Source organism: Lolium rigidum, chromosome 1, assembly GCF_022539505.1.
Source record: "Lolium rigidum isolate FL_2022 chromosome 1, APGP_CSIRO_Lrig_0.1, whole genome shotgun sequence".
Classification (NCBI taxonomy): Eukaryota; Viridiplantae; Streptophyta; class Magnoliopsida; order Poales; family Poaceae; genus Lolium; species Lolium rigidum.
In genome coordinates this window covers 171,959,218-172,030,979 of record NC_061508.1, presented here as the reverse complement: position 1 = coordinate 172,030,979, position 71,762 = coordinate 171,959,218, and the positions used below count along the sequence as shown (strand labels likewise).

The following is a 71,762-nucleotide window of genomic DNA, read 5'->3' as shown; positions in this document are numbered from 1 at the left end:
TGTCAACCATCATTAACATCTCCGACGCAACAGGGCGTGTAGCGAAGTGGGGCATTGAACTTTCTGCCTTTGACATCAACTACGAAGCCAGAACCACGATCAAGTCTCAAGTTTTGGCGGATTTTATCGCGGATTGGACTGAAGCGCCAGAAGGAACACCTGTGCCGGAACCAGAAGCCTGGGTCATGCATTTTGACGGATCCAAGCAACATCAGGGCTCGGGGGCTGGAGTCACCCTGAAGTCACCAACCGGAGAAGAACTGCAGTACGTCTTGCAGATTCACTTCGAAGCTACTAACAATATGGCGGAATACGAGGCTCTACTACATAGTCTGCGCATCGCTAAGGAAATTGGTATCAAGCACATCATATGCTGCGGAGATTCCGACCTGGTGGCACAACAAGTAGCCGGAACCTAGAATGTCAGAAACTCCGTTATGGCGGCATACATAGACGAAGTTGACGAGATCGCCAAGTGCTTCCTCGGATACGAAGTCAAGTACGTCAGGAGAGACGATAACACAGCGACAGATATGATATCCAAGCTCGGATCCGGCCGAAAACCAATTCCGCCTGGAATTTTCCTGGAGCACCTAAGGATACCCTCAGTGAAGGGCGCGAACCCGGCCAGACATGGCAGTATCTCTGGCTAAGGAAGTGATGACTATCATTCCGGCTTGGACACAACCGTTCCTGGACTACCTCATTGATCGAAAGCTATCGGAGGAAGAGGTCCGCGCGCGACAGATCATCAGACGAGCAAGATCATACACAATCGTTGATGAACCGCTCTACAAAAGAAGTGCAAATGGGGTGTTTCTCAAATGTGTCTCAAATCAAGATGGCATTGAAATCCTCAGAGAGATCCATGCAGGGGATTGCGGGCATCACGCCGCTCCCAGATCCCTCGTTGCAAAAGCTTTCCGGCTAGAATTTTACTGGTTAACAGCTAAAGAAGATGTTGATAAACTAGTAAAAACTTGCCGAGGTTGTCAGTACTACGCTACTCAACCAAATGCTCTGGCTCAGGAGCTGAAGACCATCCCCATTACCTGGTCGTTCACGGTCTGGGGGCTCGATATGGTCGGAAAATTAAAGAAATCATCTCCAGGCAGTTTTGAGTACCTTTTGGTCGCTATTGATAAATTCAGTAAGTGGATCGAGGCAAAGCCAGTGAGAAAAGCTGATGGTGCTACGGCACTAAAATTTGTTTGCAGCCTCGTGACGAGATTCGGCATCCCGCACAACATAATCACAGATAATGGCACGGACTTTGCACAAGGAGAATTGAAGGATTACTGCAATGACGTAGGAATCCGACTCGACCTTGCATCTGTGGCTCATCCACAATATAATGGTCAGGTCGAACGAGCCAATGGTCTTATACTAGCCGGAGTTAAACCTTGCCTTGAGGAGCAACTGCGACGTGCAGCCAGAGCTTGGGTTGAGGAGTTAGACTCTATTCTGTGGAGTTTACGAACTACCCCTAACAGATCAACCGGATTTACTCCTTTCTTCCTGGTATACGGACCCGAAGCTGTGCTCCCCTCCGACATCATCCATGATTCACCTCGAGTTTCCGCCTACAATGAAGAAACTGCTGACGATGCTCGACAGCTATCTGTGGACCTGATCGAAGAAGCTCGGAATTTACCTGACCAACGTTCCGCCATTTACCAGCAGAAGCTCCGACGCTACCATAGTCGTCAAGTTCGGAACCGCTCGTTCATGACAGGGGACTTGGTCCTCCGCCTTCGCCAGGTGAAAGACCATAAGCTGCAATCTCCATGGGAAGGATCTTTTGTCATCAGCAAGGTGCTTCACAACGGATCTTCCTACCTCGTTGATTTCCGGGAGCTAAAGGATAGACCTGCCAATTGGTACCGGAAACGTAAACGGGAGGATCCAGATGACATTTACGATGAAACAGATCGTCCCTGGAATATAGCACAGCTACGTCCTTTCCACACCTAGCAATTTTCACATTACATACCCTGTAATATTTATGTTACATGATCAATGAAATAAAGCATATGGTTCACTCTTAGTCTTTTGCCTCCTTTTGTTTTTCATTTTTGGACCGTGTATGTTTTCCGACTAAAACCGCAGAGATGGATGTTTCCGCCTAGGCGTGTATGAAAGTTGTGATTTTCAAAATCGTCCTTTAGGACGTAAGCTTAAGTTTTCTGGTGGATGAGTTTTTTGTCGCAAAATCATGGATTCCTGGTAGCGACTTCTGGCACCTTGGCTGGGGGCTTGTTTCCGCGGTTATTGACGGATCACCATTGGGCTTCGTCGCCGCAGGCGAGCGTTTTCGGCTAAAGGTCTTCCGGCTCGTGGAAGGTCAAGTGAGCAAGCTGGAAAACTTAGAAACTAGCACTTGCTTTTCCAACGAATGAAACATGCAAATATATATAACGGATAGCAGGATAAGTTTTTCCGCCCATGCAAACTGTTTCGTTTCTAGCTACTTAAGAATTTAAGTTATATATTACAAACCCTCGACGGGGCCAAAATGATGCATTGTTTTTTCCGCAGGATAAAAGTTTTCTACTTCTCCTTAGCCGGAGAAGAACATGCTCCATCTTTAGTTTGTGCTGCTTCGACTTCCGCTTCTTTAGCCGGAGACGAAACAGCGTCCTCATCTTCATCATCATCGGCTCCCTCTGTCGGAGAAGTGGCGTCGTCTTTAGATTTGTCCTTCGAGCTGGTACATGTGGCTTGGTCCTCCTCGCCGGATCCGACAGGTCACGCCTCTGCTTCTCGCTCCTTGGCGTATTCCGCCTCGAGGATCTCATCAGCTGGCAGCACAACCTTGTCGTAGAATGCGTCGTGGGGAACGCGGCGGGAGATCCGGGTATCATAGCCACTGCATGCATCTAGCAAAGCATTCACATCGGTGTTCGGAGGAACCCCGGTGGTGGCAAGATCTAAATCCAGACTCGGAGACCACGCCAAGCACATAGCCAACGACATCTGGGCAGCTCCTTTGGCAGAAGAAGCCTGAAGGTCCACAAAAAGCTCCGGCAGCACGTCCATCCTCTTGATCAGATCATTGATGTCGCAGGTTCGGCTGTCCTTGACTTTCCGGTTGTGGCAGATCTTCCGGTACGCGGAGATCAGATCCTTGACATCGTCTCCAGCAAGCCGGATAAGATCGTCACGGGGTATCTGGTTGCGGCGTTCTTCATCAAACCCAAGGGGCTCTGCACAAAAATGTCGGAGTCAAATATCAGTCAAGATTGGCAGATTCTTTCGATTCTGTGGTTTTCGGATTCTTACCCATAACATCGGCGTTGAGGAGGTCCCAGCCTTTCTCCGCGGTGTTCATGTATTTCCGGAGCCCATGGACTTCATTCTGAAGCTCATGTAGTATCAGCTTGAGGCTTCAGAACAAAGTCCGCCTCTTTTTGAAGAAGCTCAGATTTCTTCTCCAACAGCTGCTTCTCCGCCCGCTCCCGCTTTTTGTCCGCCTCCGCCAGTTTGGTTTCCAGATCTTGGTAGGCGAGCGTAGGCTCTCGAGCTCCGAGGAGGTGGTGGCAAGGGAGGAAGACGCACCTGATCGAAGATAAATCAAGATAAGTTCAAAAGTCGGAAGTTGGATTAACAATAGACTAGGTCGGAAATTTACCTTGGGCTTCTGCCAATTGTTTCTCCAGCTCCGCAATTTTTTCTTTGCCGGCCTGGATATCCTCCGCATGGCTTAAAGTGACGCAGCGCTGCAGGGAAATATTCTTGTTGAGTTCATAATGCAGCGCCTGCTGCTCCTGAAATAGTCAGAGTTTGGATTAGTTTCCGGAGGCATTCATTTTCTGTGTGTATGTTCTTTCGAAGCATCATTGCCGGAAAAGTTTCCGCCATGACGCTTGGGGGTTTACCATGTAACTTTATTTTTTTTCCAGTTCATGTTACTTTAAGTATCAAAGCGCTAACTATCGCTAGTTTCCGCCTAGATACTTGGGGGCTACTGGGAATATTGGATTACCTTACGCTTGACGAGGAGCTGGTCGAAGAAGTCACACATTTCCTTCTTGTGGAGTTGAATCTCCGAAGATTCAACATCCGCCTTCCCCTAGGCGTGGTCCATCATAGAGTTTAGGAGATCCTGCTCCAGGAGCCATTTCTCCGCCTCCGTTAATTTATGGAAGAACTAGTGAGAGTAGGCCTTTGGAGTGGACCACAGGTTGGTCGGATCTCCAAAGTTCTTCGAGAAGGTTACGGCATCATTAGCCGGAGCTTCATCCAAATCTCGGGAGTTAACTTCCTTTTCTTCCGGGGCCTTGTCCTGGGAACCTTCCGGAGCTGCTCGTTTCGCAGCAGATGAGCTTCCGCCTCCCCTCTCGCTGCTCACGTGAATGATTTCCGGTGGAATTTGGGCAGCTAGAGTAGGGGAGCGGTGGGCCTCATGCGGATGCGATTGAGGAACGGGGTGGGAGGTGCTGGGGGGTGTTGGTGTGATCGGAGGAACTGTTGGTGATGCCTTCAATTACTTTGTAATCTGCTTCTGGGTGTTAACCCGAGAAGCAGGGGCTTTTTGATTCCTGCGACAAGCAAAGGAAAAAATATAAGTGACAGATTTACACGGAAACTGAGAGATGATCTCGGATACTTACGTGGCTCCGAGAATAAAGGGGCACGATCCTTTCCCTGCATTTGCAAGCAGTTTGAGACGCTCACGCTCGCCTTCCTTGAGTCGAGCGGAGGTGGTTTCACAGTCTTGGCCTTCTTGGCGGAGGCCTCGCCGCTGGCACCGGCTTTGGAGCCGGATACCTTGGCGCGGGGACGCTTGGCGGGTCGGGGAGCAGCTTTTTTGGGAGCTTGCTCCTCCTGTTCGTCGTCGTCCTCCAGATCCTCCTCCGCCAATTTTCATGGCTCAAGGGTTCTCGGAGTATAGGCTTGAAATCCTCCTCCCCCAAAGTATCGAGCTGGAGAGGTAAAAACAAAGAAGTTAGAATCACTTCCAATTTAAAGAAGTTAAAATGTTGAGATGCAAACACGTACCGGAGGTCATTGGTTGTTTGTCTTGATATCCATCACAATCTCCGGGACCGGCTGGCCCCGGGTAATCTTCACAAGGGTCTTGATCCTCCTCTTCAGAGAATCTGCTGGCAAGTTGTCGCGGGTGACTCGGAGTAGATCGTCCACCCCGGTGCACTGTTCAAAAACTAGGCCGATTCAGCGATTACTAGGCCGATGAATCGTTACTAGGGGTCTGACCGTGTCGATTACCATTAATCTCTTGTGTTAATCCTTTAGCCCGATTAATTGTACCGAAAGTCCGATTACTAGGTATGTTCCCGATTAACTACTACAGCTGGTCAAAAAAGTTATAAACTTTTCAATGCATATAGCTAGTATAGGCGCTACCCCTCCCTAATAAAGTAGGTTTTGCAAAGCTCCCGCTTGATTGCAGCCTCCAACAGCTCGAATTCCGCTGTCGCCAACTAGTTCATTGCCCTCCCAGACCAGTTACTCTCAGTTTCCCAGATACAGGAGCTCGACTACCTTGAGTAGCTCATGCAGGAGCTCAAGAGCGCCTTCGATAGGTTATGTGGTTGAGGTGTAAGAGGGGTCGTACCCTAGGTAGATGGTGGGAGAAGATAAACTTCAGAGGTGAGAGGATAAGAAGTGGAAGGAAGAAAAGAGGCTTCGACTAGTGGATCCTGATTCGCTCGTGACCTTGAAGATTAGGTCACGGAGGAGAAGCATACATGTTTTTTCTGGGATTTTAGGCTCTAGAGAAGTAGGGCCAGACATATAGAGACTCATATACTATTATTTTTCTTATATAAAATGTTTTTACGTGCTAATTTGTGTAGGTTACACCGATTAATAGCCGACCGATTAAATCAGTTAATCGTCCGAATACCGATTAATCGCTACTCCCAAGCCGACCGAGCAGTTAACGATTACCGATTTCCTTACCATTGCCCCGGTGTACTCGCAGATTTTTCTCGTGTTGTACTTCAGGGGATGGATCCGGCGAGAGAATCAGCTGAGAGTCAAGTCCGTTCCGGTTAGCCCATCGTGGACTAACCTGGAGATCCTCCGCGCTGCTTTGTTCAGCTCCGGATATTGTGCAAGCGCGGGGATAAGACTCCAGCTGTCTAGTTCCTCCGGAGGCTCGTTGACGAATTTGGGGAGCCCCTTGGTGAACGTTCGGAACTTCGATGTTCTTCACGTAGAACCATCCGGCGTTCCAGTACCGGACGGATTCGTGGGAGGAACGAGGCGGATACATCCTTCCGGGGCGGAGCATGAAAGTCATGCTTCCGCAGTTGACCATCATCTTATCCTTTGTTTCTTTCTTAACCCGGAAAAAGAAATGCCACAGACAGATGTCTGGGCGAATTCCGAGGTGCCCTTCGCAAAGGGTCACGAAGTTGGAAAGGAGGAGGTAGGAGTTGGGACAGATGTTGTGTGGCTAGAGGCCGTAGGTGGTGAGGGAAGAATTCCGAGCAGGGGAGCGACAGACCGCGCTCTACCCAGGCCTTCGTGAGGATGCGCTCGTCCGGATCCGGCTTGGGGGTGACGCAGTCCTTCATGAAACTCCAGTGCGGAGAGATCATGCCCTCCTCCTGGAGCTCTCTGAGATCCGATTCCTTGACCTCGCATGGCCACCACTGCCCTTTTTCACCTTCTCAGTTCCGGGCCTTGGATCCTTTTTTCTGCTCCACCTCTTGCACTTTAGCTGCCATCCTTGCTTGGCTCTCGATTTCCTCTTGGATCTCTCTGAGGGTAGGGATCCGGCCTAGTGCGTTGCTGGAAGATGCGGAGAAAGGTTGAGCTAAGCGCGTGTCGGAAACATACGGTGGTAGGAAAGCTAATGGTTCCGGAAAACTTGGTTCTTTTGAGCTTGAGTCCGGACTATTCGGAGAACTATCAGTATATCTAGGTGAATTAGTGGACATATTTCCGGCTGCATGCATATGATGAAACTGTTTGAGTAGCCAGAAACTAAACTAATCTACACTACTTCTTCTTCTACGGGTCCGGCGAACGTACCGTCAATGGCGTGGCGGTTCCCCGTCGCGCCGGCGAAGATGAGGTCGTCCGACTTGGTGCGCTGTGCTCCGGATGACCACGGATCGGCGGCGGAGGCGATTCCCCGTTCAACCGTGCGCAGCTCGGGTCAAGGGCGACACTGGAGCGGCGGCGGGAGAAGCTTCCCGAGAAGGAGCTCGCCGGAGATGAGATCTGATGGGCGGCGCTGCGGGAGGAAGAAGATGAAGTGAGGCTTGCGGTGAAACGAATGGAAAAGTTACCGCGCGTGGGGGTATTTATAGACCCCGCGCGTAGATTCGTGATTCGGATCCGACGGTGGGAACGGAACGGTCGCACCGTTGGATGATTGCAACGTGTCCTAGGTTAAAAGCGGTAAAACGACGTAGTGGTAACTTACCTGTGCACCTCCGAAAATTCCGGCTGAAGATTCGCATCTCCGAAAATTTAGCGCGGGAAAAGAGAAAGTTGTGCGCAAGGTGGGCAAGAAATCCATTACATTGCCGTTACAGAAGGACAAAAGATTTCCGGTTGAATGAAGTCGGAAATGAGAAAAGTTTGGAAGCTCTTTAAGATTCTCTTCGAATCCTAGTTAAGTGAAGTCGGAAGAATGATGAATCTCGGAGAACTTCGGGGGCTACTGTTGTGGGTATACTTTATGGGTATATCAACAACATGGCATGGATCCGGCAAGCCCGGGTGGTCCACAGATGGTGATGTGGCATGTGGCCCATCGGGCGGCCCAGTTGCCGTAGATCATGAAGGATGAAGTCCAGCCCAGGAGCAAGGAGCCGGATCCCAACCGACCTACGAAGAAGGCCGGATCCGTGAAGGCCCATAAAGTATCCGGATCCAGTACGATATAGATGGAAGGCGGATCCTTGATGTGCACGGCAATATAATGTTCCGTAGTTAGGCAACTTGTATTCCGGCTAGGATTCTCCGTAGATACCCTAGATCTGGCGCCTTTATAAGCCGGATCCTGGGAGCCCTAGAGGCACAACCACAACTCATTGTAACAACGTGAAAGCGCCTAGATAATTCCAGACAAGCAGCAGTAGGCCCTGTCCTCGAGCAGGTGTTCCGAAGCTGGGTAAATTGCGTACCACCGTCCTGAGGACTCTCCGCCCTATGGCCTCTACTTCTTCTCTCCCTCGTGAGGATCCCTCCTCCGGGATACCGTCGAATAGGCAACGACAATGGTTGTTTCTAAGAGTAGTAGCGTGTGCATGGTCGTAACTCACATGTCCCGATCAGCGTCCTGGTATAGCTTACTGCCACACATAGCCATATCAGCGTTGTTATTTCCTATCAAGCTATAAGTTTAGTCATTTCGGTTAAAACCGAACACCGGACCGTATTATTTAACCGAACTATCGGTGAACTAGAAAACCGATATAATTTCGATTATCATTACTTATTACCCGAAATACTAAAAAGATCGAAAAACCGAACTGAATTTTCGTTAAAACCGAATGCCCGGGCCTAACCGTAGCAAGACATGGGCATCCAACTAGTTTGTACTAATAAATGATTAAGTAGGAACATGCAAGCCTATATTGTTTGGACGCCGTGGCATGCCACCTGGTAAAGAAAAATAATTTTTGATGGAAAAAATCTGTTTTTTTTTTGTGAAAACATGGAAATAACACCGAAAACTATGTTAAGAAAGCGAGGAAAATGGAGTGGGTGCGGGTGCGCGCGACCGGCGGCATCGGACAGAGGCGTGCGCGACCGGCGGCGTTGGACAGAGGCGTGCGCGCGTGGCGTCGGCCAGGGGCATGCGTGAGTGGCGGTGGCCATGGCGGGTACGGGCGCGCGACCAGCGGCTGCGGCCAGGGTGTGCGCGCGTGGCGTCGGCCAGCTGCATGCGCGGCCATGGCGGCCGCGCGCGAAACCAACGGCTGCGGCCATGGCCATGCGCGAGTGGAGGTGCCCATGGTGGGTGCGGGCGCGCGCGACCGGCGGCTGCAGCCGTGGGCGTGCGCGCATGGCGGCGACCGCGGCGGGTGCGGGTGCGTGCGACCGGCGGCTGCAGCCGTGGGGGTACGCGCGTGGTATCGGCCAGGGGCATATGCGAGTGGCGATGGCCATGGTGGGTGCGGGCGCGCGACCAGCAGCTACGGCCAAGGCGTGCGCGCGTGGCGGTGGCCATGGTGGGTGCGGGCATACGCGAGCTGCGGTTGCGGCCAGAGGCGTGCGTGCATGGCGGCGGCCAGAGCGGGTGCGGGCGTACGCGAGCGGCGGTTGCGGCCAGAGGCGTACGTGCGTGGCTGCGCGAGCTTGGGAGGAGGGCCACGCCGCGACGAGCTAGGGGTGGCACATAGCAAGCTCCGGCAGTACAGCAGGCTCCCGTCCGGACATGTGGTTCGGAAGGAATACAATCGAGGGTCCATTTCGCAAATATACATATCTGGCTGGGACCATTGTCGACGTGGCTGTAGTCAACGTAGGTCAAACCAATTTAGGACCTCGTGTGAATCAGTTATGAAAAAATTAGGACCTAGGTGTTCAATTTTAAAGAATAGGGATCAAAGTGAAGGCACATGAAAAGAATTAGGACCGACCATGCAGTTTTCTCAAAAAATAACCTTGTCTTCGTCTCTAACCTTTGGCCCCCTTTCTATTACTCACTCCTCCCACCTCCCACCTCCCAGATCTCCACCACCTCGCCTGAACCCGTCACGCCTCCGCCGAGCCCTAATCCTCCACTCTCCCATCGGATCCCGTCGGCCGTCGAGAGGTGGCGCCGGCAGAGATGCGGAGCTCTATCGCGACCTACCGGGAGAGCCTCTCTCGGCTCGCCGGCGAGGTCGACGACGCCACGGCAGACGAGGTCCCCGCGCCGGCGCCATCTCGTGAAGGGGAGCACGCCCCTACGCCGCCGTCCTCTGGTCGGCGGAGACGGTACTCCCGCCCCGACTCTGCCGAGCCAGACGAGGTAACGGACCGTTGCTCTGCCCACCCACGTTTCGTCTCATCTCAAAATGCTACGTGTAGAGGTTCCGATGCCTCAGGTTCTTCGCGCGACCTGATGCTCTTCCCTTGAGTTTGACTGTGTAGGCTTGTTAGATATAAATAGCTCAGCCCACGGCTACATGATATTGGAATGTAATTCGGTGCTGATGAGCTAACCCTTGTTATGTATTTGAATAGAAGGTAATTCAAGTATCTGTATGTTTAGTATCTTGTTGTGCGGTTCGAGAACAGGTATCTATATGTTCAGTAGTTTGTTGTGATCATATCTTTTCAGTGTTGATTGGCCTCTTTTTAGATTTTGCAATGCTAAAATTTGAGTGCATGGTTGGGCGAGACGTTATTCTTTCTAAGTGTATCATTGCATGATGTGGACATTTTCTTAAAACCCACATTCTCGTTCTATTTCCATGTATCACTCTATCAGTGCACTCCCCCCCCCCCCTGCCCTGATGCAAGTGCATTCTTCATTCTAGATTTCTAAACTCAAGGAAGATATTGAAAAGCTTCAAGCTTCTGAGGCTGAAATCAAGGCACTATCCTTCAATTATGCTGCCATGTTGAAGGAAAAGGAGGTATGCATGATTGGAAGGTCTCTTTTTCTCTCTCCCCTCCCTATTGCATATTTTGTTTGCCAGAGTCAGATCACTGTTCCTGGATGCATTGTCTTGCAATGCTAAACTCATGTATCGAGCTTCTTTAGTGGCCTAACGCCAGTAAAATAGTTATTCCTTGTAGTGGTAAGCTCGTGACTTCTGAATGCATATGTTATGGCAGGAACAACTGGGAAAACTTCGTGAAGAAAATTGTTCACTAAAAAGAAGTATGGAGAGCTCTAACTCTAAGGCAGTCTCAGGAAATTCTAATGTAATTGAGTAGTTTTATATCCACATCCATTAGTTATAATTGATCACTTAGCTCGCAGTATGGTACATCACTAACTTCATTTTCATAGGGTACTCTGCAAAGATCTCCTAGCAGAACGCAAAGAAATACAGTTCCAGAAAATTCATTGAATGTCTTAAAGCAGAATGGGTATGGTGGTGGTGCTTCACAGGGCATCCAGCAGAACGGTCTGCACTCGTTGACTGGGCATCATAAGGTATAGTTATAAGCATGTCATCACCGTATGCTTAATTTACAAATTCATAGCTTGTGTTTCATTCACACTTCACACTTTCACCCACTTTGGAAGTTATTGACAAGATTGTGATTTTCCTATAGTCATCTGTTAAAAGAAACATCACTGCACCAGAACAGCTATTACTCTTTATTGAATTGATGTTACAGGGAGATGTATTCGAGGAAGAACAATCATACTTCGCTTCTAAACAGGCCAGCTTTGAAACTGAAATAAAGCAATTGAAACAGAAACTCAGTCAGTATTCAAATAAAGAAGATGAAACAAAAAGGAGGTTAGAAGGTACTTCAGTGTGAAGTCTAAACTGTTCCATCTTGAAGAAGTTAAATCCCATCTTATATTGAGCTTATTTTTTGTTTAAATATTTATTTTCTCTTCTCAGAGGAAAACAAAAGGAATGAATTACTCCAGCAGCAGCTAAATGATCTGAAGGTCAATATGGAGAGGGTATGTCCGTTTTGTTAATATAAATACATGATAAGTGGATACCTTCATTATCCAGGCCAGTGGTCTGTATATGTTGTCTAATTAGCTTTAATAGTTTAATATCATTGGAATTACTGCAGTGCAATTAGATGATAGTTAGGACTCCATGGTTATTTTATCTGGTTTCATAAGGAAAAGTAAACTTTTTTTTTTACTTCCACAGATAGCAGACGAGTTACATCAGGAACTAAGTGAGAAGAAAGCAGAGTTGAGATGCCTGCAAGATGAGCTGAGTACAAGGGACAATGAGCGTGCATCAGATGGATCTCTTCAGAGCCTTCGAAATATGCTGATGGCTCTGCAGAAGGAGAACTCAGATTTAAAGGTCTATATTAAATTATTAATGTAGTGCTATGTAAATGTTCAAGTAATGCTTACCAACAATATTTACTGTGTGTTCATTAATAATTTTATGCCATCACTGTAACCGGAATGATCATATGGCTTAGAAATTTGACAGTAGACAGTTTTTTTCTTCTGTAGATAATGAAGGGCAGGCTTGAGATAGATCCCACGAGCATGAAAAGTATCTCACAGAAAGTTGATGATACTGCCTCTGATTTTAACAACTTTCCTGATGTGCAAAAGGTAAAATAAGGCCAGTTGTAAATTACACATCTTACAAATGTAATTAGGAATGTAGTAGCTTATGTCTCTGGAAGATACATGAGACAGACTGCTAAGCATTCTGTGGTCGAGTTGCACCATTGTTTGTTGTTCACTTTGATAGGTTCAGAACTTTGAAGTAACCTTAGTATGTACTCTCAGGTGTGTACTTTGTTAAAGTATTTTTTTTCTATAATTTTAGCTAGTAAGAGGCATCTTACACTGTCAAAATTAATAGGCTGTACATTCTACTATGGATGACCTCTTAGCCAAGACCAGCAACACATGGTTTGGTCAAGAGAATAAAATACTAATGTGCTTGTAGTTCGAGTATGAAGGTTAAGGAAGAGATGGATTCGTTGAAGAAAGCTTTACAGGACACTTCTCATGAGCGTGACAGAGCATTGCAAAATTTGTCTCGGCTGAAACAGCATTTGTTAGATAAGGTAACAATCTAATATCATTTCTTAGTTTGCATACCTGTACTCAGCCACCTTATAATATGTGAGGGAGGATGCATAGGCTGTTCCACATAACTTTATATGAACACTAGTAAGTTTTTTTCGATAGCTTATGCAAAAAGCGACCGTTTGCGTAAAAAGAAATAGAATGATGGGATGGATGTTTACTACCAACCTTAATGACTAACTAGTTATTCCTCATAGGACCTTGAAGACCAAGAAAAGATGGACGAAGATAGCAAAGTCATTGAAGAGTTGCGGGTAATCTGTGAGCAGCAAAGGGGTCACATAGTGCAGTTAGAGAGGGCGTTAAAGATTGAGATGGCAAAGCAGGAGGAGAGTAAGAAAATCATAAATGATGAACACCTGAGGTCAAATGAACAAATAGAAGATCTTAAGTACAAGCTTGCAAACTGTATGAATGCACTTGAATCAAAAGATGTGGAACTGGTTAATCTGCAGACTGCCCTTGGACAGTACTATGCTGAGAGTGAAGCAAAGGTGATTGGAATTTTCAGTACTATTCTTGCTTTGAAGCTTAATATTTTGTATTGGAATTTTTCAGCCTGATTTTGGTCCGCCCTTACATATATATTCAGGATCGAATTGGGGGTGATTTAGCTATGGCTAAAGAAGAATTGGCTAAATTATCACAGTCTTTGATGGTACGAACTGCAAACACATCCTCCACTGTAAATGCTTTAGCAAGAATTTTTCAACATTGTATTGCCATTATCTGTATCATTCAACTCATTTTTCACTCAATTGATGTATTGATTGATGGTTTCCCTTTGCAGCAAAGAAAATATGCTTTTGAGTGTATGTACTTTGATTTCTTAGTAGTGTAAGAATTTATGATGCCATTTCGGGATGAAATAGCTAAAGCTTTTAGTTTTTCCAGGTGGCAAATCAAGCAATTGAAGTTTCAAGAAGAGAAAAGGATCAGACAGTTGCTGAACTTTCTCAAGCTGAGAGGATGTTAGCGGATGGGAAGCGCTCCATGCAGAAGCTCGAGGATGACAATTCAAGATTAAGGCGTGCACTAGAACAAAGCATGACAACAGTCAATAGGATGTCACTGGATTCAGACAACTCTGTTGACAGGTGCTGTCCGTTACCCCTTTTACTGGTTTTTAATGAATAAATACATGCACATAAAACTGGTATTTGTTTTAGGCACTTGTAAAAGAGGGGTAGACGCAGGGAAGACAATTTTAGCGCAAAAGTGATAGGCGTACTGTCAATACCTTTAAAATGCCATGAGTTCTGGAGAACCAGTGATGTAAATATTAAATCCCACCCATAAACTTTAGTGCTCAATACACTAGAAAAATAAACACAAAATGTGTAGCGACAAATAGATTAATATTTTTCTGTTTTCATCTCCTCTCCCTGTTTCTCCAAAATCTGCACCTGTCTGCTAGCTTTGTGGTTATACTGTGGCTTCTGCAAAATCAAATCACTATCTGTAAACTAGTTCATTATATTTATGGCAAAGTTTTCTTTCTCCCAGGATGTACCAACTGGCTGTATATCCCTGTTTGTGCTTTTATTTTCATGTTACCTAGCGGTAGTGGCTATGGCTGTATATCCCTGTTTGTGCTTTTATTTTCATGTTACCTAGCGGTAGTGGCTACATGATAAGTTGAATTTTGCTTGCAGACGTATTGTGATTAAACTACTAGTCACATACTTCCAACGGAATCACAGCAAAGAGGTGATTGGCTCGTTCAGATTCTTTATTATGCCATGAATATACCAACTACAAAATTTTCATAAATTAATATTCAAATATTGGCTCTGTCCAGGTACTGGATCTTATGGTTCGCATGCTTGGCTTCTCGGAGGAAGACAAGCAAAGAATTGGTTCTGCACAAAGCAATGCTGGCAAGGGTGTTGTCCGTGGTGTTTTGGGTCTTCCTGGACGCCTAGTTGGAGGCATTGTTGGCGGAAATTCAGCGGGCAAATCTACTCATGCATCTCAAGATAACCAGGAGGTTTTTTCGTCCATTTTTGTTATTGTTCTGGACATGGTGCATTTGTTAACACATTAATAGTATCTCTGCTGCTTCGACATACTATATTGACTACATAAAAGCATAAAACAAGTGACATTAAATGTTGACGAACTTATAAACTTGTGCTATTTTCTGTTTCTTGAATACCGACATTTTTCTCATTGTTTACAGTCCTTTGCGGATCTGTGGGTGGACTTCCTGCTCAAGGAAACAGAAGAAAGGGAGAAACAAAAAGCTTCGGAAGCCGCCGCAAGGCTTTCAGAGGAAGAGAACCAACCCGCCAGTACTAGCAATGCATCAACTTTCCAACCATCACAACACCCTGCAAATCTGGCGCCTGGCCCTTCCACAAAGTTGCATCAGTTTGGTCGTCCAGAGTCTGAATTCGGTACAGTTCCACTCGCGCCCCCCACTTATACATCTATATCTACGCAGCAGCCTTTCTCAAGACCACCTTTAAGATGATGTCAACCAAGTGTACAGTGCCGGAGGCCTTAGTTCCTTGCAAGCCTTCACCTTTGCTCTGGCCTTAAGCTATTCATTTCATTTGTTGACAATTTGGTAATGAGATAGTCCATTCATAGTTACCCTTGTTTTGATCTCTCCCCCCAGCCTTCCCGGCCGGCGGCATGTAAAGAAATGTAAATCGACCCTGTCATCTGAAGACAGAGACAATTCACTATACAATGTATATTCCTATACATGGAATCCGGACGCTGTCTGCTGGACCAGCTGTACCCTATAAAGATGAGATTTTTTGTCCCAAGCGAAAGTTCCTGTACATTTCTCAGCGTGCACATTGCAAGTAAAGCGGAGGAAATGTTGTAAATGTCGAACCTATCCATTATTTCCTCTCCCGTTTAACAAGAAATCCTGTAGATTGATGCTGCTACTTCCTGGGTTATACGAATACGAGGGTGGAAGGCAAGTGCAAGAATCCGTCGAATGAGGAATATAGTCTGTACAGTTAAGCAAGTACTCAATGTATCTTTTCCTTCTGTCAGTTGAACACACAAGTCGTTGTAGAATAGTGGTGACCCAGGTTCGATCCCCGGCAACGGCGCATGATATTTCTCCCCCGTTTCTCCATTTTCACCCATTTCCCGGCCTGGCAATCTGACTTCATGTAATGGCTGGCTTCCTGTGCTCTGCGAGTTAGCTCCCTGTGCTGTGCGGTTTACAGAGTGTGACTGCTGCTGCGACCTACGGTGGTCTCTTGGAGGCAGCGAGGCCCTATCTATTGTTGGCGCTGTGCAACCTCCGGGTTCGATCCCCGGCAACGGCGCATGATTTTTCTCCCCCGTTTCTCCATTTTCACCCATTTTTCGGCCTGGCAATCGTGACTTCATGTAATGGCTGGCTCCCAGTGCTTTGCGAGTTACAGATTGACTTCATGTAATGGTTGGCTCCCTGTGCTCTTGGAGGCAGCGAGGCCCTATCCGTTGTTGCCTTGTTGGCGCTGTGCAACCTCCTTGTCACTCGGTAACGACGGCGCATCCCGTTCCTCTCGCTGGCGCTTGGCTTGGCATCGAGGGAACCACAGAGAGGTGACAAGCTGTGTGGGGTCTCTTGGAGGCAGCGAGGCCCTATCCGTTGTTGCCTTGTTGGCGTTGTGCAACCTCCTTGTCACTCGGTAACGACGGCGCAACCCGTTCCTCTCGCTGGCGCTTGGCTTAGCATCAAGGGAACATGGAGAGGGGATCCCACGAAGGATTTCCCAACGCCACGAAGGCTTACCTTCTTCTCCGAGCCAATTTCACGAAGGATAATGACTCTTTCCTTATGGCTAGCTTTTCCTCCACTCCGGAGATGGCAAGCTCCACAACCACTTCACAAGCTCCACGAAGAAGAAGCTCGGGTCCCTTCACAACCTTCCACGAAGAGGTCACTAGGACACCAACCAAGCCAACTAGGAGGTCACCCTCCAAGAGTAACAAGCTCACGGTCTCTCACTCAAACTAATCGTGGTGGAGAGCTCAACACTATGCAATGATGCAAAGCAAGAACACCAAAGGTGTTCATATCCTTCACACTCAAATCCCACCAAAGCAACACATGCTAGGATGGAATTAGAGAGGAAGAATAAAGGAGGAAATCAACAAATGACTCCAAGATCTAGATCCAAAGGGTTCCCCTCACTTAGAGGAGAAATGGATTGGTGGGGATTATAGATCTAGATTTTCTCTCAAATCCCTCAAGAATGAACAAGAATCATGGGGGAATCAAGAGATAGGGCAAGTTCTTCAAAGTCAACAATGGAGGAGAGAGAATAGAAGAACTTTTTTAGCCCAAGGTGGAAGAAGGCATATTTATAGCCTAGGAGAAAATAGAGCCATTGGGGAGAAAATCGGGCAGAAAAACGGCCCAGCCGGCTAGCCAGCCGGTCCACCGGGCCAGGCGCCGGACAGGTCGGCGCATAGGTCGTCAGAGCTGGCTGACAGGCCGGACTGGGGCAGGCAGGCTGGAGCGGCCGAAAGGGCCCAACCGGCGGGGGGAGGGCCGGTCGACCGGGCGCTGGGCTGGCCGGTCCAGCGGCCACCGGGCGTGGTGCCGGACATGGGCCGGTAGACCCCCTGGAGTGGGACGGTGTGCACGAGCCCAGTGGCCGGTCCCCACCAGGCAGGCCGGTGGCTGGCTCGGAGAGGCCGGGCGGTGGGCCAGATTTCGGGACCCCTTGAAAAACCTTTTCCTTTTCTTTTAAACAGAAAATGCTCCCGAACTGCGATTGGCATGAACCAATTTTGTTGGAAAGATAACGACAGATAGAACGCCAACAAAAACTGGAAATATTGAGACTTCTCACAGAATATTTTTAGATGATTTTAGAGAGGGAATCTCCCAACGTCAAGAAACGGTAAAGACGTCCAAACTCGAAAACGCAATAGAAGATGCATACGGATTCCGTTTTCGATGAACTTGAGCTTGTTGAAAAGCTAGCAACAAGCTCAAGAACCTCACACAGAGAAACACCAAGAAGTAATAGGGATATGCAAAGTATTGAGCTCCCTAAGACGATGTGATCAAGTTACCCAACCGAAAGCCCCTCTTGATAGTGCGGCTATCTATCCTATAATCCGGTCTCCCAACAACCACCTTGAGACCGGTAAAAGAAAAACCTAGAAAGGCCATACCTTTGTCTTGCGCAACCCGCTTGATCTTGATGACAACGCTTCAAGTTCCATCAAGCCGGAGTGTATCACTTGATCATTGTTATTTCGTGAAGACTCATGATTTTCTCCCCCATACGCCGTTATGGGATAGCTTCATTAATCACATCTTCACATGTCCATTATCACTAAATGGACGGGAAGCTTCAAGCATGTGATCCTCTTGATATGCTCAACTTGAACTTGCCCAACTCAACCTTGATGACGATCACCACTTGATGTCATCCTCTCATGAACTATATGAGATCTCACTTTTGATGCATGCCCATGGAAAGATACCTAACCCACATAGACAACACAAGAGCACATATATGATGGGTTAGTTCATAAAGCATAATTGACAAGGCTTACCATACCACATGACTTCACGTGACACATTCTTCATGCTTCATGTGTTGACCAAACTTGAATCTATTATTCACTTTTTGTATTGCAATATATGCATAGTGCTGTGAGACACTCTAATGGCATGAGGAATTACAAACCCTAACCCTAACCCTAGGTTTCTCAATTTTTCCTCAAGAAAAATGCAATGTGTGAGGGAAACTTAGAGAAAGAGAGAAAAGGAGAAAAATTTACCCGAAGACATGGTCCTCCTTGCTCAAGAGAACAAGAAGAACACCTAGGTAGAGCTTGAGAGCCAAATCCTAGTCAATCCTAGCTCAACTTATGAGTCTATCATGGCACCGAATTAGAGCCATATCTTGAATTGTTCACTTGGAATCAAGCACTCAAGATCTTGATCATTCATTGCTTAACACATAAAATAGAGCATGGCTAATATTGAGTTCCACATAAGAAATCCATCTTCATTTCTTCTTCTTGATCATACCACATATATGTCTTCAAATTGATGATCTTGATGCCAATACTCAAGGTATATCTTTTATCTACATGGCATTCATATCTTTTATCTTCATGGCATCCATATAAACTCAATGAAAACATTAGTCCATAGGGGTTTTCATTAATTACCAAAACCACACATAGGGGCAATGTACCCTTACAATGTCTCTTCCCATTTCAGATATGTCATGATGTTCCTTCCCATTTCTGATATGTCATATGTACCTATGTGCCAGGTGTTTGGTGACCTGCAGCAGCGGCATCGGCAAGTGGGGCAGACAACACTGGAGGACTTCATTTTGGTGGTGCTCCTCGAGTACCGAGTCATGATTTCCAGGGTGAAGAACTAAGGCCCGATATTTATTGGTTGTACCTGGCAATGACCTTGTTGCCGACATTGTTTTGTGAATTCGGACTTTCTCCGGGGTGAAACCTAAGATATTCGACCGGGCGACGATAGCGCTTGTGCATTGTTCCATTCTTGGAGGCGTTGCTTCTGAAGAACCTCTTTTATAGCACATATGCTATCTTTGGTGGTGATTAGAGTACTACTTACGCGATCGATTGATCACCATGGCAAGATCTTTTTTTCCTGTGTGCATCCTTAATGTCTTCAACCATCTTATTGATGTAAAGGTTATGTGTAATTGATATCTTCACGAGCATGGAGAGAGGAATTACCTCGAGCTCAGCCATGGCTCTCGATCTGGCATACGCTGATGGAACTACCGCAACACAACCTATTTTATAGCCAACTTCGTTGTTAATGGGAAACACCTGTTGTTTCCAGGTCAGTAATTCATCACCGCTGGTGCAGCTGCAGCCGTGCTTTAGAAAATTCACCATCATGGTATGAGTGTCACTAAACATAATGGGGATAGAAAATGACAAAAATAACTACCACAATTCAGGCAATCGTGTCACATAACTACCAAATATGTTCTTTTTATCACATGACTACCACTATTGGGACATGTTCGTGACGAAGAGCACTGATTTTCCAATTTACGCGTCTTGGCAGCTGGGATCCACTATCAGGTCCTATGTGGCAAAAACCAATAACTTGTTTCTCCTAATTTTACAGAACACCCCCTATTTCCCTTTCCCAGAAGCAATCAAGTCCTATATCAAGTCCTAATCAATCCATCCATGCGTGACGACAAAGAGCCCCCTTGCCATCGCGAGACCTCCTCTCACACGCCTTCCCCATCACTGTCACTGACGCTGACGGTGTGTCCGTGGAGTGCAAGTTGGACCTCGCCCCGTGGTAGTTCTGGCGGTGCGCGGGCACACATCGCGTGGAGCTCTCTGGAGGCGCGGCCGCGGGCACGATGGTGCGCGTGCTCTGGGACCTGCAGACAGGCGCGGCGACGGGCATGCGTGCAGGCGGGCGGCGGGCTGGCGTGCATGCGCACGACGACGGGCATGGGCGCAGTGGGCATGCGGGCGGCGGGCATGCGCGTGGTGTGCAGGCGAGCGGCGGCGTGCAGGCTGCGGCGGGCAGGCATGCAGGCGCGCGGCGGGAAGGCAGGCGGTGGGCATGCGCGCGGCGACCGGCGACCTTGCATAAGCAGTTGAGGGTTTTAATTTTCTTCATTTGTGTATTTTTTATGTGTGACACAAAATATATTCTAAGGTTATATTTGCAAAATAAAACTGGCAGTTAGATTTTTCATCCGCCACATAGTCTTGACAGGTCGGTCCAAACAGTTAGAAAACGATTTAATACGTCTAAATAATAAAATCAGTGCTTTTCGTCACGAATATGCCTCAACAGTGATACTCATGTGACAACGAATACATTTGGTAGTTTTCGTGACACGATTAACTCAACTTTTTTTTATTATTTACTCTAATGAGGACCTATGACAATTCAACTCGAGGTTTTTGACATTGACCAGGACATGTGGCTGCATGCTGCAGCGATTGATTGTGCATGCTACTCCTGGTTAAAGACATGCCCCATAAAATCTTGTGTTATCCGTTCTCGTAGTATTTCTAACACATTTTTTAAGCGATTGGAAGGAGCTCTGTCTTTTTATTAAATAGAGTGAAATTTGGCTAGTTTATAAGAGAAATTGGCATAATACCTTGATTTGTAGACCGAAAGTCACACATAAATAAAAAGAGAATAAGACAAGATATATCACTTAACTTCGACAAGCGGCAATTCAACATAAAGTAATACACATAGTTTAACGGTTGCATGCACACACAATTATACAAAGTGATTAGGGTTAGAGTAATTAGTGGAGTTGATACGTGGCCAAGCCCAGTTTCATGTGTAAATATAGGCCTACTAAATGCATGGGTCTCTCTAGGTTATATTTATGAAAACTTTCCGTATTTATTTTTCCGGAATTTCCTCTGCCGTTTCCCTTTCCGTCGGAAAGGGCTCCCTCGCTTTCTTTTCCGTTCCGTTTATGATTCTTCCGTTTCCCTTTCTTTTCCTCCAAATGTCGCTTCCTTTTCCGTATTTGGCCCTCCATTTCCTTTTTCTTCGAAAGGAAAGTTTTCCTTTCACTTTCAACCCTAGACATGACACCCGTTTGCGGCTTATGAGAGAAACCAACTAAGAAAACCAACACAACCTTTTTATATGGGAAACTGGGGAAAACCGTACAACCCAAGCGCTACACACTGGACCCGAGGCTGCGCACCACACGAGCCGAAGACACTCCCGCCCAAGGAAGAAAGGGCGACACTCAAATCAGAAAGATCCAGAGCCACCGCGCTTAAACGTCCACACAGGTCTGAGACCGCGCACACTGGCGAGAATCGGAACAACCCAAAGACAACACCATGGACCCGAGGACACATACCACACAAGCCGATGACACTTTAGCCCAAGCAAGAAGGGACGACATTCAAGACGCAAGAGTTCCAGAGCCACCGCTCCGAGGTCTACACAGGTCCCGAGACCGCACAACCGCCTAGCTGGAGATACAGTTGCCAAGAAAATCAAGCCAAACTTTGCCAAGCGGACTTCTAGACCTCCAAGGCATCACCCTCAAGGTACACATCGATGGTGCCGCCGAATGCCCGCTACAGTGATAGGCCCAGAGCTCCGGTTTTCACCCGCCCGCCGGCGACCCACACGGTTCGGCTTCCACCATCACCGCAAGCTCAAGGAACAACCCCACCTCCTTTGAAGATGAGGCCCACCGCCACAGAGACAAGGTCCAGCGGTAGCGGCGGCAGGGGCAATGTAATATCCAGGATTTGGGGTTACAAAAATAGAGGAAACAGATGTGTGCATTGCATTCATGCATAGAAAATCAGGAGATTTTCGCACTTTAAAGTAAAACAATCACAATAACTGAAGTTTCACTTGACCTTGGTGGAATTGAAGTAGCTCATCAAGTCAAGCGCTAAATCTCAATGTGACCTTTGCTAAAACCCTGTTTTGGGTAGAGATGATTTGATCTAAAGGGTTAGATCAAATGGAACTAAAATCAACACCATAACACATTAATCAATGATCAATTGCTTGATCTTATAAAATATCATAATATGGTATTCCTTGCCATAACATATGAACACCTATTCAACTATCAATTAAGTAACAATGAAAGGAAAAAACCTAGATTAGCAATAGAAGGGAACTAGCTTCCTAAACCTAGCTCCTATTTAGCTAGAATCTATTCATAGCCTCTATAGCTAGTCAAAACCTCTACAAGTAGAGTTCGTGACAAGATTAGACTACGAGTCGTTCTTCTGGAGTTTATTTGCAGTCTTACCTCATTGTAAAGTAGGAGGCTATGTTGATCTTATGTAAAGAGTCGGAGTTGTAATTCTATAGACATGCCTTGGACCCGCATATGTTTCTGTTGTACCACTCTGAGCGATGTAATACTAGTGGAACGGTGTTTCATTGGTGTTATGTCAGACTTGCATACTACACCATGCAGTGGTATGCTGGGTCACCACAGGCAAGGCGGCCAACTGCTGGCGGTGGCGCTAGGGTTTGCTCCTAGCGTCGCCTGGGGAGCGATGCGAGGAGCGGTCAGGTACGTCGTTCACTGTTACATTCATGCACCACTCTTTTCCAACACATATTAGTATCAAGAAAATGTACAAGTGGAGAGGCGACGTCCTTGCAAGGGGGTCTAATAACGAGAGATGAGACATACAAGGAATTTTGATGTTATTGTTATTATTTAAATCCGCTGCAACGCCCGGGCATTGTGCTAGTACTTTCTTAACCGAGCTCTTGTAGTATACTGATCCATGCTATGTTTCTTGCCCTGTTTGCTCGCTTGGTTCAAGAGTCAAGTCATAAATCCATGTACTGCAAATGATGTGACAGTTGACTTAGTTGCAGTGCAGCCAACTACCATTTTTTTTCTTCGATAAAGAGAATATATGAATATAGAAAGATACCAATTACACCTAGTCTCTGCAACAACGCAACATTCTAATGGTAGTATGGTTGCACACATCCAAAAAAGAAAGAAAAAGCTAAGAAAAGAAAAGTTCAGCTACGGTATTCCAGCACTAGCAGCAACAATACAACCATCACCAGGAAAACACCTAGACTCCAGTCTCTCCAAAGGCGATGCCTCCAAGAAGAGAACAATGCACAAGCGCCGCCGTCGCCCGATTAAAAGACCTTAGGTTTTCACCCTGAAGATAGTGTCCGCTCTCAAAACAATGCCTTCAAAAAGGCCATTGCCAGACACGACCAATTAATGCTAGACCTTGGATTTTCACCCTGAGGGGTAAGACTCTGAACTTCACATGTGCTACCGCCCCGACTTACATACTGCTGCGATATCCAGAAGACCAAACAAGTCCCTCAATATCACAGAGACTCGAACTTTCATTGCTAGTCCTTCAATCCGTCCTTCATGATATTCTCCGTCTCTAATTTCACCATGGACCAGAATGTTAGCTGATGGCAACACAAACAGAGCTTCGCGCCACTCCCTCTAGAACCAAACGGTCAGAATAAAAACATGGGTGCGCACGACCGAATACCACCCGATCCAGCAAACTCCAGGCATAAGGTGCACTGTTACATTCGCCGGAGGAGCCTTCCATAACTCATCACTCCGGCTAGATGAAGAAGAACCGGCCTCAGAAAGGTCACCATCTTCGCAAAAGAAAAATCCTAGGACAACCACCTGTATTGAAGCCAAGTGGGTAGCCCTCACGCCACCCGCCGGAAACCTGCAAGAAACTACTATATTTATATGCATGCAATGCAAGCCAATGCTCTTCTCTAGTTTTTTCGTGCATTTATCTTTCAAACAAGGTATACATATTTCCTTTTCGTTTCATTGTGCATAACCGCAGCTAATAACACTCAAGAATCAGCATACACAGAGGCTCCTTTTGTTTCTCGCTCCTAGATGAAGTTCATGTGTGATGAAAATTGACTCTTGAACAGTAGTAGAATATAATCTTGACTCTTTGCTCGTAGCTAGGAGCCTAGGAATCAAGGCTCTAGAACTTGTTTGCACACCTGCTACTGCTTGCCTGATTGCACAAACAAAATCCTGGCACATGCATCTGGCATTTCTTTTGCTTATCCTTCTACGCAACATCATATGATATGCTCGTCACTGCGAGCAAAACATGCCAATGGTGTGGAGAACTATCTGAAAGAGGACGAACGCTCGAACTATTATCTTCGGTACAAGCAGGGTAAGAACGGAAAGTTGTTGAAGTGTTTGCTCCATGATACTACCACGTTAATGTTTGTAATAAGCGTTATATTTTAGTTGCACTCTAGAATGAGAGATGGACGGAAAAAAGGCAGTAGAACTGTTTATGGCTACAGATCTGCTTTTCCCCATGATCAATTATTGCGTTGAGTTTTCAGTATGCTGGGCAGGTTATCTTTCCCGTTCACTTATACATGTCTGCGTAGACTTGATACTTGAGTTGATAAGCCTTCACTTTGGTTTATGATCTCCATGTGGTCGTGGTAGTGGTAGTGTGGTGCTAAGTTATGGTTGATGCATGTAGTATGAATAGGAAAGATGAGGCAACAATGGCGCTGTGTTGCAAGATGAAGAAACTTGCCATATCTGACATCCACAATCATGTATCAGTATGATCCGTGATGTAATTAATCTACTCTGAGACTTGGATTTTTTAATAAGACAATAAAAAGTTGCATGTATCAACTGATGCAGAGGCTAGGGCTAGACCTCCATTTCGAAAAAAATCTGACATCCACAATCATGTACTTGTGCAATTTCGTCCATTAATAATCCCTTAACTTCCGATTTGATTATGTTTCTTTTATTCCAAGGAGCCCTTGGAGTTAAACACTTAACATTGGCCATCGATACCAGTATACTATATCTAGACTACGAAAAACAATTCCGTAAGAATATTTGTTCACATCCTCGTACAATTAATTAGTCAATGTTGAGTTAGTTCGTAGTTCCCAACCATGGGTGGAGTGAAATCCAACAAAATATCAGTAAATATAAGAAACAAAAAATCATTTATTCAGTGATTTAATTTATAGAAGAATTTCTAAACCCAAGAATAAAAAATGACAAGTTTCTCTTTACTCAGAAAAAGAGCCTGCACATTCCTGGCAACAAAAAATCTTACATGCATGCACTAGAGTTTCTATACATATCACGACAAGTTGTTAGCAAATTTTATGCCATGAACAAAGGTAGACTCCTCACGTCTCGATATCTCCATAGGCAATAAGTTATTTTTTAATAAAGAAAATATATTAATATCAATTACACACCCAGCCTCTTGCAAAGACATAATGTCAAAATAGACATAAAGGATGCACACAACCAAAATAAAGAGAAAGAAAAAGAAGAAGAGCAATATGTTGTATTGTGATCCAAATTCATTCTAAAGGGAGGCTAACTTCTGACGAGCGGCGCGAGCCCTGCTAGTACGGATCGTTGCCACCCCCTATATACAGGGCCGGCTCTATCTTTTGTGTGGCCCTTGAGCGAGATGGCGAAAGAGGCCCTTAAGACTAATATGCATGTACGAATATAAATGTATATATAGATACATGTACCCAGTTTTACTAGCACAATATTAAAAATTGACATTCAAGGATACACTCAAAGTGTGAGATTCTATAAATAACTGTTAACCACTAAGAAATGTCATGTAACTGTAGAAAGTTTTACTAGTGTTGATCTGCATTTATTGAACAAATTATAGTTAGTAAGTTGCATACTACTTCAGAAAAATTCGATGTTAGTTAGTTCCTTACTACCATCCAATGACTGTTCATTGACCTCATCATTAGCACTTAAAATTTGATCATGGTCTTATTCAAGATCACATTCTTGCCTTTGATTATCGCAATGGACATCAACACTATTTGTTGCTGAAAAATACCTATTTAAAGCAGCTCGTCGTGACTCAATAAGTTGATTCGCTCGTGTTTTTTTTCACTCTTTTTCGTAGCACCGGATTTATATTTCCGTTTCGGCATTGTGCATCCTAATATTATGAAAAAATTAAATACATCTCTCACAATGTTTACACAGATGACAAGTGATTTTCTTTCCGGTAAAAAGAGGATGGAGCAAATACAAATTAGCATAATTACTGGATTACCTAAGCAGACAAAGCAGTCGATCGAAAAAGTGGAGATGGTGATATGCGGCTGCAGCCTGCAGGCTGCAGGGCCCTGGCGGGTGACGGCAGGCGCTGGCCGCTGACGATCTGGCCAGCGGACGAGGCCGAGCGAAGTGAGAGGCGATCGCCGGATGACGAATCGAGAGGTGTCGAGGCAATCGGTTCTGGATGGAATAGCAACAAGCGAGACACACGGAGGCAGTGGCCGAGCGAGAAGCGATCTGTTCGATGGCTTCTTTGATTCTTTTCGTGTCATTCCGGCCATTCCCCTCCAGCCCTCCTAGCATCTTTTCTTTCCGTTCCCGCCTGGGCCATTAGCCCTTTTTCACATTTTTCCCAGCACAAAGGTATAGAAGAGAGATGTGCAGATGGGGCCCTGCCCAGGCGGTGGCCCATGGGCAACGCCCATGGTCACCTAGGGCTAGAGCCGGCCCTGCCTATATATAGATCTTGTAAGCCGTCAGCTAGGGTTTATCAGATTATAAGATAACCACCGGCGTTTGTAAACACTACCCAATATAGTGAAGTATTTGCTGCCTGGCGCCCGTGGTTTTTTCCCCTTCTGTGTTGGAAGGGGTTTTCCACGTTAAATCTTGTGTCTCCGCTGCGTTTTCTTTTATCGTTCTTCGTTATTTGCTTGTCGCGTTTATAACACAATCCCTGCCAAACTTATCAGCAAAACAATATGAACTTTCAAAAAGGTTCTCCAAAAACGCCTCCTAAAAGGGAACAGTGCATAAACACCGTTATCGCCTGATCCTCAGATCATGGATTTTCACCCTGAAGAAAGTTCCAGTAAACTCCAGACAATGCCTTCAGGAGATGAATAGAGATCCACCATTGCCAACCGGTGAAGGTCAAACCTAGGGTTTTCATCCTGGAATTCGAGACTTGGTGCCCAAAGAACACCACCAAGAACGAAGTCTCCATGTTGCCGCCCCCGCTTGCCGAACATGTTGTAAAACACCGATCATCCTTCTGACATTATTCACCACAGCTAACATCTCTCCGCCGTAATAGGATAACAAAACATAATACTAATTAAGTCTTGAGCATCGACTATTCAGTGAGTTTTATTTTTCGCCAAGTGCCAACTTTGTTCTCTATTTTTTCTTTTTGGTACAGCAGAAATATTCTGTTGGGTATGTGTCGACGTATACCTTTGCACTTGCCCTTGAGGGGTATTATCTCGCTTTTTTTTCTTTTGTTTTCTATACTATTCATTTCTTTTGGTGGCTTGGCTAATAAGGCGACGCAATGCTGTCATTAGTTAGTTATCAGCAATCATTGCAGAACGACGCCACGTACCAAAGAAACTACAAGCATATCCGCTTCGTCCATGAAACTCACGATCTTCAAGCAGCCAAGAAAGGGAGGTGCAATGGCAAGGAAGCTTTGCATGATCTCGGTACTGCAAGTTAAGATGAGTCAGCACCATATGCATAGAGAGTGACATAATGAAGAAAGTACTTACACAAATATCAAACGAGGCAGGCACCCTTCCCTCCCCCCCCCCCCCCCACACACACACACACAAAACACACACGTTTCATAGTTAGATAAGGCTGCTTCGAATGCTTCGCCTTGGCGCCATCCCTTAGTCGTCATATAAGATTTTTTTGGTCTATGTGGCGCATAATTAATGACGAGAGACGATGAAGCCATGTCCAATCTTAGATACGGTCTCTATATGCCATTATATGAAGAGTACTACGCGAGCACCAGATGAGACTCATAGAATCTTAATATATGTAGGGTCTAATATAAAAAATATCAATGCATTAGAATCGCTGTATCTAAATATGTACATGGCATAAAATAGCACACTAAGGAGTGATCCATTAGGAGCGGCCCCACATCATCTATCTTGCCACCCCTCAACCTGCTTTGGGCAAGCCTTAACCTTGGCTTTGTATATCCATACCAATATTAAAAGTACCTAGTTAGATTTAATCCAGCCAAGCTAGATCATCAAAAAGAAAATATCCAATGTGCATGAACAAATAATGTCAAACCTTGCACCCCTATAATCACTCACACAATAGCTATTTTCTTAATTGCACAATTTTGCTCGTGATTTACATCAAATCCCCTCTATGTTCATATTCCATCGAACTCCCATATTTTGGAACATGCCTACTGCAGATGTTGTTTATCTGGACCGTCTCTCTATATGTTAGCACATATTTCGTGTAATATACATGCAGGTTGTCTGGTTAGTGGTTGCAAATGCTAGTATATGTTTAGTTCGATGAAAATCTGGGCAAATGCACGTATTCGGTTTCTTGGTATATATATGCATTTGGCCTAACTCCATTAAAAAAAATCGATTATTGATAGATGCATGTGCATGGGCCAGATTATTAGCGCGGGTCAGCATTTCTAGGCCAAATTAATGGTGCACAAGTGCTATACTCTTTGTATTGCTTTGCTCCAGCACACCACATGTACAGGAACCTTGATGGTATATCGATTCTCATCACACTATAAATACATGGTTTAGGCCCATGCCATTCTGCATCCATCACAAGAAGCAAAGGCACACAGACATATACACATACAAGCTAGACGCTGATTGAGCTGTAGTACAAGACGAAGATAGGTGGCTACAATGGCGGCGAAGGTATGGGTGGTAACAATGGTGCTATTGTACCGCTTTTGCGCAGGGTTTGGAACTGGAGGCGATCAGGCAACCGATGTCCTTTGTTTGGGCTCGCTGGACTACAACGACGCGCTGGCCAAGGCCATCCAGTTCTTTGAGGGGCAGCGGTCGGGGCGGCTGCCAGCAAACCAGAGAACCAGGTGGCGCGGGAACTCTGCAGTCGCCGACGGCCGACAAGAAAATGTATCGTCTCTTATAATCACGAAACACTGCATCAACATTTGAATAATGCATAACATACTAGCCTAATTACTCTAGAAAGTGGTTTTCACTTCAGCACATTCAAAAGCTGCCTACCAATTATTTTCCATAGACTCCATCTTTTGTTATCAAAATAATCCATCTTTTACCACCTGGAGTCTTCTTCTTCTTCCGGCTTTCTCCTTCCTGGCAAGGCCATTATTTTTCCTCCCAGTACACCTTCCACAATAGATGATATTCTAGGTTTTGGTTCTTTTCGTGGAAAGTGCTAGGTGGAAACAATATTTAAAAGTTCTCAAAAAACACATAAACTTACAATATATTAAGAGAGTGATGCTCTAGCAAAATGCAAAATATAAGTTTCAAATGATATTCTTCTAGTGTGTATGACGTAACTTCTAAACGATTTTGACTTAAAACTTGAAATTTTATGTGTCTATAGAACTCTATCCTTCAAACTTAGTTTATTTTCTGTAGTATTTTTGAAAACGTTAAAACATGAATTGTACGTGGTTTTCATCGCCTATTGCCATTTAAGTTATTTTTTCACCGGATTCCCGGGGCATAACTAGAGGAATATTGATAGAATGTGTGGAACAAGTGGGATCAAATGATAGGAACAATGGTTGGTTAGCTAGGGTGGGGAAGAGTGGCAAAACCGCACCACCGTGGGTAAAGCTGGTTGTTGTTCTTATCTATTTACATGTTGCCTAAATATTTGAAAGAACTCAGTCACATTTCAATTTTTTATTCAGCATCCAACAATCTTCATCTCCACACCACTCAGTAAATGACCTACAATGAAACAATAATACAGATATATTTCATTAAAGCAACACTCTCCTTGACTCCTTCAATAACAATTTTTGTCCAAGTAATTTAACGATTTTGGGCGAGTGAGGCATTCAACGTAAAACCAACAAAGCAGAAATAAAACAAGATGCCAAGCTATGAATAAATATATATACAGTCGGGTCATGTATGCATGATGATGTATTGATGTGTCCTTGGCGATTGATCATCGATCGACCACAGGTTAACCTGACTGGTGGCTACTACGACGCCGGCGATAACGTCAAATTCGGGTTCCCGATGGCATTCACCGTCACCCTCCTGAGCTGGAGCGCCATCGAGTACCAGGGCGACATCGCGGCGGCGGGGCAGCTGGGCAACCTCCGGACAGCGATCCAGTGGGGCGCAGATTTCCTGCTCCGTGCACACACGTCTCCCACTACCCTCTACACCCAGGTAGTATACTCCCTCCGTTCTGATTTAGTCTACATTTTAGAAAAAATGAGACATAGTAGTATTGTATTTATTAGTACTACTTAGATATGTGAACAACTAATTCAAGCTACATTGAAAATAACAACAACAAATAAAGAGAGCAAAACCATTTCGTTTCCAGTGTTGCTGTTGACTAAGAGCTAGAATGTAGACTATTTTAGAACGGAGGGAGTACTTGGATAGTAAAGTGGTAATGTAATGTGTAGAAAACAAGCACATTAAACCGTGGGAGTAGATTTATTTTGCAGAAAAAAGTGAGTAAGTTATCGTGTATTGTTTGTGTTGCGTTTAAGGTTGGGGATGGGAACGCCGACCACGAGTGCTGGGAGCGGCCGGAAGACATGGACACCCCTAGGACTCTGTACAAGATCACCGCGGACACCCCTGGGTCGGAGGCCGCCGGCGAGGCGGCAGCGGCGCTCGCGGCAGCCTACCTGGTCTTCAAGGACGACAGCGACAAGGGCTTCGCTTCGCGACTCCTGGCCGCTTCCAGATCGGTACATCCATCTTCCCGTGGAACATTTGTCTCGTTAATACTAATACTCTAAGTAATAATGAAACCGTAACTGCTAAATTTTCAGCTCTTCGAGTTTGCCAACAATTACAGGGGATCCTTCCAGTCGTCCTGCCCCTTTTACTGCTCCTACTCCGGCTTCCAGGTAAAATTTCTCTAGGCCTGGAACAGATTACTACGTGCGCATGGACTCGTCGGTGGTGTGGAGTTTATGCTACACTCGTTGTTCGCAGTGAGCTGTAGTGTTTTTGTACTAAAAAATTCTGCCTTCTATAAAAATATGGTACGTCTTGGCGTACTCTCGAAAAGTGAAACAAATTGTAATCTGCCACCACAGGATGAGCTACTCTGGTCCTCGGCTTGGCTCTACCGGGCGACCAAGGACGCCCAGTACCTCGACTTCCTGAGTGACAACCAGGGCTCCAGCAACCCTGTGAATGAGTTCAGCTGGGACAACAAACAGGCTGGGGCTCAGATGCTCGCCACACAGGTTGGTCATCTTGATTTCAAGTTATGCAAATGCTTTAGGAAGGCATCCACTCCATAGACTGCTCTGTATCTTGATATCAGGAGTATTTGGGAGGAAAGACAGAGCTAGCAAGGTACAAGGCCAACCTGGATTCCTTGGTCTGCGCCCTTATGCCTAACAGCGGCAACGTGCAGATACAGACAACTCCTGGTACCTACGGACCTCTCTCATCCAATGAGTAAGCACATCGCCAGGTCGAGCTGCAGTTTGTTTCACCACTTTCTGGCTGCAGGAGGGCTTCTCTTTACACGCGATTCGGTCAATATGCAGTACACCACCACCGCGGCTCTCATCCTGTCCATCTACTCCAAGGCGCTCAAGTCCTCGGGCTACGACAGAGTCCGCTGCAGCGCTGCAACCTTCTCTCAAGATCAGATTGCTTCATTTGCCGCATCACAGGTAGGCTTCACTATCATTTCAGTTTATCCCCGCCTGATCTTGCACTGTTCAGTATCCGACAACGCATCGGGTTTCAGGTCGATTACATCCTGGGGAAGAACCCCATGGGAATGTCCTACATGGTAGGGTTCAGCGACATGTTCCCCATGCGAATTCACCACCGCGGCTCATCCATCCCTTCCATCAAGGTTCTAAGCAGGACGGTCCCCTGCAAAGAAGGGTTCTCTTCATGGTTACCGACGAGTGACCCGAACCCGAATATCCACGTCGGTGCGATCGTCGGAGGACCTGATGGTAATGACCAGTTCAGCGACAGCAGGGGGGATTCCTCACACTCCGAGCCAGCGACGTACATCAACGCAGCCTTTGTTGGTGCCTGTGCCGCTGCTATGGGGCAGAAGCAGTCCGTGAAGTTGGAGGAGCCTGTCAACGACCTAGCGCCAACTTCATCATACTAGACCAAAATGATATGCACATGCAAGAAACAATATTATGTCATGTTGCCAAATCTACATGTGTGAGATGAACTTAAAAATTCCACGTGTACTAGTACCCTATACCTGTTTGTGACCACCGTGTATAAGTGTGTAATATCATCTAGCACCAACTTTATGATCTTACTAGACCGAAGCGATACACATCGAATACATGTAAGAAACTTTATTATGTTGTGTTGCCAAAGTTCAATGTGTGAGACAGTCATGCAGCATCTGCATTTAGTGGTACACTGTAAATGCTTTTTTTTTTCAACAAAGACTGTAAATGTTCATGACTACCATGCATAACTGGTTAATAAAAAATATCATTCTTCAAAGTCCAGAAAATATATTACACCCAGTGGCTACAACATTTTCAGTAATCTAATTTGAAGTTTGATCCAATAAATTGTTATCTACAAGTTTCACCTTTTTTTTTTGCGAAAGGTACAAGTTTACCTTCACAGCACTGCAGCTAATTGCTGGAACTAGCCGCAACAGTATATAGATTTTACAATTTTCTCTGTACTGTCACTTATATAGAAGTGTGTTGTTGAACTTCCTTTCCCTCCTTTCGAGACACCTTTGTCAAAGCGAGCCACTGAATTGATCAATCCAAGAACTAGCAAAGGATGCCCAGTTCACACCAGTTTCCACAAGAAGCTCCCAGAACCAAAGGTCAACTGCAAGAACTGCAGAAAAGATGAGCAGAGCCAGTGTTTCGTATCTATTCAAAGGCCACCCTGAAACCTCAGCCATCGTCTTCAAGAATGGAAGTGATTTTCTATCTAGCTCACGGCTTCTTATTGACCATGCTGTGAGCCATTGCACATCCGATGGGACCATATTTAGCTCTTCTCGAAGACGTCTTCCAAGGTCTGGCATATGCCCACCTCCATACAGAACCGCTATTCTCTTGTACCCTCTATTTATCGCACCCTTTATCTTCTCAGTGGCAACTCTGTTCCTCTCCCCAATTATAACCGACTTATCCTCAGCGGGAGCAGTCATAGCTGTGAAACTACCCACAAAATAAACGTAAGAATTAGTTAATGAAGACTCTAAGTGGGTCTAAAGTTTTGAGTGTACTCACTCAGAAGTCAATTGCTTAGCCAGGAAGATCTTTAGAGCAGCTCCTAAATCTAGTTTAGATAGTGCTTCGAGCTCAGGATATCCATCTTGATTTTCCACCGGCAAACAAAGCCCAGTGATAACAAATAGTCCAACAAGTGGCATTGGTAGAACACGTGAAGCCCAGAGCAACTTAGATCTCCAGAAATCAAGACCATCTGGCAAACTTGGTTGCATCAAGGCTTTAGTAGATTTGAGTGTCATGTCAACCGCAAATGAGAAAAAGCTTTCACCTCTTTCTGTCTGAAAAACATAAAAGGCAGTGTTAACATTTAGTCCACTATGTCTGGAAGGCCTTGACAGAAAGAGAAAGTAGAGAACATTGCACACATGAGTTGAAAAGCTGTTTGCTATATGAAGTTTGCAAACAAAGAAGTTACAACCATCATCGTCCAACAGCAACAAAACAAGTCCAGTTAATGAGCATGTGAAACTTATCGTGTAGGTAGTATTACAAAGGGAAAACTGGAAGCAGAAACAAGGCATAATGTAACTAAACTTATAACCTGAAGCTGCTTGAATGTCTCAAAGTCAAGGTCGGCATGTTGCCATTTGTCATCGCCATAATCGAGGCAATCTAGCTGGTAATCCAACGAAAGAATACGAGCCATTTGTTTCTGTATGAAACCAAGAATACTGAAGCCTTTGCGTGAAGATTTAAGCCTCTTGGCAAATGTTGGGTCCTTGTGATTGTTCAAATTATCCCGACTTGTCACCATTTCATAGAGAACGCAGTCATAATCTTCAAGTGCTTGTTGGAGTTTATCAAAGTATCTGAAGAAGAAAAAAAAGTAAATCTTAGCTAATTCACTTAGTTGGCAGCTTCTATCCCTGAATGAATGTGACAACCAGGGCAGGGGATCTTGTGATAAGCAAATGATGGTAGTGATAGACAAGTATGTCAAATTCATAGAGCCGCGAATGCCAACAGAAACTAATGTATAAGCATGAAATGGGGCCTAAAGCACATACTCTTTGTCAGCAATGTGTACAGTAGAAACCAAATCAACCTGCACCAAACACAAAAACACACACAAAAAAAGAATCTATCAGAAATCAGTAGACAATCGTGTAGCAGACTTCCAACTCATGAACCGGGAGAACGATTCACCATTTACCCAAGTGTTGAAGTCATTAACATAATTCACGACCTGTAGCCAGAAATTACACAGGTATCGATCATGAATCACACTATCACACATAGTAACCGTCACAATTCAAGCCTTGGGGAAAAACTATCCGATACGTGGACAGGCACAGCAAGCAGCGCGCAGCAAAATGATAGATAGATCCACCAGGGCGGAACTTACGCGGAGGAAAGGATGGAGGAGCGACCACGGGAGGCGCTTCTCGTACCGCACCACGGCCGTCTGCAGCTCGCCGCCGCCCCTTCCTCCGGAGATGTCCCCGGACCCCGGGCGTCGGTACCGGAGGTAATCCGCGATGGAGCTGCTGGTGGCGAACTGCTCGGCCGCGGCGGCGACGGGGAACAGGACGCGGCGGCGGCGGCGGCGGCGCGCGCGGGTGGGGAAGGCGGCGAGGGAGGTGGAGGACGCGGCCGCTGCTGTGGAGAGCATGGCAAGCAGCGTCGGGGCTAGCTAGTTCAGGGTTGGGATGCGAGCGTGTGTGGTGACGGTGGTGATGGAGGAGGAGACGAGCAGGGGAGGTCGATTGGGTTCCTTGGTCACTCGGATGCGTGGTCCCTGCACTGCACTGCAATGCACTGCTGACTAGGAGTATGCATGTAGGTGGTCATGAGCCGTCCACGCCGCCGCCAGCCCATTCCACCTTAAGGCTTGTTTGGTTGCAGCCCATCCAGGAGGGTTTTCCTTGTTTTTCCAGGCTTCCATTCCCGGGGCCCAATTTCCCTGGTTTAGCCTACGTACCCGTTTGGATACCGCGAGCTGGCCTTTCCGCGTCGATTCCGCTTCCATCCCCGGGAGACAGTTCCACGAGTCGATAGGTGGGGGAAGAGATTCCGTGTCTCACTCTTGCGACTCGGAGGCGGTGACGCTGGGAGCGACGGCTCCTTCCCCGCCGCCTCCCCATCTTCGGCGACCGGAGTGAATCCCTCCTTGATCGCATCATCCGAGCACCTCCCCAACCGCATAGTCCCTCTCCTCTGCCGCCTGTCCCCTCTCCTCTGCCGCCTGTCCCCTCTCTGGCTGACGTGGGCATTACCCTTCGGGTAACCGACATTGCCCTATCATGTATTAACTAGTTGGAGGCCCATGAAGGCACTTGGAGGCAAGGCGGGCCATCTGGATGGTGCATCAGAAGATTCCTTGGTGGGCAAGACAAGCAAGCAACCGAACAAGGAAAGATTAGATTTAAAACTACTGTAAACCTAGTCGTACTCGGTGAGACCTCTTGAGACCTGGCCACCTATATAAAGGCCAGGAGAGGGGCTGCCGAGGGACACAATCAATCTTAGCAATCTTAGTCACCAAAAGCTTAGAGCTAGGTCATCGTAGCACTTAGCCTTCTCGACGAGATCTCAGCCGAATTATTCGGCACCCCAATGTAACCCAATATCTTCATAATCAAGAACAGACAGGCAGGACGTAAGGGTTTTACCTCATCGAGGGCCCCGAACCTGGGTAAATCTCTCTCCCCGCTTGTCTGTGAACCGATGTCTCGTGTCAGCTTGCAGGATTCCGTCAACCCTAAGCCACTATCGGAGGGCATTGCCGAGGAGTACCCTCGACAATTGGCGCCGTCTGTGGGGACCCTGTTGGCACAAGATCGGTCATCGGCAGATCCAGTCATGTCATCGGCAACTTCATCGACACCGTCATCGCCAAGCCTGGGAAGCCCGATTCGATTCGGCTCCTATGAATTCACCCCGCACGGCGACTCCTCTCGCTCAACCTTCTCAGATCTACAAGGAAACATGGAGATGACCTTCGGTAGCGTCCACTACAACGTCAACGCGGAAGGAATCCTTCGGCTGCTGGAATCGCCCACTTCTAGATCGACGAGTCCAAGCGCGTCATCATCACTCGACCCGTCGGCTGGTCTGACAGGGTCGACGAGTTCGCATGCGCCCTCGGCTCCCTGTTCAGCGTCTTCCATGTTGGTAGGATCCGACAATCCTGCATCTTCAGAGTTAACCTTGTACTACTGCTTGAACTGCGACACCAGGCACGGGCTGGGATCGAGCGACACACCGTTCATCTGCAATGCCCAGTATTCATCAGGAGAGGACAGTGTCGACAACATCGTCCAAGGAACCACCCGGAGAACGGCACACCACCAGGTTTATGTCGCCAATAACACGGGAAACACAAGGCACAGAGGAGACAGAGATCACACTCCTCGTTCCAGTAGACGAGCAAGTTTCGAAAACAGCGCTAGCAACCACAACAGCGGTTACACCATCGCGGACGAGGAGTGGGCAGCAGCCAAGGCAGTCGTACTTAACAACACGCCGCTCCCCGCTGGAACCTCGGTTGGAACCCTCAACGCCTATCGCTCTATACTAGAGAAAAACCGGGAGCACCTATCGAAAGAGAAAGCCACCCTCGAGAGACGCCTATCTGCGGCAGACCGATCCAGCGAACGACGAAGAGGCTCGCAAGGAAGCGCCTCTCGAAGTACTCGAGGGCGAGGCAAGCACCGATCAAGACTATCCAGGCTTTCGGAAGATGACGCTAGAGAAATAACATCGAACCTGACCAAGTCCTTTATGACCACGGACACCGCGGGCATGCCACGGCCGAAAACCGTTGCGGGAGCAACGGCCAGCCTCGCTGCATACCTCATCAATCAGCGTCCTAAAGGTTCTATGGCCCAAGCCCATCGAGGTGCCCAAGAAAGTCTCGCGATACTGGGGGATAACCTGGTTCCGCGGAAGGAAAAGACCACGCTACAGGCCAGCGGATCAAAGCATCACGCGAGGGACGCTCGAGATGAAATCACTCAGAGCAGGATCGACAAAGCAAGGCGACGACGCGCCGCTAGGGAGGAGTATGACAGCGATTACACCATCGCGGACGAGGAGTGGGCAGCAGCCAAGGTAGCCGTACTTAACAACACGCCGCTCCCCGCAGGAACCTCGGTTGGAACCCTCAACGCCTATCGCTCTATACTAGAGAAAAACCAGGAGCACCTATCGAAAGAGCAAGCCACCCTCGAGAGATGCCTATCTGCAGCAGACCGATCCAGCGAACGACGAAGAGGCTCGCAAGGAAGCGCCTCTCGAAGTACTCAGGGGGCAGGCAAGCACCGATCAAGACTATCCAGGCTTTTGGAAGATGACGCTAGAGAAATAACATCGAACCTGACCAAGTCCTTTATGACCACGGACACCGCGGGCATGCCACAGCCGAAATCCGTTGCGGGAGCAACGACCAACCTCACTGCATACCTCATCAATCAGCGTCCTGAAGGTTCTATGGCCCAAGCCCATCGAGGTGCCCTAGAAAGTCTTGCGATACTGGGGGATAACCTGGTTCCGCGGAAGGAAAAGACCACGCTACAGGCCAGCGGATCAAAGCATCACGCGAGGGACGCTCGAGATGAAATCACTCAGAGCAGGATCGACAAAGCAAGGCGACGACGCGCCGCTAGGGAGGAGTATGACAGCGATTCTTCGGATGAAAGCCGGGAGAACGATGGCGAGCTAAGTGGGGCCGATTGTTTAAGCTACAAAATCCACGAAGCGATGCCCCCCAGAAAGTTTAAGCCTACTCCTACCGACGCCGCCAAATACGATGGACAGCAGGAGCCGAGATCCTGGATAGACGACTACTTGCAAACTGTGATTTTGCACAAAGGAAATCAGATAGCAGCAATGCAATGCTTGCAGCTCTACCTAAAGGACTCAGCACGAGCTTGGTTAAGAGGTCTGCCGAAGGGTTCCATCAAATCATGGGACGACCTAGTAGATGTTGCCAATTTCCAAGCAACGTACAAAAGACCCGTCGGGATTGAAGAGTTACGGCATTGCCAGCAAAAGCAGAAGGAATCGATGCGCTCATACATCGGGAGATTCACCAAACTCCTAAACGCTGCCGAAGATGTATCTGTCGACAGAGCAATCGACGCCTTCAGCGATGGCATCCGACGTGAAAGCTACATAGAAGAACTCGGACGCAAAAAGCTAAAGACCATAACCAAGCTAATGGAAATCGCCAACAGCTGGGCTGATGGCGAGGACAACGTGCGAAAGCCGCGACAGCGCAGTGATGACGAAGACGATGACCAGCCGAAGCACGACTCGGGTGGTCGAAGGGATCGTCACAAGAGAAGGAAGAACCGCAGCTACGACGACAACAACCTGGTAGCCGCAGGGTACTCCGATCGGCAGGACGATCGATATGACGATAGAAGAGACGATCGACAGGATGGTAATCGGAACAACTCTGGGAACCGTGGCAATTATAAACCACGGCAGCAGAGGACTCCCGAACTGCCCTACGCTGAGCAGATCAACGCTCCCTGTTACTTGCACTCGTATGTCGATTCTAAGGACGTCAAAACGAAGTCGAGCCACTTGCTCAGGGACTGTCGGCAGTTCATTGCCATACACAAACTCATCCAGCAGGCAGGCCAGCAACCGCCACCACCACCACCACCATCTCCACCGCAGCATCAAGTCCAGCAGGCTCAACCTCATCAACCCAACGAGGCGTTTCCACCACCACGTGGGCAGATGAGCATGATCCATAGGACAGGTGTCCCGAGAAGAGAAATGAAGAAGCTCAGCCGAGAGATTAACTTGGCAGAAAGTATCATGGCGAACATCCCCGAGTATGTCGAGTGGTCCTCTCAGAACATTACGTTCAGTCGAGAAGATCACCCGATGACCATACCAAAACCAGGACACGCTGCCCTAGTAGTCGAGGCACAAATCGGGGGGTTCAAGATGAGCAAAGTTTTCATGGATGGTGGAAGCGGGCTAAACATGATATTCGTCGACACAATCAAAAGTATGGGGATCACCATGAGGATGCTAGAAGAAACAGACACTTGCTTCCATGGGATTCTTCCAACTTCACCGGGGTACTCTCTTGGCAAAGTTCACATGAACGTCGTCTTCGGCAACACAGACAATTTCAGGAAGGAAAAGATCGAGTTTGAAGTAGTGAACTGGGAGTCACAGTATCACGCTATACTCGGAAGACCAGCTTATGCCAAGTTCATGGCTGTACCGCACTACGCATACCTCAAGCTGAAAATGCCTGGGAACAACGGGACAAACATCACAGTCTATGGAAGTTTTTCACGCTCGGACAGTTGTGATCGCGACTTTCAGAGGATTGCTGCGAAGTTTGGGTCAAAACAAGAAATTATCGATCCTCCGCCCAAGCTATCGATACGCGAAATTAAGGAGGAGAGACATGTCAGGGAGACCAAGAAGAAGCCAGCCGACCTTGCTCCAGAAGCTTCGGCAGCTAAAATTTCGGCAGTTGATGGCACAGTAGTCTTAGAAGACAGCAAGACATTGGCAATCGCTGTCGAGACCCCCACTGCAATCAACGACGCTTCGAAAACCGCTAACACGGTAGACAAGCCTGAAGATAAGAAGAACCCCTTCCTTGCTTAGAATAGTCGAATAATGTTTAGCTTTCTCTTTTATTTTCAGCAAGGCTCCCCTTTTTTACGCCCTTTAGTACCGTGTTTACCTTATTAATAAGAACTTCAGTTTCGATGCCTTGATAAGCATGCAGTAATTCGGAGCACTTAATCCGCATCATCGTAACCTTTGCTTACACCCCTCGGTGAACGATGGTGCAATGCAGTACGCGGCAAAAGATTGTGTTCCGAAAAAGCCTCTACGAGTGCTAAAGGATGCAAAAATAAACAAGGATGATGACCTTTCCCTCTGCTATAGATGCCTCTACGAGTGCCGAAAATAGCAAGAGTTTGGAAATACACATAACACAACCCACGTTCGATATTTTACTTATGGAAATATCAAAGAACAACGGGCTCATCGGCAGAATCATTGCACCCGAAATATTCGGGAGTGACTGTCGAAACATACATCGGTTGAAAGCAAAGTTGCGCATACAACAGGTTTAGCAAAACCTGCAACACGAGTTGATCACTCAAATGATTTGCTGACCAACGAGTACACATACATCTAAACGGGCAATTAAGATTTGCTCCCTCAAAACTTGCCAACGGCATTAACACGGTAAAAGTACATATACATGTATCTACCGAATAAAAAGTTTCGGCTAAACAATCCTAACACTTGGATAAAGTAGCCAAAATAACCTATTTACAAAACAACATTAATCCCTGAAATCACCCTTGCGGAGTTTCTCTTTCCTCAGGTACCTTTGAATCCTTCTCAAGCTTGTTGACAATTATATTGGCAGGCAGCAATACCTTCGGATACAGAGTCTCCAAGTCACCAACCGCGTTGGCGATAGTGAGCAGATTTGCTGAGGGGTAACATGCAAGGACAAGGGCAAGTGTAAACCTGGCCCCTGCAAAAACCTGAGCTCGCACCAAGTCTCGAATCTTCTTGGTATTCCCAAACTCAGACATCAGAGTCAACAGCGTAGGGGGGACCGCGTTCAAAGGGAACATAGTCCTCCAAATTACCCTTGGGGCTTTGTAGCACTTGTCGAAGAAATGATGGACTTGCTGAACCCGATCCTGAAATTGTGCGATAGCCGAAGCCTTCGAGTGTTCCCGCCAGAAAATTTCTTCGGCTGATGACAGCTGGGTCAATGCGTGCACACGCTCGTGAATCCGCTTGTTCTCTTCCGCACGGTTCAAAGCTATGACTGGCAAAGGAATCAATAGAGGATCAGACAATGCATTGTTGACAAAAGAGTGCAAGGACCAAGAAACTTACAGTTCAAACTCTCGGTGGCTTTATGCAGTTTAGTAAGAGCGTACCGCTCTGCTTCGGCTGCAATCTCGCTCTTCTTATTGACAATAGCAGCTAAGGCATAAGTGCTGCGCAGATCCTTCTCCATCCGAGTGATCCGATCCTTCATACGTTGGATTCGGTCACCTTCAGGAAGAGCACTTGAAGAGTCGTCGACAAATGCGGGCACTGGGAAAACCTGCAAGAAACAGCGTTAAAAGGGATGACGGATCGGGTCAATTCAAGCATTCGAAGTAACTCCCATCGGGAGAAGTGCAAGTGAAAATATCATAACAAAGGTGTACTAGCAACATTGCTAGCACGGAGTTTATTACAAACATAAGTTTTGCAACAGGACATTGTTCCACATCAGCTCGAAGAAAAGTTTGTTACAAAAATCAAAGGGCTTGGGTCTGAGTCGATAAACTGGGGCCAGCCGATGTCTTCCTTGATGAAACCAGTTCAAGGAGCTGGCGAGCACACTGAAGGGCTGACGTTTTGAAGACACTTAAATCAATGAACTGCCCATCTTGCTCTTTCGGCAGCTCCTTAGTCATTTCTCCGATGTTGGCCTTAAAGCCGTGACCCATCATAAGTTGGAAGGCAAGGAGGGCACCATAGGTACGCGAAGTGCGTTTGAATACCTCGATAACCTCCTTGGTGTCAACCGCGAAGGCATCGATCAACTGCCCCAGAGATTTGTCTTGATTGATCTTGGGGAAGATCATCGAATGCATCCGCGCCATAGCACCTTTCCCTTTTCAAGAAGCTCCCGCGTAAGCTGGTGGGAGGCGAGAGTCATCGTTACACCGTTTGCCGGAGAATTGTTTGGAATCCTGTCCAAAGCATTGGCAGGAATGTCGGCGGCCTCTGCAAGAGAATTGAACAAAATGAATCAAAACAATAAGTACAATAATCGACAGAGAAGCACAAAAAGAGATTACCAAGCAAAGCTAGCGAAGACTGGCGAAGGAGTTCATCTTTTTCAGCTGCCTGAGCTTCGGCAGCCAGCCTCGACGCTTCTTCTTCCTTCAGCTTCTCCTTCAGCTTGCCCAGCTTCCTCCTTCAGGGAGTCGACTTCTTGGCGAGCTGTGGCGGCCTTTTTAATGGCGCCATCCAACTTCAAGGAAGAAGATTTAACTTCTTCTTGCAGCCGAACCTTGTCTGCCTCCAGAGAAGTGAATTGGGAAGCGAAGGCGTCCAAAGAGGAAATAACACCTCGCAGGTCCTTAAGGAAGAAGGATATTTGACAAATAATCATTAGACAAGGCACACTCCCAAGAAATTCGCGTTGTAATCAAAAAGGACTTACAGAAGGAGGAGGAGTCGCGGCAGCAGTTGGAGGAACATCTTTCCCCTTGGAAAGGGAGGAAGCAGTCGATACCTGGGCCGCGGGGGCTGCCTTAGGAGCCGAAGCTTCTGAAGCCGCGACATCTAGAGGAGCAGCGCCAGATTTGGCTTTCTTAGGCGGAGGCTCAATGAAACCTTCGTCACTGCGAAAGGAAGTGACTGACCAAAGTTATGAAAGAAATACGAGAAATAAAAGACGAAATATGAATTCAGGAAAGACGGCGCTTACGTATCGAAGAGATCGTCTTCATCAGCGAAGACGCCAGTTGATCTCTTCACGGGTGAAGCCCTGGTCTCCTCCACAGCTGCATTAACAAAGGCATCACGATCAGCGTCATCATCACACACTGAACCCTCTGTGTCGCAAGCGTCATCGGCTGAGGAAGGAAGATCGGTATGGCCAGCTTCAGAATCTATCGGATCATTGTGGTTGTTCTCTGGGCTTGTGTGTTCGACAGTATGAAAATCAATAGGGACCGAGGAGCCTCTTCCTTCAGAGGTATCATTCGGCAAATCATGCAAGTTTTCAGAAACTGTGGGGATCTGTCAAAGAAAAGAACAAACAAGAACAATAGTAATTATGTCAACCAAAGTGGAAGCAGCATAATAAGAGTATGAAAAGGGAAGTTACCTCTGGCGGTGGATGATCGGCATCAAGGGGAGTATAAGAAGATATCAATGGGATCGAGTCTTCCTGACTAAAGAAAGTAAGGCGACGGACTTCATCAAGCAGCTCCTTTTCCGACAGTTCGGCAATATTAATCCTGGTTTCATCCTTCGGACCCGAATACAACCACATCGGACGAACTCTGGCCATGACTGGTTGGACTCGACGTTTCAGGAACACCGCTGCCACCTTGATACGTCTCCAACGTATCTATAATTTCTTATGTTCCATGCTAGTTTTATGACAATACCTACATGTTTTATTCATACTTTATATCGTTTTGATGCATTTTCCGGAACTAACCTATTAACAAGATGCCGAAGTGCCAGTTCCTGTTTTGTGCTGTTTTTGGTTTCAGAAATCCTACAAAGGAAATATTCTCGGAATTGGACGAAATCAACGCCCAGTATCTTATTTTCCCGGAAGCTTCCAGAGCACCGAAGAGGGGCCAGAGGGGAGCCAGGGGGGCCCCACCCCACAAGGCGGCGCGGCCAAGGGGGGCGCCCCCCTATGGTGAGGCTGCACCAGGACTCCTCCGACTCCGCCTCTTCGCCTATATAAAGCATCCGTCGCGAAAACCCTAAACACATAAGCCACGATACGAGAAAAGTTCCGGAGCCGCCGCCGTCGCGAAGCCAAGATTCGGGGGACAGAAGTCTCTGTTCCGGCACGCCGCTGGGACGGGGAAGTGCCCCCGGAAGCCATCTCCATCGACACCACCGCCATCTTCATCGCCGCTGTTGTCTCCTATGATGAGGAGGGAGTAGTTCTCCCTCGAGGCTAAGGGCTCTACCGGTAGCTATGTGGTTCATCTCTCTCTCCCATGATGTGATCTATATGAATGTGTAGATGTTACTCTTGTCTATTATGCTCTAGAGGTTACTTAAATATGAATTCCATATGTTGTGGAGCTTGTTAACTCCGGCTTGAGGGAGCTCTTGTAGCCCTACACAATGAATGGTGTTTGTCATCCAACAAGAGAGTGTTTGAGAGTAATACTTATGTGTTCATCTATGTGATCGTGAGCTTTGCAATCTAGATGTCTTATGTTATTCAAGTGGATTTTACTTATGTGATCTCCGGAGACTCCTTGTCCCACGTGTGTAAAGGTGACGGTGTGTGCACCGTGTGGGTCTCTTAGGCTATATTTCACGGAATACTTGTTCACTGGGTTATGATTTGAGTTGGATGTCTCTATGAAATTGTGGTGTGTTAGTACCTCCTATGAATGCTCAAAGTGACAGCGTGGGGTGTTCATTAGTACTTGGGAATACATCTTTAAGGTTTGCTTTGCAGCCCTACACGGTGAATTAGTGTTCGTTATCCCGCCAGAGAGTAATTCGGAATAGCATAATGAAGTACTTATATTTATATTCAATTATGATTGCAATGTTGAGAGTGTCCACTAGTGAAAGTAGGATCCCTAGGCCTTGTTTCCAATACTGCAAACACCGCTTACTTACTGTTCTACTGCATGTTTACTTGCTGCAATATTTACTTCATATCGCAATTACCATCTACCACCATCTATATCATCTGCGTTTTAATATCTCTTCGCCGAACTAGTGCACCTTTACATCTGACAAGTGTATTAGGTGTGTTGGGGACACAAGAGACTTCTTGTATCTTAATTGCAGGATTGCTTGAGAGGAATATCTTTGACCTCTATCTCCCCGAGTTCGATAAACCTTGGGTGATTCACTTAAGGGAACTTGCTGCTGTTCTACAAACCTCTGCTCTTGGAGGCCCAACACTGTCTACAAGATTAGAAGCACACGTAGACATCAAGCTATTTTCTGGCGCCGTTGCCGGGGAGGTAAGGTATAAGGTATTCACATCCTCCGACTACTAAGCTATTTCCTAGCACTGTTGCCGGTGTGTGAGTGCTCGAAGGTATCTCCTTTAGATTCTGCAATTGCACCTTTTTGTCTCTTGTTTTTATTTTCACTAGTAAGGCTTAATGGAAAACAACAACAAAATGAGAGAACTATATGAACTTTATCTTGAATTAGGACATGATGTGTTTGAAGAGAGAATTAAAAAACCCATGGAACTTTATATGCATGCTAATGGGAATGTTATTAGTATGAATGCTTTGAACACCATTGTTGCTAATGCTATGGAAAATTTTAAGCTTGGGGAAGCTGATTTTGATGAGCATGATATTTTTAGTCCCCCAAGTTTTGAGGAATTTTTTTTCTTTAATGATACTTTGCCTCCTATTTATGATGATTATAATGATAGTGGTATTTTGGTGCCACCTACTATGGAGGATAAAGGTTATTATGATTATACCATGCCTGCAATTTATGATGATTACAATGATGGTTATGGTAGTTTTAGTCCCACTATTACTAATAAAATTGATTATGCTTATGTGGAGAGTAATAATTTTATGCATGTGGCTCATGATAAGAATGTTTCATGTGATAGTTATATTGTTGAGTTTGTTCATGATGCTACTGAAAGTTATTATGAGAGAGGGAAACATGGTTATATGCATCTTAATAATATTAAATTTCCCCTCTTTATGTTGAGAATTTTGAAGTTACTCGTGTTTTATCTTCCTATGCTCGTCACTTTGTTCTTCATGAATTTATTTGTGTACAAGATTCCTTTTCATAGGAAGTGGGTTAGGCTTAAAAGTGTTTCTTATTTTCTTTTGATGCCCTCTTTTGCTTCAACTCTTATTTCTTGCGAGTGCATCGTTAAAATTACTGAGCCCATCTTAATGGCTATAAAGAAAGCACTTCTTGGGAGATAACCCATGTTTTTATTTTACTACAGCAATTTTGTTTTATATTTGAGTCTTGGAAGTTGTTACTACTGTAGCAACCTCTCCTTATCTTTATTTTATTGCATTGTTGTGCCAAGTAAATGTGGCACCCCCGGGATCAGGGTTAGACAAATACCAGATCTTCGTCTGACATAAGCCTAACCTAGAGCTCGAGAGACTACAGTGAGAGAATCGGTAACACAACAGTGACTCTACGACTCAAGAAGTAATACAAGCTCATAACCGAGCGAAGAACCAAAGCATACAAGCGAGAGGTCACCGACCCGACATACATCAATCAACGGAAGCGAAGTTATGCTATTAGACATAGCAAGATAGCAAAAGGCCTAAGAGGCCGGGAGCATAACGGCGACGTCCCAGCCCATAGATTCCAGTGCTGCCACCTGGGAACCCCAAGCTACTCGTCGATGTCGACTAGAAACCACCATCTGTTGGAGCGACTTCGTCTGAAACAAAAGCATGCAAAGCTGAGTACAGGGACTCAGCAAGACTTAGTACAACCTTTTAGCAAAGCGGTTATGCGGGCTTTCTGTGGAGCTTCTTTTGCGTAAAGCCAGTTTTCCTTTAATAAACAAGAGGGATAAGAAGTTCGACTACTCAGAACCTTTGAAAGGGGATAAGAGAGCGACATCTCTATCTCTATTGAACATCATATTGTATCCACCAAACGTCATCATCTCGAACCACTATCCTCGGATCACCCCCTCAACAACCGGAGAAGGTGTCCGTAAGCACACATTGGTTGCCAAGTTTTACGATTAGGTTCATGTTCTCTATGATCTCCACGTCCGTTCCCAAGTCGTCCGTAACCGTGGACACGGCTTTTCGAAAAGATTCATAACCCTGCAGGGGTGCACAACTTTACCCACACGTGCCAACCGACTCTTAATGCCAAGCTATTAGCTCTCTTCCTTGGAAAGCCGGCAGAGGGTGGTCGACCACGACCTTTACCTTGCTGTCGTCGAGACCATGAGTCACGCGCTAAGGATTGTTCCGCCGTAACGGGTCAAGTCCCGAAGTCGGTCCTTAACGATGTGTACCGAGGTGGGTTTCCCCGGAGGCCGCAACCCCCAGCCACCACGACCACGCTTACCCGCTCGTTATGTACCTTTACCCCCAAGCAAAATGCAATGCATATGACCAGGTAACGCGCAAACTATGTGACTCATGGAATCTACTAGGCAAGTTAGTGAGTCGAGAGGGTACCATAATAGGGCCTCGTGTGGTTGTACGCTCGGTCTTGGTTCAAGAGGCGAGAACTCGGTTCCTAGGGTCGGCGAAACGAAACAACCCACCACATCCCAATGTGGCCTCTCGTCCGAGCCTTTAATCATGTTTAACAACATCTCTATACTTACCACGTCAACCTGTCATGCTAGATTCATTTCATTGTATGGCTCCAGTCCGAAGACCGGAGTAGTAGCGTAACAAACTAAGCATGGCTAAGCATAAAAAGATAAAGGCTCTATCGACGCACACGTGCCCAACCTAGTTATGCTAGGAGCAGTGGATCAGGTATTTGAGGCTACAAGGGTGGAACATGCAATAGATAGGCTAACTCTACCTATCGATAAAAGACAGATTGAATCGTATGCGATATGTATGAACCAGAGTAAAAGCAGTTCGAAAACATATATGAACCAGGCTAGGGCTTGCCTTTGTCCCTGACAAACCAATATGGATCTTCGAGGATCCCATGCTTGACTTGTTCGCTGACGGACAATTATTGATCTGCGTCGTTGTTGATCTTCATCGTCTTGGTCACGTGTTCTATCGGTCGCGAAGAAGCAAATACTAGAAATAGAGAAATAACAATCAACACATGGCATCAATGCAATGCGCATACAAGGATGATGATATGACATGTTAATAGGTATTGAAATCATCCCTAAACATGAAAGGATATTTAAATGGGTTTGGAATGCCCTATGGTTAGCATTTCCATAAACCACATAAATAGAGAAAAGGGTTTATATTGTTCTTCTATTAAGGACAAGGATTAAAGTTGTTTAACAATGCATGATTTTGATATCAAAGTGTAGATCTCATTTTTCTGAAGATTTTGATATATTATACACCTTTTTCTGATTTAAAATGAAATAGTTATGAATTATACAAGTTTTACTCATTTTCTCCAATTTCTGGAAATTCTGTCGGAAAAATTAAAAGCTCGACAGACGGCCCCCACTTGTCATGGATTTAACCTTTTTCTAATTATTTACAAAAACAATAAAAATCTGACAGGGGGCCCCACTTGTGATGATTTTCTATTTACAGAAAAATAGAGAAATAAAAGGGAAAACGGGCGGGCCCCACCGTGGTCAACCGCCGGGGTCAACCGACGGTGGCCGGCGCCGGTGAGCGGCGGAGGCGGCGCTCCCGTGGCCCCCTGGACGCGCGGAAGGGCGCGTTGGCGAGAGGACGCCGAGGCGAGCCAGGAGGTGGAGGCGCCGCCAGCGTAAGGTCGTCGGAGCGACGCCGGCGACGAGGCCGAACGCGGCGGATGGGGCCGCGCGTCGCGGGCATGCTGCAGAGAGAGGGGGAGCGAATGGAGGGGCGCCAGGGCACCGGGAGCTCACCACGGTGCTCGTGGAGTCGACGGCGGGGCCGGAGGAGGCCTGGAGGCGTCGTTTCGGCCACGGCGAGCTTGGCCGGCTGCGGAGAAGAACGAGGCGATGGCGTAGATTCCGGCTCTCCCCCGTCGATTCCTTCGACGAGGAGGATCAGGGAGGCGAGGCGGAGCCGATGGCGTGCTTAGCTTCGCGCGGGGAGGCCGGCAACGGCGGCGCGAAGCGGCGGCCGGCGACGTCTGGGAGGTTAGGGTTTGGTTCGGGAGCGAGCAGAGAGAGAGAGAGATAGGGACAGCGCGAGAGAGGGAGAGGCGTCGGGGAAGGAAGGGCGCGGGACGTCTCCTGGCCGGGGCGGCGACAAGCAGGAGGTGGCCGCGTCGGCCTCGGTCGGCAGGGCACGCAGGTGCCTGCCTGGCAGAGGTAGAAGACAAAGTCCATTTTTTAAATACCCCCCTGGGTTTTGCTGTTTTTCCATGAAATTTTGAAAACTCGGGCAAAATCAATTATATTTTTGGCATTTTGCAACCCTTTAGAGATCCAAAATAACTTAGAAACTTTAGGGGGAAATTTTAGTGGCCTTTCTAATAATAGTTGAAAGTCCACGTATTTTTATTTTGGGGTTTTCAAACATTTGAACACATTTCAAAAAGACAAAGACTTGCATAAACCTAGGGTTTCCATTTTGATTTATTTGCAAAATTTCCCTAATGCATTTTATATGATGCTCATGATGCACAAACAACTTCCTAATTAGGGTTTGCTAAACAGGGATGTTACAACTCTACCCCCCTTACAAGAATCTCGTCCCCGAGATTCCTAAGGTAGGAAAAGAGAAGGTAACAAAGACTACAACGGTCTTTAACGAGCTTGTCGATACCGCGATGGTCTTCTTTGTTGAAGAAGTTGATCCACGACACCATGAAGAATTCTTCATTTTGCCTTCTTCACTCTAAAGGAAAGAGGGAATGACACTAGACAGTGGATCTTCACAAAGATCGAGTATCTCATGGTCAACTCATGGAAGGAGTGTTCAGAACAACTCTTGAGCTAACGAACATGAAACACGTCAAGGTAATGGAGGAGACTGAAGAAGTTTCAAATTTGGAAGACAATTGCTCCACGCTTGAGAAGAATACAAAGGGACAAGATACCGCGGAGTTTATTGCCTTTGATACCATGACGAGGCACTCTTAGAGAGGGTGACTCGTAGAAGCATAGAAGATTACCAACCAGAGCTACTTTGGATTTAAGAATCATAGTCACTCTTTTGGTATGGGTACATGAAACGATTGAGGTGTATTCAAAAGGCTGGGGACCATAGATGGCTGACGAATTCACACAACGTGCAAATTGATTGGAACTTCAGGTACTAACCAAAGGAAAGAGAAGGGTACTGTCTAGGGTGGTGCCAAGGATCAGCGGTGAGTGAAATTTCTCCGAACGAAGTTGTTGTCACCGGAGAAATGATTTTGAGGGAATGACCGAGAGACACTTAGCAACACTGCTTATAATGTTCTCATTGATGTTATAGACACCAATTCTAGGCTATTAACGAGCCTTCCATAAGTCATCAAGTTAAGGTCGGACTTCGGAATTGAAAAGACATCATAAGGGCAACTCCTAGAATAAGTCGCACAAGATCCTTATGGAGAGTGGTTATTCTTGTTGCTTCAAGAATCTTGGCATTAGGTATTCCAACTAATTGTGTTAACCATGACATCAATCTTGCCGGATTTGCAAAGAGACCTATGTCAAAACTCCTTGAGAAACACTAACCATCATTGCCGCTTGAGATTCAGCTTAGGTTAGGTGTAAAGATATTTCAGCATGTCCAATTAGAAATTTTCAACAGTTACCACCAAGGTAAAGTCGACAGATTCTCAAGATATGGACCACAATGTCAAGCTCCTAAGGATTGAGCTAGATTGCGTAACACATATGGATGCGACTGCCAAAGGCAATTGCGTGCATATGAATTTGCAATGTAACACAAGTGAGTCGTTATGGGGACATCAAAGAAGGTTTTGAAGTTCTTAAGCTTCTTTTCTTTCTTGAACAAACCCGTCAGTAGCTTAGTGTGCATAGAGGAATGTTTCAAGGAATGGAGGTAACAACCTTCCATCTCAAGAATACTTCGCACATACCTGACCTGCTTGCGATGATTCCCGAGAAAAACAAAGGGAACTCTACTCGAATCCACGGCGACATCTTTCAACAAGTGCACGTGAACTAGAGAAGGTCACTTCCAACATCCAGAACACATACTTCATGATAACACGAATATGGTTCTCAAAAGTTTCTAACATTATTGCCAACTGTTCAATATGAATCTCTTTAAACATGGAGGAAATAAGAATGTCATCGATGGGCTCAATAACAACTTATCAAGATACTCCAATGAGGGACTCATATTCTATATGAATTTGGCGAAATATTGGTCAGACCAAAGGACATGAAGGTATACTCAGACGAGACACCATTAGTATAAACATCATCAAGATAGTCCTTGGAACTAAGTTTGATTTGACGATAGCCCAAGCTCAAACCAAATATGAGAAAGATAGCATATCCACAAAGGAGATACTTCCTGACTTCAACACAAACATCACTAGACATCCCTTTATGAAGGAAGAAAGTTAGATAGAGCTTTTGTCTTTCAACTCTCCAAGTTGTTGATTAAGCTGAACCAATTAGTCTTGGATATCCAGTACGGTTTCTTGGAGAAAGGAGTAGTTCACAGAACTAATTTACTCATGAACTCGAAAACACGGTCATGTAACAACATGGTAATACTTCTAGAAAGACATCCAGAATATCACGAACCACCGGTATATCACTGAATTCAAGAGGGAAACTTGCTTTACAAAGAAACACGATATGGTCTTGAGAGCTTTGGCATTGACCTAACTCTTTGACTGAAGATGTGCCAGAATAAACGGACTTGGCAACACAATCAAACTTCGCTTAATAATTGGCGAACCAATTATGCTAAGAATGACATCAACGTCCTTGGATTTCAAAGAAATAAGAATTTCTAAGAATCTCGGATAGCCACATCAATAAATACACCCCAAGATTCCCAAGCACGAACAACTCGGAGGAAGGGCGAGTAAAGATATGTAAGAGCATCACTTCATCAATAAGGCCATGATACAAAGCACGACCTCATGATATAGAAGAGGTTGATACTCCAAGGTAGAACAGAACAGAAGCTAGCGAGGCCTCTTAATCTGCGGATTACAGTACTTGGACCAAATTTTAGAAATGAAGAGGTACTGGAGTGTGTTTATCCTGACATACTGAAATTGAATGTCTTGACGAGCCACAAGAGTAATATACACTAGAGAACACCAATGCACATTTACAACTTGACTGCTAACTAGCGGACAAAGATCGGAAAGCGACTAAAGAGGAGGAACACAATCAGGAACAGAATTCCTAAGAGGTAGATGCACAAGATAACACTTTTGTGAAACTCATGCTGAAAAGGGAGGTGGGTCAAAGTCACAGACATAGAATTGAGACTCACAAAGAGCACTCTTGTCGTGATCCATTTGGTTCGATGAAAGAACCTCTGCGATAGATAGTGGAAGGGAAAGATCTTTATTGCCGCAGTTCAACACGACAATAACCACAAGCTTGAAGGCTAGCTTGATTTGGATTTAGCCATCCCGATGTAAAGTTTGAACATTAACACCAGTGTTCGATGGCATGGATCTTGGGTTAAAGGCCAGCTTCATGTACAAAGATTCATAAAATAGAATCTAGCACAATCGGGGACCTTAGGTTCAAGTCCAAGGGTTAAAACCCGAGAAAGTAGTAACTACTAGATGAGTGACACAAGGGACACTGCGAGGTAGTAATCACGATGTAGCTTCTAGAAGCAATGCATAGCTTCCGAAGTACCCAAGAAAATAGAAAGGAGACATTCAAGGCGAAAGGAAACCTCGAAGCCTAGAACAGAATGATGTGAAACCCACAAAATAGAGAAATCATGATGGAAAGAGATCTCTCTGTTGAAACAAAACAAGGAGGATGCAAAGAACACACACGACTCTAGAGAACTCTGCCCTAGGTCAACTGGTTTAGGAACGACATGCCCTTGAGGCACCTAAGTTTGAAATACTAGAAGAGGTAGAAAAACTTTCAAATCAACACAAGGTAAGGCACCTTAGAATTAGAGCGATACCAGATAAGGAGTAAAAAGAATCCTAATCAGATTTTCGCAATTACTTTTAGCTTTCAAATAGTTTTCACAAACACTAGACTCAACATCGACCAGTAGAAAGGGTTTCCTACAGGCAGTCCTGCTCTGATACCAAAACCTGTGGCACCCCGGGATCAGGGTTAGACAAATACCAGATCTCCGTCTGACATAAGCCTAACCTAGAGCTCGAGAGACTACAGTGAGAGAATCGGTAACACAACAGTGACTCTACGACTCAAGAAGTAATACAAGCTCATAACTGAGCGAAGAACCAAAGCATACAAGCAGAGGTCACTGACCTGACATACATCAATCAACGGAAGCGAAGTTATGCTATTAGACATAGCAAGATAGCAAAAGGCCTAAGAGGCCAGGAGCATAACGGCGACGTCCCGGCCCATAGATTCCAGGCTGCCACCGGGAACCCCAAGCTACTCGTCGATGTCGACTAGAAACCACCATCTGTTGGAGCGACTTCGTCTGAAACAAAAGCATGCAAAGCTGAGTACAGGGACTCAGCAAGACTTAGTACAACCTTTTAGCAAAGCGGTTATGCGGGCTTTCTGTGGAGCTTCTTTTGCGTAAAGCCAGTTTTCCTTTAATAAACAAGAGGGATAAGAAGTTCGACTACTCAGAACCTTTGAAAGGGGATAAGAGAGCGACATCTCTATCTCTATTGAACATCATATTGTATCCACCAAACGTCATCATCTCGAACCACTATCCTCGGATCACCCCTCAACAACCGGAGAAGGTGTCCGTAAGCACACATTGGTTGCCAAGTTTTACGATTAGGTTCATGTTCTCTATGATCTCCACGTCCGTTCCCAAGTCGTCCGTAACCGTGGACACGGCTTTTCGAAAAGATTCATAACCCTGCAGGGGTGCACAACTTTACCCACACGTGCCAACCGACTCTTAATGCCAAGCTATTAGCTCTCTTCCTTGGAAAGCTGGCAGAGGGTGGTCGACCACGACCTTTACCTTGCTGTCGCCGAGACCATGAGTCACGCGCTAAGGATTGTTCCGCCGTAACGGGTCAAGTCCCGAAGTCGGTCCTTAACGATGTGTACCGAGGTGGGTTTCCCCGGAGGCCGCAACCCCCAGCCACCACGACCACGCTTACCCGCTCGTTATGTACCTTTACCCCCAAGCAAAATGCAATGCATATGACCAGGTAACGCGCAAACTATGTGACTCATGGAATCTACTAGGCAAGTTAGTGAGTCGAGAGGGTACCATAATAGGGCCTCGTGTGGTTGTACGCTCAGTCTTGGTTCAGGAGGCGAGAACTCGGTTCCTAGGGTCGGCAGAAACGAAACAACCCACCACATCCCAATGTGGCCTCTCGTCTGAGCCTTTAATCATGTTTAACAACATCTCTATACTTACCACGTCAACCTGTCATGCTAGATTCATTTCATTGTATGGCTCCAGTCCGAAGACCGGAGTAGTAGCGTAACAAACTAAGCATGGCTAAACATAAAAAGATAAAGGCTCTATCGACGCACACGTGCCCAACCTAGTTATGCTAGGAGCAGTGGATCAGGTATTTGAGGCTACAAGGGTGGAACATGCAATAGATAGGCTAACTCTACCTATCGATAAAAGACAGTTGAATCGTATGCGATATGTATGAACCAGAGTAAAAGCAGTTCGAAAACATATATGAACCAGGCTAGGGCTTGCCTTTGTCCCTGACAAACCAATATGGATCTTCGAGGATCCCATGCTTGACTTGTTCGCTGACGGACAATTATTGATCTGCGTCGTTGTTGATCTTCATCGTCTTGGTCACGTGTTCTATCGGTCGCGAAGAAGCAAATACTAGAAATAGAGAAATAACAATCAACACATGGCATCGATGCAATGCGCATACAAGGATGATGATATGACATGTTAATAGGTATTGAAATCATCCCTAAACATGAAAGGATATTTAAATGGGTTTGGAATGCCCTATGGTTAGCATTTCCATAAACCACATAAATAGAGAAAAGGGTTTATATTGTTCTTCTATTAAGGACAAGGATTAAAGTTGTTTAACAATGCATGCTTTTGATATCAAAGTGTAGATCTCATTTTTCTGAAGATTTTGATATATTATACACCTTTTTCTGATTTAAAATGAAATAGTTATGAATTATACAAGTTTTACTCATTTTCTCCAATTTCTGGAAATTCCTGTCAGAAAAATTAAAAGCCTGACAGACGGCCCCCACTTGTCATGGATTTAACCTTTTTCTAATTATTTACAAAAACAATAAAAATCTGACAGGGGGCCCCACCTGTGATGATTTTCTATTTACAGAAAAATAGAGAAATAAAAGGGAAAAACGGGCGGGCCCCACCGTGGTCAACCGCCGGGGTCAACCGACGGTGGCCGGCGCCGGTGAGCGGCGGAGGCGGCGCTCCCGTGGCCCCCTGGACGCGCGGAAGGGCGCGTTGGCGAGAGGACGCCGAGGCGAGCCAGGAGGTGGAGGCGCCGCTAGCAGAAGGTCGTCGGAGCGACGCCGGCGACGAGGCCGAACGGCGGCGGATGGGGCCGCGCGTCGCGGGCATGCTGCAGAGAGAGGGGGAGCGAATGGAGGGGCGCCAGGGCACCGGGAGCTCACCACGGTGCTCGTGGAGTCGACGGCGGGGCCGGAGGAGGCCTGGAGGCGTCGTTTCGGCCACGGCGAGCTTGGCCGGCTGCGGAGAAGAACGAGGCGATGGCGTAGATTCCGGCTCTCCCCCGTCGATTCCTTCGACGAGGAGGATCGGGGAGGCGAGGCGGAGCCGATGGCGTGCTTAGCTTCGCGCGGGGAGGCCGGCAACGGCGGCGCGAAGCGGCGGCCGGCGACGTCTGGGAGGTTAGGGTTTGGTTCGGGAGCGAGCAGAGAGAGAGAGAGATAGGGACGGCGCGAGAGAGGGAGAGGCGTCGGGGGAAGGAAGGGCGCGGGACGTCTCTCGGCCGGGGCGGCGACAAGCAGGAGGTGGCCGCGTCGGCCTCGGTCGGCAGGGCACGCAGGTGCCTGCCTGGCAGAGGTAGAAGACAAAGTCCATTTTTTAAATACCCCCCTGGGTTTTGCTGTTTTTCCATGAAATTTTGAAAACTGGGCAAAATCAATTATATTTTTGGCATTTTGCAACCCTTTAGAGATCCAAAATAACTTAGAAACTTTAGGGGGGAAATTTTAGTGGCCTTTCTAATAATAGTTGAAAGTCCACGTATTTTTATTTTGGGGTTTTCAAACATTTGAACACATTTCAAAAAGACAAAGACTTGCATAAACCTAGGGTTTCCATTTTGATTTATTTGCAAAATTTCCCTAATGCATTTTATATGATGCTCATGATGCACAAACAACTTCCTAATTAGGGTTTGCTAAACAGGGATGTTACAGTAAAGTCTTTGATAGTAGGGTTGATACTAGATTTGGATTACTGCGCAGAAACAGATTTCTTACTGTCACGAAATTGAGCAGCCCCGTCTGTAGGTAACTCAGAAAGTTCTGCCAAGTTACGTGCGTGATCCTCAGATATGTACGCAACTTTCATTCAATTTGAGCTTTTTCATCTGAGCAAGTTAAGTGCCCCAGAAAAATTCGTCTTTACGGATTGTTCTGTTTTGACAGATTCTGCCTTTTATTTCGCATTGCCTCGTTTTGCTATGTTTGATGGATTTCTTTGTTCCATTAACTTTCAGTAGCTTTGTGCAATGTCCGAAGTGTTAAGAATGATTGTGTCATCTCTGAACATGTGAATTTTTGATTATGCACTAACCCTCTAATGAGTTTGTTTTGAGTTTGGTGTGGAGGAAGTTTTCAAGGGTCAAGAGAGGAGGATGATATACTATGATCAAGAAGAGTGAAAAGTCTAAGCTTGGGGATGCCCCCGTGGTTCATCCCTGCATATTTCAAGAGGACTCAAGCATCTAAGCTTGGGGATGCCCAAGGCATCCCCTTCTTCATCGACAACTTATCAGGTCACCTCTAGTGAAACTATATTTTTATTCCGTCACATTTTATGTACTTTACTTGGAGCGTCTGTGTGCTTTTATTTTCGTTTTGTTATTTTCATTCTCTGAATAAATTCATGCTTATGTGGGAGAGAGACACGCTCCGCTGTTTCATATGAACACTGGTGTTCTTAGCTTTACTTTTAATGTTCATGGCGAAGGTTGAAACTGCTTCGTTCATTGTTATATGGTTGGTTCAGAAAATGTTGCATGTGGTAGTGGTATAATGAAATACTTGCATAATCTTGTAGATCATTGAGCTTTGATAACCTGATTCTTTGCAAACGTTTTGAGGTAGTTAGATGGTAAAGCTTGCTGGGTAATTAAGTTAAAATTTGTAGTGGATTGTTGTCTTTAAGCTTGTACCGTACTACAAACTCTATAAAATTGTTGAAGGTGTAGTTGGACTTGATAGCTTTCCATGTCTAAAGGTTCATCGTAATAACTAAGTTGTGCTGAAGGTCGAGGGAGCTAGCAGGGTACTTGTGCCGCCGTGAACGGCCCTCCTTAGAGTGAAATTTAATCATGCTCTTAATGTTGAACCTGCTAGTCGTTTGCAATAAGCTTGTGAGTTCTTTTTGACTAATGTTAAGCTACGGTTTTTGGCACTTCCACCATCCAAATTTGCTAGCCTCTTCGGTGTTGTGCATTGCCTTCTGCTCACATTGAGAGTTGTGCATACTTCGCCAGTACATCCAAACCCGTGGGAGGACTTTCTCTTGTTCTCCTACACATAAGCCCACACATCTTCCTCAAAACAGCCACCATACCTACCTACCACAGCATTTCCATAGCTGTTCCGAGATATATTGCCATGCAACTTCCATTTTACATTACATCACTTGTGTCATTTATTATTTACATATTGCTTTGCATGATTCTATACAGCTGATGTGTGGTTTACCCATGTTACGCTAGATCATTGCACATCCTGCTACGCTGGCAGAGGCATACAGTTTTATACATCGTGTTTTATTCATTATGAGTTATTTGTACCAAAAAGTATGTTGTCATATTAGGATGTTGCCCCTAAAAGTGAAAAGAGCCATGGAGGCCATCAAAAAGAGAAACAGAAAAAGAAAAGAAAGAAAAAAAATAGAAAAGAAAAATAAAAAGAAAAAAAAGAAAAAGAAAAAGGGGGCAACATTACTATTCTTTATCCTCACTTGTGCTCATGTTTTAGCACCTGCAGTATTCATAGTCATCATTTGTGCTCATGTTTAGCACCTACACTCCATATGAGAGAGTTTTCATATTTTACTAGTATAACTATGTGGGAAATTTACACTATAGAACTTGGGTTGTATATTCCAATGATGAGCTTCCTCAAAAGTGCTCTAGGTCTTCGAGAGCAACCAAGTTGGATGCACCCCCACTAGTTCCATTGGAGAGCTTTCATACACATATAGCTCTATGTGCATCCGTTGCATGGCAATCACTACTCCTTGCATAACTTCGATTATAAGACTTCCTCTTGTCTAATAATCACTTATAGCTTTGTGAGACTTTCTTTCATTGGCCTTCCAAACCCCCATTAACGTTCTTTTTGCCATAACATCCTGGTGCCAATACCAAATGCTTGCGCTCACCGGTTGAGTAGACTTCGAAACAGTTGATTCATGACGTTCATGTTTATTTTTACTTGACTGAATCCAGCTTTGTTGTGAAAATTTACTTGATGCTTGGAATGAAGGATAGAACTTCTACGCTGGATACTTAAAACATCTTTAATGAACTTTGTACGGTTTCATGTCTTTAAAGCAATAGTTCATGAAAACTTTTAGCTTGTTTAACTCTTGCATTATCATCTCTTATATCAACTATAGACATTTGCTTTGAATAATTGGATCTCAGTTCACATGCCTTACATCATTATTTGATCAAGATTATGTTGGTAGCATGTCACTTCAGAAATTATCCTTGTTATCGTTTACCTACTCGAGGGCGAGTAGGAACTAAGCTTGGGAATGCTTGATACGTCTCCAATGTATCTATAATTTCTTATGTTCCATGCTAGTTTTATGACAATACCTACATGTTTTATTCATACTTTATATCGTTTTGATGCATTTTCCGGAACTAACCTATTAACAAGATGCCGAAGTGCCAGTTCCTGTTTTGTGCTGTTTTTGGTTTCAGAAATCCTACAAAGGAAATATTCTCGGAATTGGACGAAATCAATGCCCAGTATCTTATTTTTCCCGGAAGCTTCCAGAGCACCGAAGAGGGGCCAGAGGGGAGCCAGGGGGGCCCCACCCCACAAGGCGGCACGACCAAGGGGGGGGGGGGGCGCACCCCTATGGCGAGGCTGCACCAGGACTCCTCCGACTCCGCCTCTTCGCCTATATAAAGCCTCCGTCGCGAAAACCCTAAACACATATGCCACGATACGAGAAAAGTTCCAGAGCCTCCACCGTCGCGAAGCCAATATTCGAGGGACATAAGTCTCTGTTCCGGCACGCCGCCGGGACGGGGAAGTGCCCCCGGAAGCCATCTCCATCGACACCACCGCCATCTTCATCGCCGCTGCTGTCTCCTATGATGAGGAGGGAGTAGTTCTCCCTCGAGGCTAAGGGCTCTACCGGTACTATGTGGTTCATCTCTCTCTCCCATGATGTGATCTATATGAATGTGTAGATGTTACTCTTGTCTATTATGCTCTAGAGGTTACTTAAATATGAATTCCGTATGTTGTGGAGCTTGTTAACTCCGGCTTGAGGGAGCTCTTGTAGCCCTACACAATGAATGGTGTTTGTCATCCAACAAGAGAGTGTTTGAGAGTAATACTTATGTGTTCATCTATGTGATCGTGAGCTTTGCAATCTAGATGTCTCATGTTATTCAAGTGGATTTTACTTATGTGATCTCCGGAGACTCCTTGTGCCACGTGTGTAAAGGTGACAGTGTGTGCACCGTGTGGGTCTCTTAGGCTATATTTCACAGAATACTTGTTCACTGGGTTATGATTTGAGTTGGATGTCTCTATGAAATTGTGGTGTGGTGTGTTAGTACCTCCTATGAATGCTCAAAGTGACAGCGTGGGGTGTTCATTAGTACTTGGGAATACATCTTTAAGGTTTGCTTTGCAGCCCTACACGGTGAATTAGTGTTCGTTATCCCGCCAGAGAGTAATTCGGAATAGCATAATTGTAATGTCCCAGGTATTGGGGTTACAAAAATAGAGGAAACAAATGTGTGCATTGCATTCATGCATAGAAAATCTGGGGAATTTTCGCGCTTTAAAGTAAAACAAGTCCACGATGAATCGAAGTTTCAATTGACCTTGGTGGAATTGAAGTAGCTCATCAAGTCAAGCGTTATAAACCTCAATGTGACTTTGCTAAAACCTTGTTTTGGGTAGAGATATTTTGATCTAAGGGATTAGATCAAATAGAATTAAAATCAACACAAGAACTTATTGATCAAGGATCAACTACTTGATTTTATTAAAGATCACAACATGGTATTCCTTGCCATAACATATGAACATCTATTTAACTATAAATCAAGTAACAATAATTGGAGAAACTATTCTTCACTTATCTTCTCCATGTCTTAAACTAATCCATGCACTTATCATACACCCTATGATATCCATTCTACTTTAACCTTGGAAACAAGAAAAGGAGATTCAACTTAAGAAATATATATTCTTCCCTATTCCAAATAGTTTTACATCAAACCTAGAGAGGTGAGAGTTCTATGATAATTATTAAAGAAGCAATACCAAACCTTGAGTTAAACCTTGGATATACATCCAAGTATTCAAATCATCATCTTCAAGACAACCCTAGAAAGAGATAACCATTGATGTTAAACATAGATCTTGATGATCACATCAACCTCTATGGAGCCTAATATTAGGTTAGCATTGAAGTCCTTCCCAAATGAGAGAGCCCATCCATACTAATCCTAGTTCTATCTATTCAAATATCCAAATGGTTAAACCATCAGTTCTTGAGGGAACTTTAAGTAAATATCTCAGGCATTCCCTGGGATATAAAACTATTTAGACAACCATAACCATGACCATCCTAGAAAGTAAAATAGAAGTGATATATCCTAGTTGATCAAGACAATGCTTGATCATGGAAGTGAGAACCCATTCCATTAGAAATAATTTAGGAAGCCAAACCTTGATCATTATAAATTGAATGATGATCATAAACCCTAAGAACTTGAGGTAAAGAAATTTAGAACAAGTTGATCATGCTTAAACCATGATCATGCTCTTGAGGTATGTGAGGATAAGTTAAACCCTAATAGGATCAGTGGATACCAATTCATCACATGAAATCATAGGGAGGTAACCAGTAAGCAACCCTAGGCTTATATCCCAACCTTAACTTGTGAATCACTTGGTGATCATAAGTAGAATCCTACCACATTTACATTCCACTTATTCTCCACTTAAGAACCACAAGAAAACCTTTAGAATCAAACTCTATACTTTATATGATGAGAAACCATCCATCCATATGACCAAAGTTAACTATAAAAAGAACTATAACCAGTATAGTTACTTTAATGATAAATTAGAGATAATAATAGAAGTTATTTGGTAGAAGATAAAACCAATTCTCAAATCCTTAGTGATTAGAGAAGCACATAAGATATGAAGCAAGTAACCATAATACCATGGTTAGGGGAGATTAAACCCTAGCCAATGCACTATGGTGTTATCTCAATTCTACAACCCAGAATTGTATCTCAAACCAAGTTATAAACCACTTGGGTGATTACAATTATAAAACCAGATCCTAAGTGAGCTCCAAACCAAATGCCATTATGTGAATAGGGTTAGAACCCTATAGTTCCTCATTAGTTAATCCTTATGTTTTAATTATTAAACATAAGAAACACCTAATGCTAAATCCTATAATTAAAACCATAGGTAGTGATCAACCACTTATCTTAATAACCAAGACCCAACTATGAGGAGAGTAATACTTACTCAAAGTATTTCAAGATGCTATTAAAATACAATAATAGTGCTATCTGGAAATAGGGTTATAATCCAAACTACAAGATCTTAATAATAAAGGTTCACATAAAATCATATGCAAGGGGTAAATTCTCAATTGAGAGACCAAACCCTAATGATAAACTCTAAAACACTTAGAGTAGAAATTATCAATTCTAATAATTTCAAACAGAGTTGATTACACAAGAAAAGGAAAAATTAAAATGAGTGCATAAACTCATGATTAATAAAAATTTGCAATGTAGCTCACATATATTAAATGTTTATCCGAAAAACAATGCAGGAAGGCATTCATCCTTTAATAGTCCTACTGAAATTCAAATTATTTGATACCTGCATGGTATCACATGATTTAAGTTTGAATTAAAACAAGAATTATAAAACAGAATTGAAAATAGAAAATAGAAAAAACAAAAAGAGGAAAAATAGAGAGAAGCTCACCTGGCCACACAGCCCACCGTGCAGCCCGTGGCACCGCCCACCAGCAGCCCAACAAGCATTAGCCCAGCACAGCCCAGTCTGGCCCGAGATACCTCTTCGTCCAAAATATCACGAGGAGCTCGTCCTCATCCCTTTCCTCGTGCATGGTGGCCAGCGCGACGCCGTGGCCGTCTTCACCTCGTCGCTGTCGACCTCTCCTCGTCCGAGAGCATGACGAGGCGTGCCTCGAGCCCTATAAGTACCCTGGTCGACGAATTAGCTCCGTTTTCCCTCTTTCCTCTCCAATTTCATCCATGCCGAAACCCTGGCTCCGCCAGTCTCCCTTACCGCCGGCGAACGAGGCCTCGCCGAGCCGAGCTGAGCACACCAGCGTGACCGCCGTCCTCGACAAGCTCAGTCCACGGGAGGAACCGAGCTGTGGTGCCCGAGATCGACGCCGACGCCATCATCTTCTCCGGCACCGGCACCTACGAATTCCGGCGAACCAAGCCTCCCCGAGCTTCACCGAGTTCACCACCAGCCTCAGGTCGATCTTGCACATCTCTGGAGCTCATTATTTCGAGTTATTGATGCGCATAGCTAGCCGTAGCTAGATGGTCGGAGTGCGCCGCCGCAGTACCTCACCGCCGGGCATGCTCCGGTGACTTTTGGGAAGCAACGATACCACCATCGGAACAGCGTGTAGAGGAGGTTCGGAAAAGCCTACTCGCGCGTCTCGGGGCGCCGAGAATCGGCGGCGCCGCCGCACGCGGACTCGCCGGCGTTTAACCGCCGGTAGAGTCAAACAACCTGGTCAAAGTTGACCAGTCTCCGCTTGCGTGGCGGCCTGCGTGGCACTGACCCCACTGGTCAGTGTCTGGCGCTAGGGTCTGCCACGGTACAAAACGTTTCGTTACCAATTTTAAAATACGTAAATTTGTTGAATCTTTGCAAGAATTTATAAAATTCATTTGAACTCAGAAAAATACAAATAAGATATCAAAATGCTCCTAAAAATAAACTCTATCCAATAAAAATATAATATGAAATTTTTATTTTTAATAAAAATTTAATTATTTAATACTTGTTATTTAAGCCTTATTTATTAATTCTAAATTCAATTAAAATTCAATAATTAGGAAAACTTTCCTAATTAAATAAAAACCAGTAAATAAATAAAGCAAACATTAAAACTAATTTTCTTTATTTATTAATTTGGCAAATCCTTATTAGCAGGATTTAAACCCTAATTAATAATTACCCTAATTATTAATTGCTTAAAAATAATAAAATGCCAAATTCAATATTATTTTTATTTCAAAGTTATTAATAACTTCAACTTAAAAAAATGAAGTTATTAATCTTAGAACTATATGGTAAATAGTAAACCCTAATTCCATATTGAATGGTATTACAACATTATCATTTCATGTGACTCCTAAAACCCTAATTCCATTTAGACCCTAGTTCCATTATTACATGTGAACCCTAAATTGCTTCCAAACCTAAACCTAAGCTAGAACATGTGATCATGATATTTTAATTTCATTCATAGAACCATAGTAGCTTCTAAATGTTTACCATGATCACATAAAATGTAGTAACCATCATTACTAAATTAGTATCCCATGTGTTCATCTTCATCAGACCTAAATAATCAAGTAGGGTCAACCAAGTGTAAACCTAGATCCTAGTACCAAATCCATCACACTTATTCACTTCCTATTTAGCATCACACCAATATGAGGAACCTTAGGAGCAACCATGCCAAATCTTGAGCATTCCATACCATATTCCGCTAAACCCTACTGGTGTTGGATACTTATCCACCATCCTAATTAGGAGCCAATTATTCTTTACTTAATAGAACCAACAGTAAAACCTAGACCACCTCAACTCTAATTGTGATATTTCTTCTTATTTAAGAAGTATGTTCTCCAAAAGTTATTCTTTTGAAGAAAATAGAGAGTAACCTCAACCCTAATTGATATACTTCTTATTACTTAAGAAGTATGTTCTTCAAAAGTTATTCTTTTGAAGAAAATAAGGAATTCTCATCAACCCTGCTTATAAGGACCTATAAACCTTAGCTAGCAATCACCAGCAAGATGAATCAACCTTGATAGCAACCATGGTTAATTAATTGCTTAAGTTCCTCATGCTTAAGTAAAACCAATCAAGCCTAGTTGCTGATGAATCCAACTATGTTGTGATCCATCTTATACTTACCCAAAAACTACCTGGAACCAGAATAAATTATAGCAAACCACAAACCCAATTGTCATACTTGTTCGTTATTAAAGAACATGTTCTTCAAAAGTTATTCTTTTGAAGAATATAACAAATAATCATTAACCATGCCTTATAGTATTAAAACTGACAACTGCTCTTTACTTACTATACTACTACTAATCTTTGGTGTGTATGACTGTTACTTTACATTATACCACTTGCTTATGATTCTAAAACAACACAAACCTGAATAAGAACCTTGTTTGTGAATCACTCTAAAAGTGCAACACACCCTGAACTAATCATTACCCCTCACTAATCCTAAATCATCGGGGTTAGGTCACGCTTAGAGCGATTGCATCTCATACTTATGCATTATTGCATCCTTGGCAATCTTTTAAACATCGTCCTTACTGGACGATGATGCTATTTCAGAATTTGGAGTTAATGCGTATCGAAGACCTTGTCTGCATAATCTTGCAGCCAAGAAAGGCAAGTTCATCACTTGCTCATGTCATTTGAGTATTTCTATCAAATTACTTCCAAAGTACTATGGTTATCATTATTGCATAAAAACCAAAACCACTACTTTCATAACTATGAATATGACTATGTGGTGGGCAATGGAACCATGGATTGTGTTGATATGGTGGAGCTTCCATTGCAAGGGTTATTATCCATCTAGGATTAACAACAAATGTCGTCCAGTGATTCTTGTGCCGTAATACCCGTGTTAACCATAAGATCCGGAGTGGGACGGAGTAGTCAAAAGTGTTTCCACCTCTCGTTCATCAACGGATGCGCTTTACCGTAGACACTTGTATCTCGCGGGGCAAGCGGTAGGCTGGGGAAGCCTTAAGTCCCTACGGCATAGTCCGTAGACACTTGTCGCTCGAAGAACAAGCGGTAGGCTGGGGAAGCCTTAAGTCCCCACGGTATTGCGGTCTATGACGGGTTGCAGCTACCGGCGAAGGAGTTTGGTTCGATCCCAGACTGTCGTCGTGGTCGGGGTCCACCCTGAAATCTATGGGAATAATGGGACCGGCGAGGACCCAGGGTCGGGGCATGCAACAAAGGGTGGGTGTTCGAGGTAGCGGAGGAACATGATTGGCTAGACCTTATACCGGGCCTCACACCAAAGGAAGTGTGGACGGGAACATATGCCCGGTTGGCACCAAGGTTAAGATCTCTTATGGGTAAAGCAACACACCTCTGCAGAGTGTAAAGAACCGTGACCTGTCACTCCCTGTTCCGGGATATGGAAGTGCGAACGCGGCCGGAAAGGAGCTCCATGAAGTTCTAGTAAACCGGTGAAGGCTGACGGACATAGTTCTTCTGAATAAAAGCAACCTTTTGAAGAAATGGTTATGAAAACCTGCATTGGTATTAGACTTTCTGGTCTAATGCCGTAGCTAGTGCATTAAACACCTCTTTCCTATAATGAACTTGTTGAGTACGCTCGTACTCATCCCACTCTTAAATCCCCTGCTTAGATATGGAGGCATCGAAGGAGGATCTACAGTGCAACTCGAAGGCCGAGGAGTCAATAACTACTTCAAGGGACAGGACCCTGTCAGAGGAGTCAAACACCACATCCAACAAGGAGAAAACCTAGATTAGCAATAGAAGGGAACTAGCTTCCTAAACTTAGCTCCTATTTAGCTAGAATCTACTCATAGCCTCTGTAGCTAGTTAAATACTCTACAAATAGAGTTCATGTTAGAATTAGAATACGAGTCGTTCCCCTGGAGTTTATTTGCAGTTTTACCTAATTGTAAAGTAGGAGGCTATGATGATCTTATGTAATAGAGTCAATATTGTAATTCTATAGACATGCCTTGGACCCGCATATGTTTCTGTTGTACCACTCTGAGCGATATAATACTAGTGGAACGGTGTTTCATTGGTGTTATATCAGACTTGCATACTACACCATGCAGTGGTATGCCGGGTCACCACAGTTGGTATCAGAGTAAATGCTTTGACCCTAGGATTAAAACCCTTTAAAGGAGACCTATAGGATTGGTAGTGTCTATAGGAAGTTGTATTAGGTGAACCAAATATTTTTATGACTTGAGATGGATATTCACTTGAGAATAATCCTGATACACTTGAGTCAACATTTCTTACCTATATTTCCTAAGTAATGTTAGCTAGCTAATCTCAAATTATGTAGGATACTCTTAAGACCCTAAAATAATTATGAGTAGACCACAGTTGGTATACAATACATGGTAGTCCAAAGAGAAGATACAACCATAAGGAAGATATCCTAGTGGAAGATGTGTACCAACATATGTTATGATTAAGTAAGAGTTATCCAGACTGGTAATAGGAGTTATATCAATTGATGAAGATAATTAAGATATCGTAATAAAAGATGTAGACCAAGTTAAGTAATGAGTAAGTAAAACTATCTAGACATGTGAAACAATTGATAGTAAGTGATAACTATGAGTCATATGAGGTAGTATAGACCATGATGAGTCAATCATGGGAGATAAGGAAGAGAGATATGAATAAAATATGATTACTTACATGGTAGAGTTGTTAATCATATATGATTCACCTGAGAATCATTATGTGATGGAATAGAACATTATAAGTATTTTGGAGGAGTACAATAAGAAGCCAAGTGCTAAACAATAGTGCAAGAATTATGTTCCAAAAACCATGGGAAGCTGTGTCAAGAACATTAGGTCCATAGCCTTACGATACAATAACTTGGAAGTATAGGAGCTATATTCCAATAGTTATGTGTCTAGAATAGTGATGTTAGAACCGGACATATCATTGAAGTAGTCCTCAACAAAATGGAAGCTAAGTTAGTACTTCCAAAGAAAATTAGGTTAACCACAACTATCCTAGACCACTTTGTTTCAAGTTTATCTCATTGCAAATGTGCAATTAAGGTAAAGGTTGAGACAAATAGTAGAATTCCCTATATTCGTGCTAAGTATCACGATATAAACCTATATTATGTGGTGTTATATACTACACATCTCAGCCTGATGTTTAGAGATGTCTTACTCAACTATATTATATTCAGGCTTATGATGATGTGTATTATAAGCACAAAGCTGAATCTTCTTGGATTTTATTGAATTTTCATTGTTTGACTAGATCCATACATGAAGTTTGACTTTGGTATGCAAATGCATGTTGCTATATCAAGTTCTTACTTAATGCTATAGATCTAGAGGGTAATGGTATTCATGTGAGGAAGTGACGAATTATGTATATTTTGAAGACAAGATGAAGGTTCATCAGATAAAGGAAACAAAGTTGTGGGAAGCAACCACAATACTCTGAAGGAAGTACAATCAGAAACTCATGCTTACCTCAACAGAGGAGTACTTTAGTACGAAAGAAGCATGCAGGTAAGAAATATGGTGATTATGGTGCAGCTGAAGCAGATCCATAGTCAACATAGAAGAGGGAATGCATGGGAAATCACTTAGGATACTATATTCATAGTGTCAGCTAGTGGTTTTCTTGCAAAATAAACCCTGAATGAAGGAAGGTGATATATGAAATCATAGCAGACATAAGAAGACCATAGTCGATATCAGAAGACCACAATTGGTATAATATCAATACTGTGAGATAAAGTAGAAGATGTCTCGTCCAGTTGATCAGAACCTATAATAGAATCCATTTTTAGATATCAAATAGCCACAGTTGGTATAATAACCACAGTTGGTATCAGTTGGTATTACAAATAGTCCACGATTTAATTAGTTGTAACAAAAGTTTGTGAACAAATAAAAATCTTGTTAGCCAAATAGCTAGATCCATAAACTTTTAGTCAAAGGATTCACATTGGATGTCCACAATTGAGTGGATACACCACAAAGTTTCTTCGCAAAACCTTAGAGGAATATAAATTATAAACAAGACCTATACCAATATTCTAATCATAAGTCCAATAGTTGGAAGAAAAGGAGTTGAAGACCATAAGAAAACTCTAAGGGGTAGAGTAAAGATTGAGTTGGATGTACAATAACTCAATACTTTGAGCATAATAGAAGAAGAAGGTCTGAACTGAGAGGAAGTTCGATCTTATTTTCATAAGATTGTTGAACACTACTTTCAGAAGGATGTCAGACCAGAAGCCGAGGTTTATCCCTCGAGGAAGTAAGAAGTGGACTATAACTTGAGAAAAATGAGAAATATTTACTCAGAAATACGATAGCTCAAGTCGGCTAAGTTTAATGAAGTTGGACGAAGAAAATACCATAGACCAAATACAGCTCAAGAAGGCCAAAGACTGAAGTAGATTGACCATACCAAAACTAAAGTCCATTTGAAAAATTCCTTTCATGGAACCTAATTAACCCAAAATAGTTAAAGGTATCAATCATAAACCATGATTGGATGGACTGAATGAGTCTAATCCATTCTTAGGGAAATAAACCATCAAGACCATTTCCATGGTAAGTACCTTACTAAGTACCATTATTGCAGTTTTGGTAGTAAGGGAAAAACAAAGACCTATTTTATCAAATAGGAGAATGTTATCCAATTAGTCCTCAATAAAGACTAGCAACAACAGAAGAAGTCCGAATCCTTGAATCTTCAATGAGAAAGGAAACAAGATTATGATACTGAAAGAAATCAAATTATTAAAGTTAGAGGCCATGGTTCAGAGACAAGTATTATTAGATTCCAGAGAAAAAACATAGAACTGGAGTAAGAACTAATGTTCAGAGACAAACCTTAATGGATTCCAGGAAGAATCTAGATAAGGGATACATACAATTATATCCAGTGAGATTACCACGGAGTTCAAGAAAAGTCGTAGTCTGCACAAGTCCGATCCACACTTCGGAAACGTGAGAGAAATCAAACTTCGAGGACGAAGTTTAGTTTAAGGGGTAGAGACTGTAATATCCCAGGTATTGGGGTTACAAAAATAGAGGAAACAAATGTGTGCATTGCATTCATGCATAGAAAATCCGGGGAATTTTCGCGCTTTAAAGTAAAACAGATCACGATGGCGAAGTTTCAATTGACCTTGGTGGAATTGAAGTAGCTCATCAAGTCAAGCGTTATAAACCTCAATGTGACTTTGCTAAAACCTTGTTTTGGGTAGAGATATTTTGATCTAAGGGATTAGATCAAATAGAATTAAAATCAACACAAGAACTTATTGATCAAGGATCAACTACTTGATTTTATTAAAGATCACAACATGGTATTCCTTGCCATAACATATGAACATCTATTTAACTATAAATCAAGTAACAATAATTGGAGAAACTATTCTTCACTTATCTTCTCCATGTCTTAAACTAATCCATGCACTTATCATACACCCTATGATATCCATTCTACTTTAACCTTGGAAACAAGAAAAGGAGATTCAACTTAAGAAATATATATTCTTCCCTATTCCAAATAGTTTTACATCAAACCTAGAGAGGTGAGAGTTCTATGATAATTATTAAAGAAGCAATACCAAACCTTGAGTTAAACCTTGGATATACATCCAAGTATTCAAATCATCATCTTCAAGACAACCCTAGAAAGAGATAACCATTGATGTTAAACATAGATCTTGATGATCACATCAACCTCTATGGAGCCTAATATTAGGTTAGCATTGAAGTCCTTCCCAAATGAGAGAGCCCATCCATACTAATCCTAGTTCTATCTATTCAAATATCCAAATGGTTAAACCATCAGTTCTTGAGGGAACTTTAAGTAAATATCTCAGGCATTCTCTGGGATATAAAACTATTTAGACAACCATAACCATGACCATCCTAGAAAGTAAAATAGAAGTGATATATCCTAGTTGATCAAGACAATGCTTGATCATGGAAGTGAGAACCCATTCCATTAGAAATAATTTAGGAAGCCAAACCTTGATCATTATAAATTGAGTGATGGTCATAAACCCTAAGAACTTGAGGTAAAGAAATTTAGAACAAGTTGATCATGCTTAAACCATGATCATGCTCTTGAGGTATGTGAGGATAAGTTAAACCCTAATAGGATCAGTGGATACCAATTCATCACATGAAATCATAGGGAGGTAACTAGTAAGCAACCCTAGGCTTATATCCCAACCTTAACTTGTGAATCACTTGGTGATCATAAGTAGAATCCTACCACATTTACATTCCACTTATTCTCCACTTAAGAACCACAAGAAAACCTTTAGAATCAAACTCTATACTTTATATGATGAGAAACCATCCATCCATATGACCAAAGTTAACTATAAGAAGAACCATAACAAGTGTAGTTACTTTAATGATAAATTAGAGATAATAATAGAAGTTATTTGGTAGAAGATAAAACCAATTCTCAAACTCTTAGTGATTAGAGAAGCACATAAGATATGAAGCAAGTAACCATAATACCATGGTTAGGGGAGATTAAACCCTAGCCAATGCACTATGGTGTTATCTCAATTCTACAACCCAGAATTGTATCTCAAACCAAGTTATAAACCACTTGGGTGATTACAATTATAAAACCAGATCCTAAGTGAGCTCCAAACCAAATGCCATTATGTGAATAGGGTTAGAACCCTATAGTTCCTCATTAAGTTAATCCTTATGTTTCAATTATTAAACATAAGAAACACCTAATGCTAAATCCTATAATTAAAACCATAGGTAGTGATCAACCACTTATCTTAATAACCAAGACCCAACTATGAGGAGAGTAATACTTACTCAAAGTATTTCAAGATGCTATTAAAATACAATAATAGTGCTATCTGGAAATAGGGTTATAATCCAAACTACAAGATCTTAATAATAAAGGTTCACATAAAATCATATGCAAGGGGCTAAATTCTCAATTGAGAGACCAAACCCTAATGATAAACTCTAAAACACTTAGAGTAGAAATTATCAATTCTAATAATTTCAAACAGAGTTGATTACACAAGAAAAGGAAAAATTAAAATGAGTGCATAAACTCATGATTAATAAAAATTTGCAATGTAGCTCACATATATTAAATGTTTATCCCAAAAACAATGCAGGAAGGCATTCATCCTTTAATAGTCCTACTGAAATTCAAATTATTTGATACCTGCATGGTATCACATGATTTAAGTTTGAATTAAAACAAGAATTATAAAACAGAAATTGAAAACGAGAAAATAGAAAAAACAAAAAGAGGAAAAATAGAGAGAAGCTCACCTGGCCACACAGCCCACCGTGCAGCCCGTGGCACCGCCCACCAGCAGCCCAACAAGCA

At 44.5% G+C, this 71,762-nt stretch overlaps 3 protein-coding genes across 4 annotated transcripts; 2 read left to right on the top strand and 1 right to left on the bottom strand.

Annotated features, from left to right (window-relative positions):
* Window positions 1-9,605: 9,605 nt before the first annotated feature.
* Window positions 9,606-15,456, top strand: LOC124685150 (golgin candidate 3-like). Of its 2 annotated transcripts, XM_047219476.1 has the most exons (15): window positions 9,606-9,943; window positions 10,455-10,553; window positions 10,756-10,845; window positions 10,934-11,080; window positions 11,269-11,401; window positions 11,502-11,566; window positions 11,769-11,930; window positions 12,089-12,193; window positions 12,550-12,657; window positions 12,877-13,173; window positions 13,272-13,337; window positions 13,574-13,776; window positions 14,335-14,389; window positions 14,481-14,669; window positions 14,862-15,456. In XM_047219476.1, exons 1-15 carry the CDS (start codon window positions 9,761-9,763, stop codon window positions 15,153-15,155), a joined length of 2,196 nt encoding a protein of 731 aa, XP_047075432.1. In that variant the 5' UTR covers window positions 9,606-9,760; the 3' UTR covers window positions 15,156-15,456. The 2 variants fall into 2 exon arrangements, with proteins under 2 accessions (XP_047075432.1, XP_047075439.1); XM_047219483.1 differs by lacking the exon at window positions 9,606-9,943 and having other exon boundaries at window positions 10,455-10,570.
* Window positions 15,457-28,895: 13,439 nt separating this feature from the next.
* LOC124685131 (endoglucanase 20-like) lies at window positions 28,896-32,377 on the top strand. The gene is made up of 8 exons (XM_047219452.1): window positions 28,896-29,129; window positions 30,183-30,395; window positions 30,728-30,931; window positions 31,016-31,093; window positions 31,286-31,438; window positions 31,519-31,627; window positions 31,710-31,876; window positions 31,954-32,377. Exons 1-8 carry the CDS (start codon window positions 28,896-28,898, stop codon window positions 32,332-32,334), a joined length of 1,539 nt encoding a protein of 512 aa, XP_047075408.1. The 3' UTR covers window positions 32,335-32,377.
* A 288-nt stretch (window positions 32,378-32,665) lies between these two features.
* LOC124685139 lies at window positions 32,666-35,163 on the bottom strand. Its single transcript, XM_047219464.1, has 5 exons — window positions 34,794-35,163; window positions 34,456-34,493; window positions 33,990-34,257; window positions 33,446-33,726; window positions 32,666-33,373 (listed from the first exon to the last, which is right to left on the bottom strand). Exons 1-5 carry the CDS (start codon window positions 35,058-35,060, stop codon window positions 32,941-32,943), a joined length of 1,287 nt encoding a protein of 428 aa, XP_047075420.1. The 5' UTR covers window positions 35,061-35,163; the 3' UTR covers window positions 32,666-32,940.
* Between the last annotated feature and the right edge of the window lie 36,599 nt (window positions 35,164-71,762).

What these genes read in the sequence shown, in the direction of transcription:
- LOC124685150 (XM_047219476.1), top strand. Translation starts at nt 9,761, where the DNA reads ATGCGGAGCTCTATCGCGACCTACCGGGAGAGCCTCTCTCGGCTCGCC. An exon ending in TGAAGGTCAATATGGAGAGG is followed by an intron (nt 11,567 to 11,768) that starts GTATGTCCGTTT and finishes TTACTTCCACAG; the next exon opens with ATAGCAGACGAGTTACATCA. An exon ending in AACAGCATTTGTTAGATAAG is followed by an intron (nt 12,658 to 12,876) that starts GTAACAATCTAA and finishes TATTCCTCATAG; the next exon opens with GACCTTGAAGACCAAGAAAA.
- LOC124685131 (XM_047219452.1), top strand. Translation starts at nt 28,896, where the DNA reads ATGGCGGCGAAGGTATGGGTGGTAACAATGGTGCTATTGTACCGCTTT. An exon ending in CTCAGATGCTCGCCACACAG is followed by an intron (nt 31,439 to 31,518) that starts GTTGGTCATCTT and finishes TCTTGATATCAG; the next exon opens with GAGTATTTGGGAGGAAAGAC. An exon ending in GCAGATACAGACAACTCCTG is followed by an intron (nt 31,628 to 31,709) that starts GTACCTACGGAC and finishes TTCTGGCTGCAG; the next exon opens with GAGGGCTTCTCTTTACACGC.
- LOC124685139 (XM_047219464.1), bottom strand. Translation starts at nt 35,060, where the DNA reads ATGCTCTCCACAGCAGCGGCCGCGTCCTCCACCTCCCTCGCCGCCTTC. An exon ending in TCCTCCATCCTTTCCTCCGC is followed by an intron (nt 34,494 to 34,793) that starts GTAAGTTCCGCC and finishes TGTTTGGTGCAG; the next exon opens with GTTGATTTGGTTTCTACTGT. An exon ending in GTACACATTGCTGACAAAGA is followed by an intron (nt 34,258 to 34,455) that starts GTATGTGCTTTA and finishes TTTCTTCTTCAG; the next exon opens with ATACTTTGATAAACTCCAAC.